At 45.2% G+C, this 60,948-nt stretch overlaps 2 protein-coding genes across 3 annotated transcripts; one reads left to right on the top strand and one right to left on the bottom strand.

The window, feature by feature from the left end:
- Positions 1 to 280: 280 nt before the first annotated feature.
- Positions 281 to 5,358, bottom strand: BIRC7 (baculoviral IAP repeat containing 7). Its single transcript, XM_030463142.1, has 7 exons — positions 4,839 to 5,358; positions 3,339 to 3,438; positions 3,095 to 3,176; positions 2,944 to 2,989; positions 1,825 to 2,031; positions 939 to 1,010; positions 281 to 483 (listed from the first exon to the last, which is right to left on the bottom strand). Exons 1-7 carry the CDS (start codon positions 5,356 to 5,358, stop codon positions 281 to 283), a joined length of 1,230 nt encoding a protein of 409 aa, XP_030319002.1.
- A 9,232-nt stretch (positions 5,359 to 14,590) lies between these two features.
- YTHDF1 (YTH N6-methyladenosine RNA binding protein 1) lies at positions 14,591 to 29,329 on the top strand. Of its 2 annotated transcripts, none has more exons than XM_030462993.1 (5): positions 14,591 to 15,093; positions 15,534 to 15,558; positions 16,963 to 17,042; positions 21,229 to 22,755; positions 27,800 to 29,329. In XM_030462993.1, the coding sequence occupies exons 1-5, from the start codon at positions 15,067 to 15,069 to the stop codon at positions 27,824 to 27,826; spliced, it is 1,686 nt and encodes a 561-aa protein (XP_030318853.1). In that variant the 5' UTR covers positions 14,591 to 15,066; the 3' UTR covers positions 27,827 to 29,329. The 2 variants fall into 2 exon arrangements, with proteins under 2 accessions (XP_030318853.1, XP_030318854.1); XM_030462994.1 differs by having other exon boundaries at positions 14,630 to 14,733.
- The last annotated feature ends 31,619 nt before the right edge of the window (positions 29,330 to 60,948 follow it).

Here is a 60,948-nt window from a genome sequence, read left to right as displayed (position 1 = left end):
AAGAATTTGGATAAGGTGTCCACAAAAGCCTCTGTTTTGGAGGACAAAAGCAGCCAGCAGAGTTTTCCTGGAGCAGTCCTAGAGCAAGATCAGCAAGAATGCAGCAGACTGGCAACTTATTGGAAACACTGTGCACAGGAGGCACATTTAATTAATTTTTACACTTATGCCATGCTACCCTGCAGATAAGATTGCCCCAGCATCAAACAATCTCCTTCTTTTCTTCCTCTGCCACGTTACAGATGAATTGCTCAGCCTGACCTTGCCCTTCAGGCACCTTTCAGGACATGAAAGTCCTCACAGTTCCTCGGATGGCTGCTCTGCAGATGGGACAAGATCTGAGATTGAGGGCACATTCTCCACAAGCTACCAGGTGGCCACAAGGCACAAAGACAACAGCCACATCCCTGTCCATGCACACTTTGCACATCCTCTCCTCTCGCAGGCGGCGGAGCTGCTCTTCTGTGCTCATCCCAGACTCCTCTTTACCCAGAAAAAAAAAAAAAAAAAAAGCCCAAACTTAGTGTGATAACAGCTCCAGAGTGCCAATCCTGTCATCTTAGGAAGTCACACTACAGTTTGCTCATCGTTTTGGTCAGACTGGCTGTGAAGATGGCAAATGTACCTCGAGCAGGTTTTGTTTAATGAGAAACTACTGCTATGAGAGAGCACAAAATTCAGCATATCTACACACCCTGGACAGAGGGAAGGCAAACATCTTTTTACTCTAATATGAAAATTCTCCTAATAAACCATTTTTTTGTAAGTCTGCTTGACAATCAAGCTAATTCCTGAAAAAAGCTGTGTTCAGTTACCATGCAAGCCAGCAGGCAGTCACCCACAGGATTAAAAAATGAGTTTATATAATGACCACTGATACCACTACTGCAAAAACCATCCCAAGTATTCCTCTACTCCATTTCACCAGCCCAGTGCACCTGATTCCTTGCGTTCCACAGACTGTGTTTCTCTTCTTGAACTCGATGGTTCAGTCTCCCCCTGATCAGCATCTGTATAATCAGGAAAAAAAGATGGCATTAAATACAAACTCCATCCTCCTTCTTCAGTCAAGTGGTGTTTAAAAAGACTGAAAAATCCTGGATTTCTTAGGTCAAACACTTCTTTATTCTGTTGTTAATCCCACACACTCAGCCTGGTGAAGCTGATGCTCTCTGTGATGCTTCAGTGGCAACATCAGCAAAGTTGCTGGTTTATTTATCAGGAGCCATCAGCAGCTTATTCCTGCCTCTGTGCCACTATTTAATGCCACTTTTGTTTGTTGGAGGGTTTTTTTTCCTTAGCTAAACAGATGGCAAACAGGAGCTTTGGCTTGCTACATGGAACAGCATCTCCAAATTAACTTCACTTGGAAAACAGACTCCATAAAACAGATAACAGAAGACAGACATAAATAAGCTAAGGAAAATATATATTATTCTAAGAAGAATTATGGCTACTTCTGATCAGGTCATTGATTCAGTTTTCAATAGGCTTGGAGAACTCATCCATCCCAGCAGCCTGGTTTGAGACAGCTGCCTCTGTCTGCACCCCTTGGAAATTCACCCAAAACTCCAGCTATCTCCTAATGAAGGTCTAAGGCCAGCAGAAAATCCCAGGAAAATCCACACCACAGCCTTCTGGAGGCAAATCTAGCTCTTAGTCCCCCAGTAACCACAGCTCCTTCAGGTTTCTTTTCAAAGCCAGGCTTAGGTCCATCACTGTTCATAATTCCAGGCAGAGGGAAGGCAGACCCACAGGACACTCCCAGGATGAAGTAGGAGGTTAAATATCCACCCAAAGTGTGGGTGTGGGTTCTTGGCATACCTCTGCTTCTCTCTGCACTGCTGCTGACTTTCCAGGCTGGCAGAAGCAGCTGAAACACAGGGTCAGGCTCAGCAAAGCAGAAAATCCCACTCAGCCTCCAGCTCTGCTCTCCTGGGTGAGCTGCCCAGCTGGGGGCAAAGCCCTCCTGCCCCACAGGGAGCTGATCCCAAGGAGGATGAGCCTGCAATTCCCAGTTCCTCAGAGGATCTGCAAAGCAGGGAGGGGGCAGATGCTTCACCAAAAAGCAGAGAGAGCTTCTGGCAAGAATTGCCCTGCTCCCTGGAGCATCTCACTGGCCTTGATTATTGCCTAGAACCTTCTCAAGGTTGTTTGTAGCTAGATCAACATCCAGATTTAGTTTTTATTTCCAATCATAATACAGAAGGAAGTCAAAACCAATTCCATAAAAGCCAAGAGGCAAATTCTAGCTTGTTTATTCTACCATATTAGTAAATCAAGTCCCATGTTTGGCCCCAGTCCAGGATCTTTTTTTTCCACATCCCAGAAAAGCCTCAAAACTGCTTCCTGAAGACCAAGAGGGACATCCCAATAGAAGCCTTTCCTACCTCATAGCCTAGCCCAACCATTCATCAGTAAAGACAGAAGGAGGAAATTCAGCTGGCAGCCTGTTCAAAGGATTAAATATTTCATCCTATCAGATAGGTTCTTGGAGAGGATGACAAAAAAAAGTCTTCCACAGCTGAATTTCACCTCCTTAAATTTCTGGCAGCCATGGGGAAGGGGACCAGATCCCCAGGATCAACCCTTTCACCAACAACAGGACTCTCTAGCTGCCCTCTAGTCTGCTTCCAATTCCATTTAGTATTCTGTAGCCTGAAAGACTCTACAGACAACATCAAGAGGATGGGACAAGTCACACCAAGCACGTGTCACATAATATCCAGGCTAGCCAAACGTTTCTGCTCAGAGACCAAGCAGTCTCATAAAACCAAGCAATTTGCCTCTTGTGCTAGAGACCATTTCCTAAAAATAAAGTGAACAAAGAGTATCAAAACCTCCTGAAACACCACAGAGAGTGCACAGGAGCTGGGGTGAGGCAGAAGCAGTAAGACTACACCACTCTCAGAAGACAAAACCCCATGTAATTATAGCACTGACCTTGGAAAGCAAAGGAAGAGTGTTCCAGCTGATCCCAGGAATCTCCCTGAAAATGTCACAGGACAGTCACAAAAGAGCAGCACGAGCTCAGAACTCCCCCTGTTAGTTACCAACCCCCTTGTGCACTCCAGACAAAATATTCATGACTTACTGGAGATCTTGAGGTGCTAGAAAAGTAATCCTGAACACTTCTAACAAATTCTCTCCCCTTTGACTGCAATAGGAATTCACACCTAGAATCAGGAAGATTTAACTCCATTAGCACAGGATAACTCAAGTGAAAGCAGCAGTAGTAGTTTGAATAATAATAATAATAATAATAATATTAATATTAATAATAATAATAATTTTTTGGTCTTGCTACAAGGGACATTTATCAAGCAAGGCTGACTTACTCTGGGTACCATTTAGCATGTTCCCTCCAAGGATCATCTCCAAAGGCCCAATTCCTCACACCTCCATCACAGTAAAAACACCTCACTACATCACCTTGTCCTGAAACAGAGATCAGGAGATTATTTGACACCTGCAATGCTCTATATGAGAGCCTGAGATGAGCACAAACACCCAGCACAGAATTTAACAATTTGCAAGTTGTAGAGTGGCAAAAAACTTGACAAAAGTTTGAACAACTCCCAGAGCAGCAACAACTAAGATTATTCCAGACCTGGGTCCCAGAGAGCATGGATGTGAGCACCATAGCTCCCAGCTATGCACATACCTACCCCAAATCCCTTCTTGCCTGCATTTAGAGCAAAGCTGTAATTAATTATACCTCTAAACAGACTTTGTTTCCTAACCACAGTGTGCCACAACCAGCAGCAGGCTCAGGCAATGGCCTCCAGCTCAGAGGTATAAAGATTCCCAAGGTTTCCCAGCCTGCTGCTGGGCTCCTCTCCACACAAGTCACTTGGGAGTAGGGGATTAAACCCAAATATATTTAACAACTGCCAACAAATACCCTGAATCAATACCAGTAAAGGCTGCCAGTGAGGATGGGTGACATAAACCTTACACATTCTCCTGGTGAATCACTGTTCAGGTGACAGGAGGGGACTGCAGAGGTTTTTCCCCTAAGGGATCTTGGGGTTATGGATCCTGCCTCTCACTTCCTCCCATGTCTCTTGTTTGATGAACAAATACAAAATGAATAGATTCCCTCAGATGAGGAGTCACACTTGTTACACAAATATCAATAGCTTTCAAAAAAACAATTATTGCCACAATATTTAAGTATTAATGGCAAGTATTAATGTACTATAAGTATTTCCTCTGACTGGTCCATCCAGGAAAGGGTACTTTTAAGCACAGTCAAAGCTATTACCTAACCAGCAAAACCTTTTTAGGGGCAAACAATCACCTTGAATACACACATAGATATGATAAATATTGCCTATTTTCCTCAAAACCAACAGTGTTTTTTATTTCTGCATTTTAAGCCCAGGGTCCTTATGGCAAAAAGTCATTGTGAGAGCAAACTGTGCTGATTACCTCCAGGTTTCACTCAGATTTGATGTTTTGAGAAGTTTACAGTGCAAGGCAGAGATTACACAAAACAGGACAAGCCAAGGAAGTGCCTCAAGTCCTCCTAGAAGTAACAGGATCTTATAGCAAACACTTTTCTGCCAGTAAATCCCATTTAAAACACGACTCCTTTTCCACTCCTGCTGGTAAGAGAACTGAGAGTGACTTCCTAGTGAACCCTTCAGCCCCCAAATGGGACTTAAAATAGTGAAATATGCACAAGCAGCAAGAGAAACAGCCCAAGCTGAAGGAAGGACATGGTTTCTAACTACACAACACACACCTGCACCTATCTGTGCAAGTAATTAAAGCAGTGACACCTCCAAAAGTGAACTTCCATAAAGTTAAATAGATTTCCCCAGAGCACCTACCAGTGTAAAAGAATCCTGCTCTAGCCAGCTGCTCAGGATGCAGATCAGTAGATTGGGGCCAGTTCTGAAATGTAGATAATCTCATCTCCTCAGTGCCCAGCTCTGGGTATTCTGGCTCATTGGGCAGAGCTGTCTCCTCACTCTCTATCCCTGGCAAAAGGCTGAGGAATTGTCCATCCACAGTGTCAAAGATTTCCTGCAGAGGAAACATCTCCTGGTTCCCAACATCCTCGCCACAGATGAATTTGCAGGAAGGGAAGAACTTCAGGTGCTCAGCCACTGGACAATCCCCAGCTGCCCAATCCTTTAGGACACCCCCACAGCAGAAACACTGCACTTCATCTCTTGGACCCACAAAAAAAAACCCAGCTTTGACCAGATCTCGAGCAGCCACGGGTGAGGTGCTTGGCCAGAGCCAAAAAGTCGAGAGCCTTCTTGCCTCACTCCTCATGCTGGAATCAAAGAGATGGCAGTGAGAAGCCCTCAGCTCCATCTCCTCTGCTGGTGTCATGTCCCCCATGGCCTGGTTCTGAAAAGAGAGGATGGGAAAACCCCGAGCAGTCAGCTGGATGCCCCATGCCAGGCACCACTCACCCCCTGTTATTTGTTCCTCATCCCCACGCATATTCCGGAAAGCTCCTGATCTTGACAAAGCTGAGCTTGCTCTGGAATTGCAGCCCAAGCAGAGATTTGGGGTTTCTGGACATTGCTGGGGAATTTTTGCTGAGTCCTCACTGCAGGGAAGAGCCCAGTGCTTTCTGAGCCCCTCTGCCAGTTCACAGGAGAGATGCTTGGGGGAGGAGGGAGGGGGATGCAAAACCTCTGCTGCCTCCCTGGCTCAGCCCATCCAGTTTATCTGTGTGGCCAATCCCCAGTTTGCTCAGCCTTTAAATGAAAAAAAAAACCAACCAACTAAACAACCCTGCTCTTTGTTTTCCAAAACAAAAAAAAGATTTAAGGAGGCATGCCATAGCAGAACAACCCCACCCAACCAAAGAGTGGCTCCTGGTGTTCATTTTACATCCAAACACCACACAGAATAACAGTAGATTTTTCCTAACCTTATTATGCTAGCAATGAACACATAGAAATATCTCTTGCAAAAAAAAAAACCCTTTTGCAGGACACAGTCTAAAATAATGAGGTCTGGTTTCTAGAGGGAGGTGGCCTTAATTCAAGGAGAAGGCATTTTCTGCCTGTGATAATTCTGGGCAAGAGGAAGAATGAAATTAAAGAAGTTACTGAGTGCCCAATTATCCAAACCCTCGTCTTACTTAAGGTAAAAGGCCTCTTTTCAGTGTCTGAGTAAGCTAAACTCTAACTCAGCTGCTTTCTATATGGCCAGCAAATACATTTTCCAAAGGTCATACAACTACACAGCTGAAAATCAGAATCAATTTAACTAATCACTTCTAGAAGGATTCCTTTGGAGTGAAGTCACACACAGGTGACTGAGTGGGAGGTGCAATCAAACCATTTTTTTTTAAGTGCCCAGAAAGTCCCTTCCCCACCTAACTCAATAGGTCAGTTCATCAGAACTAAGCACTGTCATGTGCAGAGCCAAAGCATCACCCAGGCAAATATTAAATTAAAAAGAAAAATACACACATGTGAAGATATACAGTATTTAAATCTGGTATATGACATTATTAAGAGAGATAATTAGTGCTGAATGCTTCTCAGTAGGCACAACATCATCCCTGAAGTAATATTCCTCTTGTTAGGTGCTGGAGAACACTCAGAGAAAAAAAAAACCTGCATGGCATCTTAGTTTCAAGCCCTGTAGCCATAGTTAACAAATCCACCCTTAACAGGTCTTAGAAGTTTAGTGATATTTTTAAAATAAAATCAAGTTTACTCAACCATCTGCCTCTCCCAGTAAAAGGAGGAAAATTCATTTACAACTGGGTTTGTTTGGAACCCCAGAAGGCAAAGTTGTAGGAAAGTAAGGCTCTAAAATTTGGTTTATAAATCTATTAATATCATAAATTACTCACTACCATAGCATTGGGACTCAAGAACTACGTTACTGGTATAAAGAAAAACCCATCCAGAAAGAAAAAAAAACCATTAACCACTAATACACAGAAGAATTTGCAAGCTAAGCAGACTTAAGTGCTGAATTTTTTCAGCCTGCACAGCAGCTTTTGCTCCCAGAGCAGAGAGAAGCAGGTTTGTTAATCAGGCAGAGCCCCACAACATCAGTTTTACTCTCATCCTGGGCACTAAGAAGACAAAAAGCTAAAATTCTTTAACTGCAGATGCTGCTTTCCACCAAGAAGGTAACTGAGTTATCTGAGCCTATTCCCACCTTGGAATTACACTTCCAAGCTTCAAAGCTAAATGCAAAGAAATAAAATGAATTTTTCTACCCCAAAGCTTAACAGCTAAATGAAGGTTTTGATTTTTTTTTACTTTTACTTATTTTTTTTAAAGAATTCAGGAATAAAGATGTAGGAAAAAAAATGTTTGCTTAGCAGGAAAGCCCCGAGGGTTCACCTACACTGAAGCCCATCATATATTCTGCAGAAAATACATTAGTTTAGGTCCCAAGGCTCTCCAAAGCCAATGGATATTGGAAATAGTCACACCACAACTAAAATCCAACCTTTTCCCTATGGATTAACACCTCCCAAAGCAGTGCTAAGGCTGCTATCAACCATTCCCTACAACACACACAAGTTAAAAGAAAACCACAAAACAAGCAACCACAGTTAAAACAACACACAGAGAGAAAGTTACCTGCAAGATGCTTAAAAAAACCCCAAAACCACTGCAACTTTTCCAAGAATTATGACTCTTAACCCTCCAAGCTTCAAGGAACCCTCTTCTCTTCCAGGCTATCCTAAGACCCCTCTCAAGGTAGCAAAAACCCTTCCAAGGGTTTAATGACCCCCACCTGCCACAGGTGGCATTTCTAATGGTTCATCTTCCCTGATTGGTTCCCTGCTGAGATTCTCTAATTTCCTCCTTTTAAATAGGATTCACCTGGGAAAAATCCAAAGTTAAACTTCCTTTAAAAGAAACACAATTGTTTGGGCTTCCAGAAAAAAACCTGATTTTTCTTGCAAGCAAAAAGATCCAGAGCCCTTTTCTTACCTGCAAGCCTACAAATATTTTAATTTAAAAACTCAGTATTTAAACTTTTTCCTTTTTTTTTTTTTTTTTTTTAATTAAATACTTGCTAATGAAAACTCCTGAGCAGCAGAGGGCAGTGCTTATATACAACAATTCCAGATGCTTGGAGCAAGCAAAGGGGGTTCTTTTTTTTTTTTTCTGTGTCTGTAATTAACTTCCACATGTAATAGCACATTATTTCTCCTCCTCAGATCCTGCTCTTCAAAAGCCTCTATTGAGTTTTGAAGAATGTATCCTAAAAATATAAGCTCCAGCTTTAACCAAATCCTCCTTACAGAGGTTGTTTGGGGATTCTGTGATGGGTTGTAGTGAATCACCTGTTAATAGGGAAAAATGATCAATAATTCTGATTTTTGCAGCATTTTACAAGCAATGAACTCACCTTGTGCTGCTTACAACCACCTTAGTTCCCAGCTGGGATTCTGGGAGGTGTTGAGAACATGGGAGGCTCCTTGCTGTGCCTTGAGAGGGGATGCCCAAAAACCTCATTTTGCCTTTTTATCCAGCTCAAAAGACTTTCTTTTACTGCTATACATCTTAAAGGGGTTTTCTCTGTTTATCAGTATTTCTCTCCTTGCACTTTCCCCACTGGATTTTTCACTAACAGTGAAGAAAAAATGGAACAGGTTAATAAATTATTTATATTTATATATATATAAATATATCCAAATATATATATATATTCTTAATATATCCAAATATTAAGAATCATAAATTGAGGAGGCCTGAAAAATGCTGTAAAGTAATTATAAATCCTACAAATACTTACAGCCAGAAGAGGTAACAGCCAAGAGAACTAAAAGAGGTGTTTTGTGATTTCCCAGGGATTCAAACCTTTCAGTCTCCTCCCCTGAATCATTTTTCTGGCCTGACATAGCACCTGATGATCTCAAAACTTCCTGAATTACAGAAGTCAGGAGCAGCTAAATGTAGCTTGCAATGTGTCCCAGATGACACTAAGCTGGGGGGGATCAGCTGGAAGGCAGGAGGGCTCTGCAGAGGGACCTGGACAGACTGGAGAGTTGGGATGATCCCAATGGGATGAGGTTCAACATTCCAAGTGCCGGGTCCTGCACTTTGGCCACAACAACCCCATGGGGAGCTCCAGGCTGGGCACAGAGTGGCAGAAAGGGACCTGGGAGTCTGGATTGCCAGGAAGCTGAAGAGGAGCCAGCAGTGTGCCCAGGTGGCCAAGAAGGCCAATGGCATCCTGGGCTGGCTCAGGAACAGTGTGGCCAGCAGGTCCAGGGAAGGGATTCTGCCCCTGTGCTCAGCTCTGGGGAGGCCACAGCTTGAGTCCTGTGTCCAGTTCTGGGCCCCTCAGCTCAGGAAGGAGATTGAGGTGCTGGAGCAGGTCCAAAGGAGGCAACTGGGCTGGTGAAGGGATCCAGCACAGATCCTGTGAGGAGAGGCTGAGGGAGCTGGGGGTGTTGAGGCTGGAGAAGAGGAGGCTCAGGGGAGACCTCATCACTCTCTGCAACTCCCTGAAAGGAGGTTGGAGCCAGGGGGGGGTTGGGCTCTTTTCCCAGGCAACTCTCAGCAAGACAAGAGGGCAGGGTCTCAAGTTGTGCCAGGGGAGGTTTAGGTTGGAGATGAGAAAGAATTTCTTTCTGGAGAGGGTGATCAGGCATTGGAATGGGCTGCCCAGGGAAGTAGTGGATTCTCCGTGTCTGGAGATCTTTCCAAAGAGCCTGGATGTGGCACTGAGTGCCATGGGCTGGGAACCACGGGGGGAGTGGATCAAGGGTTGGACTTGATGATCTCTGAGGTCCCTTCCAACCCAGCCAATTCTAGGATTCTATGATTCATGAAAGTATTTAAAATCAGATACCAGCCCACAGGAAGAGTACACAGCACCTACCAAAACTCTGCAAAGCACAGCAGCTACTCATCAAATCAATAGAGGAACATTTAAAAAGAAGGCAAACTAACATGCTAGTTCCTTGGGATGGGGAAAATTCAACTGTTTCTGCCACAAACCACTCCTATGGTTTATATTCTTCCATAACTTCTTGATTTCAGTGCCCAGCCTACCATAAAAAATGCCTCTAGAGAGGGTTGAAAATTGTTCAATGTTTTTTCCAAAGGGTAACTGGTTGTAGAAAACAGTTCCTTTTTTATTTTTCTAACTGGCTCTTGAAACTGAAAAATTGGATTTTTTTTAAAGGCTTCTTCCCCTCTTTATTTGCCAGTGAACACAGAACATCATGTGGAAAAAAGAAAGGACAAAACCTGATGGTGTCAACTCACATCTGGGTGGCACTGCTACTCCCAAGTGCTCACAACTAAAACTAAAGAAGAAATTGCTCTCATCTTGTGACTAATGAACATTCCACCCTTCAGCCATTAATTACCCTTAAAGAAGGATTTGTCAGGCATTGTTATGACTCTAATGGAGCTCATCCTACTTTTTAATTGGTGGAAAATCAGCCGTCAAGGAGCAGGGAACATCTGATATTCCAATTAAATTCTGCTGCAGTTTGGAATGTGTTTTAATTGATGTGTGGCTGCCTGAATACCCCCTGGATGAGAGGCAGATCTACTCAAGCTCTCCATCACAGCAATCATTTGGTTTTCTCCATGCAAACTGCCTTGGAATGGGTTGATTTTGACAGATTGAAAGATGGGAAAGAAAGACACGAAACCACTCTGCAAAATCTGGAGTTTAAAATGAGCAAAGCCTGAGCTTGCAGTGTCATGGGAACCACATGAGAGCAGCAACAAGGAGCTGACAACCAGGGAACCAAGAGACAGGAGAATCCTGGAGATAAATCATTGCTCAGCTGAGCTCCTCACCCCAGTTTTCCATGAAGTTGTCTTGCAAAGAACAGCACATGAAATTATGATGTCAGCTGAGCCATCTCCCCAGGCCACACTCTTTAGAAACTATTTTCCTGCTCATGTTTTCCAAATGTGTCAGTGATACAAAACCCTGAGAGAGAAGAGAAATGGGTTTTCTCTGTGTGCTTAAATTTTTCACCTTAAAACAGTGGAAAGCAGTGCTGAAACCTTGCTTTGGGTCCATTCCACAGGGATGTGGGGTGCAAGAGGGAGATGATTCCAGCATGACCACATTTGGTTTGGATTGCTCAGAGCAGAAAATCCCTGTCAAATCTGAATTGGGGAAAAAGAGAAGAAAGTCTTCTGGAATTTCCACTTGAAACCTTCTGAGATTTCAGACAGTGTTAATAAGGAAGGAAAAATATTCTTTTCTTTCTTCTAGATGTACAAACCACTGAGTTTCTCTCAACAAAGCCAAAACCAAACAAAAACCTGTATTACCCCCCCAGGTGACAGTGTTAACCTCCAGGAATACCCTGAGTGTATCTAAAAGATGAATAAATGCCTCTTATTTATATGCTTCAACTCAGACTTCTTGTCTTAGTGGGTTTGTTTCTAAGATTCTGTACTTCTCAATGGATAGGCAAGAAGAGAGAACCCCTATTTCCCTAACCCAAAAGGAATAAAAAACCCTGTTCCCATAAAAAGGGGCTCAGACATGCACTGTATGGATTCCTACATGTGCCTGACATGCTCTGTCTTCTCAATGGATAGGCAAGAAGAGAAAACCCTTATTTCCCTAACCCAAAAGGAAGAAAACAAACCCCGTTCCCATAAAAAGGGGCTCAGACATGCACTGTATGGATTCCTATATGTGCCTGACATGCTCTGTCTTCTCAATGATAGGCAAGAAGAGAAAACCCCTATTTCCCTAACCCAAAAGGAAGAAAACAAACCCTGTTCCCATAAAAAGGGGCTCAGACATGCACTGTATGGATTCCTATATGTGCCTGACATGCTCTGTCTTCTCAATGATAGGCAAGAAGAGAGAATTCCTATTTCCCTAACCCAAAAGGAAGAAAAAAAGCCCTGTTCCCATAAAAATGGGTTCAGACATGCACTGTATGGATTCCTATATGTGCCTGACATGCTCTGTCTTCTCAATGATAGGCAAGAAGAGAGAATTCCTATTTCCCTAACCCAAAAGGAAGAAAAAAAGCCCTGTTCCCATAAAAATGGGTTCAGACATGCACTGTATGGATTCCTATATGTGCCTGACATGCTCTGTCTTCTCAATGATAGGCAAGAAGAGAGAATTCCTATTTCCCTAACCCAAAAGGAAGAAAAAAAGCCCTGTTCCCATAAAAATGGACTCAGACATGCACTGTATGGATTCCTATATGTGTCTGACATGCTCTGTCTTTAAATCCAACCCAATAATTATGGCCTCACGGCTGCTGTCCCCTGTACCTTGGGATGCTGAAGCAAACAGAGTTCTAACATTCTGCCTACATCCACCCCTAGCTGGGATGATTCATAGTCACACAGTTTCTATATCAAGCCTGCTGAACATACCCAATCACATGGACTTCAGTGCTCATCACTCAGGTATCCAGGACAAACCTCTCCTTCTTCCTCCCAGGCAGAAATTCCACTCTTCAGCCACTGCTGCTCACTCATCTCATGTTTATTTTTTGCAGCACTTTCTGTGGCTTTTCCAGCTCATCCAGGGGCTCTCAAGACTTTCTTTGGGCATAGTTATAGCCCAGGGCAGATGGAGTTAAGATAAAACATGGTAATTTTCACTTGCTACCTAAGCCAAAGAAGGAACTCAAAGTGTTTCCAGGTGCTGAGGATTAATGCAAAACTCCTTTACCACTGGGTGATCACCAAAAAGACAAAAGAAAGTGGACTGTTAATTTCAGATATTTTATTAGAATAATAAACACAAACTCAAACTAACAATTTCCAAGCACATGAACAAAGAGAGGACTCTGGTTTAACTGCATCTAAAGGAAAGGATGATTATATTGTTTAGTATCTTTCCTGAGGACTAGAATTTGCCCCTTTTACCCCCCAAATTAAGCATGGAGATGTTTCAAGGAAGAGTCTGTAAATTCTGGAATTCCTGTCTGGTATGGCAGAGTCTTAATGACTTTGCTCAGAGCTACAGATACCTGAAAATGCAGTAATGGGACTGGAGAAAAGCATCACTTTGGGCCTCAAGTTATTACCTCAGGCCAGCAACAAAATAATACACATGTTGAGGGCCTGTTTTTCAGTCTTTCTTGGAAATATGTTCTTATTTTGCTCATAGCTAGACACAGTAAATGTATTTTTATGCAAGAAATCTGCACAAGAAGCACGTTCAAAGCCAAAAGAGACTTACCAAATGAAATCTCTGCAGATATTCTGAACTTTCAAGGGAAAAAAGATGATATTTCTGGCCAATTTAAGGCCAATTATTTCCAAAGAGATGTCAGATACCTGTGTAACATGTTCAAAGATAATCTCAGTGACATGTTGCTAATCAATTAAAAATCTACATTACTCATCTTTTACCTACCTCAGTTTCTCAAGAAGTCAAAGGAATTACATTCTACAGACCTACAGTCTGCAAAATGAGTTGCCAACCCCTGGTACCAGTGGGGTTTAGTAGCACTGCAGTTAAATTTTATTTTTTTCTGGCACCAGAGGCTGCCAACCCCCCCATACTCGATTTCTTGTGCCTTAATGCCATAATAATTTCTTCTATTTTACTCAGCAGGACAGCAAGGCCTCTGGGGGTTACCAGGGCACAAGAAATAAGAAAGCAAACCGATCCAGACTTCAGTTTAATCACAAAACATCTACAGGTGACTCTGCTTTGGCAGCGGGGTTGGGCTGGGGGTTTTTTGAGGTCCTTTCCGACCCTGAATTTTCTGTTATCGATTCTGTGATCGATTCTACGATTGATTCTATGTTTGATTCCATGGGGAGCTGCGGGACCGATGTGACAGGGGGTGATGGGGAGACCACGGGAGGGAGGCGAGGGAAAGGAGGCTCGGACATGGTGAGGAGTGACGGGACCGGGAAGTGGAAATGGGACCGGAGTGAGGGGAGACGGGACCGGGGTGAGGAAAGGGGACCGGGGAGAGGAAAGGGGACCGGGGAGCGGAGCAGCGGGACCGGGGAGAGGAAACGGGACCGGGGTGAGGGGAGACGGGACCGAAATGAGGAGCGACGGGTTCGGGGTGAGGAAACGGAACCGAGGAGAGGAAATGGGATCGGGGAGAGGAAATGGGACCGGGGTGAGGAAACGGGACCGGGGAGCGGAGCAACGGGGAAAGAAAGAGGATCAATGGGACGGGGGTGAGGAGCAACGGGACTAGGGAGAGGAAACGGGACTGGGGTGAGGAGAGACGGGACCGAAATGAGGAGCGACGGGTTCGGGGTAAGGAAACGGGACCAAGACGAGGAGCGACGGGACCGGGATGAGGAAACGGAACCGGAGTGAGGAGCAGCGGGGACGGAGAGAGGATCAATGGGGCCGGGGTGAGGAAACGGGACCGAGGAGAGGAGCAACGGGTCCGGGATGAGGAAACGAGACTGGGGTGAGGAGCGACGGGACCGCGGTGAAGAACGACGGTACCGAGGTGACGAGCACCAGGACCGGAGCAGAGTGGGCGTGGCCAATGTGGAGGGGCGTGGCCAATGTGGAGGGGCGTGGCCTCCCTCTCCCTCCTCCCCCGCCCTCCCGGACGCGCATGCGCAGTAGGCGCCGCCTCTCTCCGCGCGCCTTCCTCCTCCTTTTCTCCCGCCCCGCCGCCCCTCGCGCTCGGCCGCGCTCTCCCGGCGTCCCCCGCGCGCGCTCGGCGCTGACGTCACCGCAGCCCGGCGCCCGCCGCCATTGGTCTCGGCGCCTCCCGGTTCCGTCCCTCGCTGCGGCCCCGACGGCAGCGGGCAAGGCCCGGGCAGCTCTGCCAAGGCCCCGGGGGTATGTGAAAGAAACGGGGGGGGCCGGCCGGCAGGGTGAAGGTGAAGCTGAGGCGCGGCAACGGCGCCGGCCTTACGGTTCCCTCCGGGCCTTTCTCTGAGGAGAAGCTGAAGCGGCGGCGGCGCGCGCGAGCCCGCGGCCCCCTTTTTCCCTTCCCCCCCCCCCCTTCCCCTCAGCCCAGGCCCCGGCCCCGGCCCCTTCCCCTCCCCGGCTGCTGCTTGAGGGGAAAGGAGCCGCCGCCACCCTTCAGCCAGGCCCCGGAGCTCCCTTCTCGTTTTCCGCCCGCTCTCCGGTAGCCTCTCTGCTGAACCACGGCGGCCCGGTACATGAATTATGTCTGCCACAAGCGTTGACCCTCAGGTAAGTGGCGGAGCGAGGCGCGGGGCCTTGCCTGGTCCCCGCCTGGGCGCTGAGAGGGGGTTGGGATGGGGGGGGGAACCCGGGGGGGTTTCCCTTGCAGGCCGGTGCTTGTGTCTGGCCCGGGAGAGGCTTTTCCTCTCCCTCCCGAGTTCTTTTTGGAGATGAATCTTCCTCCTGAAGTTCCACCCTGCTCGCAGCACGTTTCCCACCTCCTCTCGAGAGCCGTGGCCATTTCTGAGGAAGAGCAAGTGCTGAAGGATGGGTGAAACTCCCTCCTCAACCCCTGATGTGTCCTTAGCCATTTTCATCAATCCTTAATGCTTTCTGTGTGTTCTGCAGTGGCAATGGAAGCCTTTTTCTGACATAAACTTTTTTTCTTTCCCTTTTTTTTTTCCCTTATTTCGTCTTCCTTCACCCCATCGTGTACCGTGGTTTCCCAGAGACCGAAAGGACAGGATAATAAAGGTGAGGATCCCTGCCCCATCTGCTCCTTTAAATTGTTACTGTAACATGAATCAATCAGGTACCTGTGGGCCAGCAGAGCAATCTCACTCTTAGTCCCTATGGATAATACCAGGAACAAAAGGAGTTGTGCTTTGTGTCAGAAATAACATAAACTCTTCTTTTTAAGAGGTTGATTTCTATCCCACTTAGTGCTGTTGAGTTTACAGTAGGGAAGAGCATCAGTTGAGTCCTAAACATAATAATGCTCTTAATTACCTTAAAAGCCAGCAGGTTTCTAAAGAAAGTCACAGGAATGCCCCAATTCTCTCTATATTTTTACATACTTCTTCACAGTCTCTCCCTGCTGCACGAACACAATGGTGTTACTGGTCTGCTGTTGCCAGAGGTGTGTTCAAGTGGTCATATATAACCCTAAGATCTTAATTATTTGAGGAATTTAAAATAAAAAGTAGTTTAACTTCTGCTGAGCTGGTAAATTCTTTGATAACTTCTGTTCTTCATTGAAATTAAATTTAATAATAGCAAATGAAGAAAATACCTTGATTATTACTGTGATTGCTCACATGTGAGTTGGTTTCTTTCTGTAGCAGTTATTGCCTTGAAAACCCAGCTGCTTCTAGTCACAGGAAGCTTGACACTTATTTCCAATGTTTGTAACTCCAGTTTTACCTCTGTTCTCTCTTACAAACTTTGCAGAAATACTCTGGTGAATTTCCAGACTTGTTTGCTAAATTCCTCTTTGTCTTGTGTTAGTTTTTTAGTTTAGCTGTTCCTTGAAAGAGGTGAATAAAGTAACTGGCACATCATCTGTGTCACCTTTTGAATTTAAACAGTGAAATTATTTCAAGTGACCTAATAAGAGGTTTTGGTTTGTATACCTCTCAGTAATTACTTTTGAATGCTTTTCACACATTAATTTACACCTAAGTAGACCTTTGATTATGGCAGATATCTCCCTTTTACACATCAGAAAATGCAGATTTTCCTGAAAATGTCAGATAACAAGGCACTCACCTCATCTTATTTTAACCAGCTTAAGCAAGCAGTGAATAACTCATGCTGGGAGAACTGGGAATTAGTTTCTGAGACTTCTAGTTGTGGTCCAGAACAATAGCTGTTGTTTCCCAATCTTTTTCACAAAATTCTTGTCACTAATTATTTCTTGTTTGGAGATAATTGATGTGAGTTGTCTCTTGAATGTAGAGCATTTTCTTTTTTTAATTTAAAAATCAAATTTAGTTTTATAAGTATTAAGAAAAATTGTTTGGAGGAAAAGTATCATTTCTTGGTCTTTTTGTGACTCTCCCTGCTGGGGAATAGTACAGCTTTCTGTGAAATAAGAAGCTGAAACTCTTTAAATGCTACTAGGTAGGGTTTTAACATGTTGTAACCTTTCTGTTCTAGTACAAAATGGTTCCTTACATCAGAAGGATACAGTTCATGACAACGATTTTGAACCTTACCTTTCTGGGCAGTCAAATCAGGTTAGTGTATTTTTAACTTAGGATTTTTTTTTCTTAGGCATGCTGTTGGCATTCAATTCATGGGATTGTGTTGAGGGAGCAAATTCCTTAAATAGAAATGGAAAAAGAAATGACTGGCATATTGTGTTACTGGGTAATACAACTAGCATTTGTGCTCACAAAGCTAATATTACTCTGAATATCCAGATGGCCACAACTGAAAAGGAAATTAATGCTCCAAGTAGTGGCTGCTCATTGCCCCACAAATTGGAGGTGATTGATGCAGTTGGGCTGTGACAGACTAGTCGAGCTGGCACTTCTTTGTGTGGGGAGCCTGAAAGATCTGGTTTGGGGTTCTCCTGATTTGGATAATCTGCATAATCCTAGAAATTGGTGTAGCTGAAATTTGGGTTGGGTACTTTGTGAAGTTGGCTCTTTTGCTTTTTACACTTCATCAATATTGGGGTATTTACTGTCTAAAGTGTTAACAGTAAGACTAAGGCACTGTGATGTGAACTCAGTATAATCCAGTTTCATCTTCAAGTATGTTAACTCATCAGCCACACTTTAGATATTAAAAATATCTTCTAATTCAATGAATTTTCAGCTAACGTTCAAACCTCCAAAGAGAATAAAATGCTTAGAAACAGGAGGTGCACAAAATTTTCTTTTGCAAATGTAGAATGCCATTTTGGAGAGAGATCTGCCAGAACTGCTTTATTATTTCTTGGCAGAAGGGCTAATTGGTAATTTTTCAAAAGGGAAATACATAATTTGGCCTGAAACTGATTGATGCCAAGGTAATGTTGGTGACATCTTTGAACTTGCTTGCAAAGTGTGCCTCTGCTCTGTGCCTTTGAGGTGTATTAAACATTTTTGGGGGCATTTGGATGGGTGGAACTCTTAGGAGTTTGTGTTTGATCATGAGTGGATGTCTTCTCTAGACTTACATAAAGTTAAAACAGTTTTTGGGGAAGTTTCTTCTTCTCTGGAATTAGGTAGCAGGTATTTAAGAAGGACATTTATGAGGAAAAAAACAAAGCAAAGATTTTAATGCAAAATTAGTTTTGTAAGGAATTGAGGTTTTCACCTTCCTCCAGTTTTGTTTTTTTTTAAATCCACTTCATCTCATTTATATATAATTTTTAATTACTTAAAACCCAGGTGAGTTTTTCTGATGGGAAATACACCAAACATGAATAAAAATAGAACAATTTATTTAATTATAGGAAAATTCTTACCTGTCAACAAGCCCAATTATGAGGCTTAAATGAAAAAATTGCTGCAACTAAGAATTTCCATAATTCTAATCAAGTTTTCTTCCATGAAAATGGAGCTCCATTCACCACTTTATTTATGCTGCAGTAAGAAGCTGGCATGCTACAAGAAACAATTGTGTAGGTTGTCTTACAATTTTAAGTGGAAAGTGACAGTAGCATTAATTAGGACTGTGAGATTTTGTGCTGGAGACAACCATGTTTCTGAACAAAGCCTTATTATCTAGTTACTCAGTCAGGTTTATTCAGCCTTTTAAAGTTCCTGTAAATTACAAGTGATTTACAGAAAAAGATTTTGAGCTGACTGCAGGTTTTAGACAAATAGTGAAGAAATTAAAAGCATGCTGAAGAAATTAAACCCCCCCAGCTGACACAGCAATACATTTGATATTAAAGATGAACTGCAGGTTGGTAAAATAGCTTTTAAAGTACAAATTAGTCCTTAAAATGAGTAATGAGCATCTCATAGAATCAAACAAAATATAGTTCTCTGCTATCTTTCTGTTGAAAAGTGCAGTGGAAAAAGGAATGATGTCTTCTTGAAGATTCTACTTTCCAAGTAGTTAATACTGACCAAATTTGAGGTGTGATTTTTGGTTTAAAGCACCCTAAAAGTGCTTTGAGGTGCAAAGGGAACTGTGGGATGCAGTGTTCATGTGTAAAGTTACATGCAAAGCAAGAAACACATCTCCCATGTCTTCCAGAATCAAAAGGTAACAGAAAATCCCACACAAGCAGTGTACTTTGGCAGAAAAAAATGATTCTTTCTAATTAACAGAATGGTTGTATTTTGGGGATATTTTGTGTGTGTGTGTGTTTTCTTAGGTTGTTGTATTTTTGGCTTGGTTTGTTTGTTTGTTTGTTTTTTTAAGAAATACAGAATGGTGCAGAAAGGTCAAGGATAAGTTTGTTGAAATAAATGTTCTGCTGTTGCTGTGAAGGACTTTGGTCAGAGTTTCTTTTACACACTCTGGCACCAAGCCAGTCAAAATAGATCAAATGTTTTGTAAGGATGTCTGCTGAAACTTTCCTTTAATCTTCTTAGAATCCTTGTGGCAACTTCACTGTTTGACAGGAGGTGACAGTCTCAGAAATTTTCTAGAATCCTTTAGAAAAAAATGGTTTTGGAGTTTTGGGAAGGCTTATTCTTTTTTGTCTTAAATTCTAAACCTGCAGAAAATACAAATACAGAACTATTCATGTTTCCTCCCTTTCATCTGCATTGTTTTTTTAAGATAACACAACGATCTCAAAGCCTTTAAGAAAAATGATGTTTTCATAAGCTAAATAATGGTTATTTTAGCTTGGACATCTCAGAAAATTCCATGTATCTTAGAGGATCTTCTCACAGATGGGTTCTCCACAGATAGTAGATGCTGTACCTCATGTTAATGGTAAAATTTGTACATAGATAAAGGCAGCATGAACAGTGGCAGAAATTATTGGTTTTGAATCAATATCCTGTTTAGATCAAGTGTTTGCAGTGCTGTGTGTAAGTTTTGGAGGCATTTTATGGTGTTACTCTGTATATGGAAAGTCAGGGCTTTGGGTTAGGGCTTGGGGTGTCATGGATTGGAGTAAATGACACTATCAGTTGAGTCTTGCCTTCAGGAAAGAGGTTTTTTTACTTAATATTTTTGAATGAGCTGAGAAATAATCTGACTTTTGAAAAAAAATGACTGAAATTTCAGTGCAGTTTTGTTTTGGGTTTTATTCAAGATTGAAATCTTGTAGTTTGAGAGAAATCTTCTACCTAAAATAATAATCTTCCATCAGTAAGGAAAGGCTAACTACTGTTCAACTCATTAACAGGAGATGTTGACCTTCCCTCCCCCTCACTGGTAATTACAGTTAGAGTGCCAGTTTGGAAGGTTTCCAATATATGTGCTTCAAGTTGATTTAAAGAGGAATAAAACCTGTTTTTCAATATCCCATGTTTCTTTTTTTTTCTTTTGCATTGTGGGATAGGAGAAGTATACAGAATGCTTCAAAATCAGGTGTCTCAGAGAAGAAGAAAAGGCTACTCTTGGGTCTAAGCAGCAGCTGAAAGGGAAGAAAACCCTGGAAAAAAATCTCAGAGGGAGATCTGCTGGTTTATAACCAGTCAGCCTCTTACTTCTTAGAGTGGAAAAGATGGGATGTTTGGAAGGACAGCCAGAAACAGTCTTGCACAGCTCTAACTTTACTACTGAGGGAGAAAAAGACTTGTGCAAAAGACTGAATAGGGTCTTTCTCATATGGGTTCTTACAGGCTGCAATTGTATATATTTGTTTCTAGTAGACTTTAATTTCAGTTTCTAATCATGAGGTCTACTCACAGGAAACATGATTCTCAGTGTGTCCTGTGGTCCTGTCTGTGTCAGAAGTAGCTTTTGCATGTTTTACCTCTTCAGATATATTTTACTTGTCAGGAATTGATGGCTCCTCAAAACCATTCCATAATGAAGACCATAGTCACAGTTTCTGTTCTGTGCTGTAATCTTAAAGTGTTTTAATCTAAAACTTCTCCCATGTAGAGCTCAGGAAATGCTAAATATCTCTAGTGCTGTGGGACACAGGATATGTTGTTATACAAGTTTCTTGAAATATTTTGGGGTATTGGTAGATAATATAATTCTATATTATATAGAATTATTATTATGTAATAGAATTATTATATAATTCTATATTATATACACTAAATACTCTTAGTAGTGTAACTAAGCTTACTGAGTCTCAAAATTTTACATACTAACATCTTACTAGTGCTGGTGTGTATTATAGATGCCCAGATCCTGTATTTTAGCCCTGAATTTATCTTTGACTTACGTAATTAGAACTTAAATTACCTTGTCTCTCTTGGCTTTCTATTTGGTGATATTGTTGTGGTTTATAAATGAAGTTTTCTTGCATTTTAAGTTACCTTTTTTGTTTTTTTTTTCCTTTAACAGAACAGTAGCTATCCATCAATGACTGATCCTTACCTGTCCAGTTATTATCCACCATCTATTGGGTTCCCCTATTCTCTCAGTGAAGCACCATGGTCTACAGGAGGAGATCCTCCTATCCCATATCTCACCACCTATGGACAGCTCAGTAATGGAGATCATCATTTTATGCACGATGCTGTTTTTGGACAGCCTGGGGGGTTGGGAAATAACATCTATCAACACCGGTTTAACTTTTTCCCTGAAAATCCTGCCTTCTCTGCTTGGGGAACAAGTGGATCCCAAGGACAGCAGACTCAAAGTTCAGCCTATGGGAGCAGTTACAGCTACCCACCTAGTTCACTGGGTGGTACCATTGTGGATGGACAAACAGGATTTCATAATGATACATTAAATAAAGCTCCTGGAATGAACAGTATTGAACAGGGAATGGTTGGACTGAAGATTGGTGGAGATGTTACAACTTCTGCAGTGAAAACAGTAGGTTCTGTTGTCAACAGTGCTGGGATGACAGGTGCCCTCTCTGGTAATGGGGGTTCTAATGTAAACTTGCCAGTCTCTAAACCAACTTCTTGGGCTGCTATAGCCAGCAAGCCTGCAAAACCACAGCCTAAAATGAAAACAAAATCCATACCTGTCATCGGGGGAGCGTTGCCTCCTCCTCCTATAAAGCATAACATGGACATCGGTACTTGGGACAATAAAGGTCCTGTGGCAAAAGTTCCTGCCCCTCAACAGATCCCTTCTCCTCAGTCTGTTCCACAGCCACAACAACAAATTGTTCAGCCTGTTCCAACTCAGCCTCCTGCACTGACCCAGCCTCAGTATCAGACCCCTCAGCAGCAACCCCAAAACCGCTGGGTAGCTCCTCGCAACAGGAACGCAGCTTTCGGCCAAAGCGGAGGAACCGGGAACGATGGCAGCTCAGCTGGCACTACCCAGCCTAACCCTGTCCCCAGTGGAGAGTCCCATCCTGTTCTTGAAAAACTGAAAGCTGCTCACAGCTATAACCCTAAAGATTTCGAATGGAACCTTAAAAATGGACGTGTGTTCATCATAAAGAGCTATTCTGAGGATGATATTCATCGTTCCATTAAGTATTCTATTTGGTGTAGCACGGAACACGGCAACAAACGCCTGGACAGTGCTTTTCGGTCCATGAACAGCAAGGGTCCAGTCTACTTGCTGTTCAGTGTCAATGGCAGTGGACATTTTTGTGGAGTAGCAGAGATGAAATCACCCGTGGACTACGGCACCAGTGCAGGTGTCTGGTCTCAGGACAAGTGGAAGGGGAAATTTGATGTCAAGTGGATCTTTGTGAAGGATGTGCCCAACAACCAGCTCCGACACATCAGGCTGGAGAACAATGACAACAAACCCGTTACAAACTCCCGTGATACACAGGAGGTGCCCTTAGAAAAAGCAAAACAAGTGCTTAAAATTATTGCTAATTACAAGCACACGACCTCCATCTTTGATGACTTTTCTCATTATGAAAAGCGCCAGGAAGAGGAGGAGGTGGTGCGGAAGGTAAACTTCTTAAAAAATTTATTTTATACACAGATAATGGGGAAAGTGAAATGTGAAGGCTGCTATGGTGGAAAAAATGTAAGTAGGAATTTAGAAAGTTTTAAATACCTCTCAACTTGATGATTTTGTGTTGTTTAGCAGCACAGATAAACTGATACTTTCCTGTGGTCATTTCTTAGCTAAAGAGTTTCAAAGCAAGAAGCTGAGCAGTGATGCAGGTAAAGGACAGGATGTCCAGTTTTTTGGAGTTAGATTTATTTTTTTTATCTTAAAATGGCTCATTATGCAGTAAATAGTTTCAGAATTCATTTCTGCCAGTGGTTGTTGTGTAAGATTTATAAGGTGCTTTAACACTTTATGGCTGGAACTGGGCTATCAAAATTGATACTGGCTTTTGAAATTTTCAGAGCAAGAAGCCTGATCTTGTTCTTTCCATTGATCACTCTGGAAAGGAAAGAGTTGCATAAAATGACTTGGAGTAGTGCTAGAAAGTTAGCATTTCAGCTGCTGCTGAAGAACCATGTGTTAATTTTTGGGTAAATAAAGGTTTTCTGTTCCTAGATCTAATCTCTCTGATTCTTGAAGTTTGGGGTGAAGACGTGGGAAGAGAAATTTGGGCAGTAACTGAGAAAGTGTATTTAAAAGATGTATGTACATTTCATGGCTCTAAGTCTCCCACAAGAGACATCTGTCCCTGTCCATCCCGTGACTTCAGTTTCAAGAATGCCTTTCTCTAATTAGGCAATCTAGAAGTAATAGACTGACAAAATAATAATAGGTGTGTGTAGTTGTAACTAAGTAACACTTAAAGCTGCTTGTTCATAGTGTTCCATAGACTTTTTCTGTGGAGCATTTCAAATAAAGCATTTATTTGACAGACTAGTTCAGTGCAGCTCACACTTGCTTCAATTTTTTGTAGCAAATACTTAATGGATGTTCCTGGAGCTTAAACTGAAGTTGCCATTTTAAGGTTTTATTGCCGTTTAAAAGTTCAGATAAAATTGCTTTGAGCTATCTTCATAGAATGTGCCTTAGAATTAGGAGAGAGGAGGAGATCAGTGTCTTAAGGACTTTTTGGCTCAGTTTTTTGTAGCCATGAGATATGATGTGCATAACATACCTCAGCAGAGCAGGGAAGGGGAGCATACAATTTGGTTTGGGTTTTTTTATGTACTCCCTGCAGGGTTCCACAAGGCAAAACCTAAAAGCTTTTACTTCAGTCAGCACTTCATTCCTTCAGTAGAAAACTGGCAGTTCAATATTTAATGCAACCTGCATCTTGAAATGTTCCCTTATGGAGGAGAGATTCTTGCTTAAGTCAAGAGGTCCACTGGTCTCTTGTCCAATGTTTACAGTGTACATGGGGTGTGGGAGCGTGTGTGTGGGTGATTGGGGTTTTTTACTTCTGAGTCTCCCTCTGATTTGCTGCCAAGCCTGGAGGGGAGAAGAATGGGTGTGTTTAGGGATTGAGAGTACCCAGAAAGTGATGGGAAATGTAGTCTTGAAGAGGGAACCTCTTGGGCTGAGGAAGATCCAGGTGGTTGTACACCAAACACCAGACTTGCTTGGTAGGGTCTCAGGGTGCTGATGTTCAGCTCTTGGACTGATCCCTCTTTAGGTTATTTTCATACACACTTCAGGTGCTGATACCATATTCTTACCCAGGTCACTGCTGTATGACAGGTTCTGGTTTGTAAGATAATCATTTTCTCTACCTCATTTAAAACTGATCATTTATCTTGTATGACATATTCTGAAAATAAACTACAAAGTCTAACTTAACATTCTTAGATTCCTCCAAATAGCTTAGAAAATAGGACAATAGAGAGATAACAAATACACTAAGGAATGAAACAGTACTAGAGAAGTAAAGCAGATCAGACATGAAGCATATGATACTGTATAGCAGATTGCATTCTATCAAACTATTGTGTAGGAAGTTAATATTTTCCCCTTCATTAGCTGAATGAATTTTAGAAGTCCAGCTGATTACTAGAGGGATTTCTTGCAGGATGTGCACTCTTAAACTTCATACTGTTGAGAAGTTTGTACCATTGAAATTGATATCTTCTTGCTACACAAAATTAACCATCCTATGACACTTTTTTACCAGTTTTACTGCCTGTTAAGCCATCTTATGAACTAATTTCACATGGCAGGGTTCCTAAAAATCTCCACATGCAAGGCTTAAATGCTTTAATTTAATTTATAAACAAATATTTAGTAGGGAAGAATAATTTTGTGTAATCTGTACAATGCAAGCCACTTGTATTTCTGTTCTTTAGATGGTTACTGTCCTTAGCACTGGCTAGAAAGTGACAGGCATAAAATTTCTCCTGCCCTTCTGGCATTTCTCAGTTATTTTCCAGGGCCACTACAATGTCCACAAAGAAAGCAACTTCTGTGATCTAAGCTCATGTTCTTAAAACATAAAGTTGCAATCTGCATGAGAGCTTCTTTAAAAAGAAAATACACTATAATATGGCATTAATAACATTCCCTATGAACATGCTTGCATAGTCTTAACAAAATTGTCTTGTAAAGTTAAAAAGCTCCTCAAGAAAACAAACTTGTTGCAGATGCTGCTGGTTTTAGTAGCATCTTGTGTGGTAGGGTTGATCTGCTGTCAGCAGATAATTCTGATCCAGATCTATATTTAATTAGATGGTCATAGTGACTGCTGTCACTGCTGCTCTGTGTCAGGGCACTCAGCAAATCCAAGGTCTGCACCTTGGTGTTGTGTTGGGAGAGCTGCTTATCTTGGAAAGCTCCTGAGTTGCCAAGCTTGCCATTTGTCCTCAGGGTAGTTAAATACAGTGGTGTCAGCTGCTCTGTGGTGGCACTTGCACTGTGATTTCTTTTCACTGTGAGCATGTTCAGTGAGGCAGAACTCCAAGGATGGAGTATTATCCTTCTTTCAAACTGTAATTAAGAAAGATCCCTATTTTAAGGTTCATGTTAATTGTGTTTCCTGATAGGTTACACTTTTCTGTCAGAAGATGAATGCTTTCATCACACTGACCATAACAAAGTTTAGTAGAAAGTTTGACAGCTACTTCAAACTGAGGTGAATGGAAGTTTGACAGGGATGAGTGTCTCTAAAATGGAAGCTTCTACAGGTTTTATGAAAACCAGTTTTTCCTGTATCTGAAGATTATACATATTAATGCCATGAAAGAAAAGTATGCAACAGGAGCTCCCCTCTGAGATAGAGAATTCCCCTGGAGAAGAGAAACTCTGAAGGCTCCAGGTGAATCTTAAGAACCAAAATGGACAAGCTTTGCTAGTTGCTTACAAAACTGCTCAGTCTTGCTTGCAGGAGTGCTAGGAAGGCAGTAGGAAAGAGAATTTAAGAGCTGCTGAAAAGCAGCTGTGCTGAAGAGCATGGAGAATTGTGCATCAGTTTCCTCCTTGTCACTTTTGTCTGGTTTCAGACATTTTTTAAAAGGAAGACTCAGATTAGCCTCCAGGAGGAAAAGCCAGCAGCAAGTTAGCAGGTACTACTTGCCTCATAAATAACACTTTTTAGTGAATTACAAAGTCTCTGGGTGCCATGAGCATACTTTATAGGTACAAGGTAGGCTTGGCTGCTAGCCTGTTGTTATTTATGTGGTGTTAGAAGGAAACTCCCACTTCTAAAGACAGTGGGACTGTGAGGTCCAGTGGAAAAGCAAAAATAAGTTCTGTAAGGTAGCACTAGGAAAGAATGGGCTGATGGGTGTGGGAGGGCTGAGGAGCAGAGTAAGGGAGATTTCTCACCTTGGAAATGGAAGTAGGGTGGAGCAACTGCTTTTTTGGAAGCCTGAAAATGGGGTTGAAAAATAGTCTTACATTTCTAATGTTTGTATTTGCAAATAAGTTTTCCATCCAACAGAAATAAACCTGAGATTAATTTTATAAAGATTCCACCCAACGAGTAAAATGGAAATGCACTAAATTTGGGAGTTGACTTGTTCATGCTCACAATTTCCTTGCTTGAAATGAGATTTGGTGTCATAAACACGGAGTCCTTACCTGCCTGTTGTGCAGCTTGAACACTGTGAGGATGAGATGGCAAGCAGGCTGAGCTCTTCCTATTGAATGTGCCTGCTGCCTTAAAGAAGAATAAGACAAAACAGCATATTCAGCTTGTCTTGCTGTCTTCTGCAAGTTTACAGGTCTCCTGAAATGTTTACTGGAAAAACTCCCCCCCTTTTTTTACTGCATTGTTCAACTTGTCTTTGGAAGCTCTGTGCAGAGCTGCTGCAAATCAGAGCAGAGCTGTGGCTGAATTTGTGAGCTAGGCAGAACAAGACTGAGAGCATTTGAGGAGTGCCATCAAGGTATCCCTTCCATGACCTTTACCTGTTTGTTGTGGAGAGAGACCTCCAAGAGGCTACTGGCTTCTGTACTGCAATGCTTTTAGAAATTTTGGGCTTTAAGTTTAGCTGTGAGGGTTTTCACACTTTTTTTGCAAAACTACATAACTCTGCCTCTACCTGTGGTTGGTTGTTTTTCCCCCTGACTTGACAACTATTTCACAGTGCCCCCCAGATTTGTTGAACAGATAGAAACAATCAGGAAGAGAATTTTGAGAGAGTTCAAATCCTACTTTTATGGAATGTGACTGAACTTTGAAGTCATTTGAATGCTTCAAAATGATGCCAGCTCTGAATTCACTAATCAGCCATTTACTTCGTGCTCTTGTATTGGTTGTGCCACTACTGCAGGAGCTAAAACAATCCAGAAAGCAGAGTAGTTGCAGCTCCTATTTCTGCTTAGGAATGTTGATACTCCCAACCTTTCTTTTTGTGACCTTCATCAGCTTTCAGTCTGAAGTGACTGTGCAGGTATTCTTTCAGCTGTTCCACTTGAGACTCTGCTTAAGTTATCAAGTCCTTGGGCTTTTCAGGTATATAGAATATATTTCTAAAACATAGCAGCAGTGTTCTAACAAAGTGTGTGATTTTCTGGGATCACTTTAGTGCTGTTACACTTCAGAGAACTTTTTGCTTGTTCATTTGAGTAAAAGCTTTCTTAACTTTCCACTTTTTTCTCTTTGCAGGAACGTCAGAGTCGCAACAAACAATAAGAATAAATCTATACACTTTGATATATATACTAGAACTGATATTGAATTTGATTATGAGAAACAAAATTTAAGTATGCTGGTGCTGTATCCTGGCATCAGGACAAACTAAAAGCTTTCAGCTCCAATATATCTTCTCGTGCAGGGGAAATTAAGTTGTTGCATCTTTAAGTACATTGTAGTTTATTTTTGCCCAAGTGGATCTGCATTAATTTGTATCTTTTTTTTTTTCTATGTAAAATTCTGTAGAAATCATTAATAAAGGTGTGTCTGGTTTTATTTTTTTAAGTTGGTAAACAGTTATATTAACCTAATGTGGACCTATCCATGAGCATACTAAAGTGTCAATGCTTCCCAAAGACTTTCTTTTGGCACAAATTATGTTCCTAGCCAGATACAGAGATTATGGAGAATACATGACAAATCTTCCTTTATCCTCCTCCCAAACCCTTTTTCTTCATGGCAGAAGTAAGAAAACATACATTTGATTTTTGTAATTTAAAAAACTTTCAAGATACTGCACTTCAGAATTTCAAAAAGCAAAAAAAGCCTCAATTTCTGATCACTTTGTGCAGCCTCTTTCTTTCTCTGTACAATTACACTTTCAGAAATTGCTGATGCGCCCATGTTGGTTTTTTCTGTCTGGTGGAAAAATCAAATTGTCAGTGGAATTGTTTCTCTGGAAAATATTTCCCTTTCCCATTCTGTTAAGCAGTGCTTCAGTGTGCATTTGTTAGACCATATCCTGCCGGGAGTCAGCCAGATGCTTTCTCTCAGCCATAATTCTGCTTTACAGTTTTTGTAGCTTAATTAAATAATAATAATGTGATGCTATCAACATTGCAGGGGTTTTGGACAATGTGTTTAAACCTGTTTCAGCTTTCAGGTGTTATTAGTTAATTGCAGATCATTTTTAATCCTTCCCTTCATTACTCCCCTCCCACTCCCTCCCTCTCCCCCCAGATCCTAATGCCATTTAAAAGTTTTTATACCAATAATGCTGAGCTTTAACGTAGGAACTAATAGTATGGATAATGGATTATGCCTCAGATGTTGAAAATTGACAGTGTGTATGTCTAATTTTTTTTTTTTCTGTTGGATGAGTAAAAAAAAAAAAAACAAAAAAAAACAAACCTGTTTTAAGAAACTGAATTTGCTGTCATGTTTTTGTGGAGTGAGGGGACCGACGGAGAACCTGTCACCAACTGGAGTTCCAATTAAGCATGGAAATGGTGCTCATGTCCGCTGCTCTAGCACACTGAATCTGCACGTGTTTATTGTAGAGGATCTTTTACTATATTAGAAAGCAAGTATCTTCTGAATACTATTTACTCCAAAAGGACCTCCAATTTAAATAAAGTTTAATCTGTATCATTTAGACTTGTATTTAGAACGTATAACTCTGTCTCTGGACTGTTACTGCCTGTAAGGGGTAATGGACAGCATCAGATTAACTTTTTTCCTCTAGGAGAATACAAGCCTTAATAAACAATACATATTTAGCAAGTTTGATGTCATTTTCATTTTTTTCACTGCTTTCATTTGCCTGCATTTGTTATAATCACCCTTTGTGCTGACTCATGAATTAAATGATTAGAGAAGTGTTTTAACTTAGATGTCTGCTATCAGCACACCTGATTGCAGAAGATTTGAGCTGCTTTGGATGTTGTTATTCCTCAAAAGAAATGCATGTGTGTACAGTGGCTGTCACTTGTACACATTAAGAAACTTGTAAGAAACTTGCAGGAAAAGTTATTACCAAACTCAAGCAAAGCACCTTGTAATGTTACAGCTTTTTTTCTTGTACACCTGTTGAGAAAAGCAGTTGGGAGGAGCAAAGGAGCCTTGGTTAAAATAGCAGATGCAAGACTGAAGCCCAAATAATAACCAGCAGAAAAGTTTTGTTCTGATGCTCCTTTTCCTGCTCTCTGGGTTACTTTGCTTTCTCTTTATATGGCAGAGAAGCTGAAGGAAGAGCTGGAAGTTGCCTTCAGGAGGCAGCATCCCAGGTGTGGCTCACCAGAATGAGAACTTTCCAAAAGGGAGCAGAGCTCTGAACAGTTCATTTTACAGCAGTTGGCTATATTCCCCAACTCTTAACTAATAATTTGCCTTGACATCTTTTTTTTAACTGCCTTTTTGAAGCAATGCTGCATTTTATAAACATGTTGCTATCTATTAAAAGCACCTGCTATTTGGGTTCTTAATGCAGGAAGCTTGCAGTGGTTATTCCAGAGCCAAAATGAATTCAGCTCCATCTGGACCCTGAAGAGAAAAGTTAGCTACACAACTTTTATTTCTTTCTTTAGATCTGTGAAGAAAAAAAAAAAAGAAATCTTTGTGATAAACCTTTAGTCTTCAGGTAAACACTTTCTGGAAAAAAAAATACAGCAAACCCCCCCAAACCACTAACAAATTGAGAGCTTTTAGCTGAAACCGGTTTGGCTGTGTTGTTAAGAAGTGTTTTGTCTCAACTTGCTTTGTGGGTTGCAGGAAAAGATTCATAACAGCTCCAGCACACAGAGATTTCTTGCAGATCCTGGAGCATCTGAGTTAAAAGTGGGGAGAAAACAGGTAAAATAATCACTCATTATGAGCAAGTTCAGTGTTAAGATAAATGAAATGCAGGGTGGTGGTTCTGATTTGCAGTCCCTTGTTATCTCAGCTTAAAGAGATGCACTTTTAGTTTTGTAGTGTTTAAATCATACTGGGGGTATCGGGGGTTAATTCTTCCTGTTTCTGTTGTAACTTCATGCCTTTGGTCTTGCCTCCTCTTTATTTAGCCCAAGTAATAATTATAAAAAGTTGGCTGCGTGCTTTTGGAATTGATGCTTAAATTCACCCTTTAGATTTGTTTTTGTTTGATGTTCCTAGAGTTTGTGTGAAGAGAAATGTAGCTGGGAGCACCAAATACTGATTACAGAGTTGGGTGAAGCTGTTCCTCTGGCTGGATCCTTGGTGAGTGATGGCAGTGGGATCGTGTTGTCTGAATCTGGCAGTGTTCTATCACTGGGGGAGAACTCTTCATTTGGCAGTAGTCACACCAAAAGTCATAATTTTGAATATTTAATCTTTGGAGATGATATTGCTGTGAAGGATGGCTTTAAGTGACTGGAGTTTGGAGAGAAAATGGTCGATTTAAACTAATGAAGTGTTAGGGCAGAAAGAAGCAGACAACGATAAACAAATTACTGCTCTGCTGTAACTCAACATGCTTGTGAGTTAAGATCAGACCTTGTTTTTTTCCTTACTCGTTCTTGGGAGATGGAAATTGGGGGTGTAAAACTCCTGATTTTCTTCTTTAACTCTTTAGAGGACTGTTGGTAGTAGAAGATGTGAGCTTTTCTTCACAAAATCCTTGTTAGGAGAATGAACTCAAACCTGTTCCTGGATTTGCTCAAAGATCTGAGTGAAACCTCAGTGAAAAAAAAAAAAAAAAAGGATTTATTTCCTAACATTTGACTACACTGCACTAGAGGGCATGGACAAGTTGGGACACAACCTGTCTTTGCTTTTCCTCTTTACTAAGGAGTGATTTTATTTGGCCAGGGAAGATGGAAATTCCAGTTAATGTGGGCATTAAGAAACTTGTAGGAAAGGTTATTACCAAACTGAATCAAAGCACTTTGTAATGTTACAGCTGTTTTCTTGTACACCTGTTGAGAAAAGCAGTTGGGAGGAGCAAAGGAGCCTTGGTTAAAATAGCAGATGCAAGACTGAAGCCCAAATAATAACCAGCAAAAACCAGCAGAAAAGTTCTGGTTTAATGCTCCTTTTCCTGCTCTCTGGGTTACTTTGAATTCTTGATGTTGAACAATCTGTTTCACTTGGAAGAAAACTGAGGCTTATTTCTGACAACAGTGCTCAGCATCTGCTCGTTTCAGGGGAAAGCTGTTCACTATTTTAGGGAAAGTGCAGATTTTTAATTGGAATTTGTGATGCTGCCCAAGAATAGCACGAGAGAGTGGTTGTGTTTTCTGTGCTAAGCACCTCGGCTGGAGCCTGCCTCATCCACAGTTCCCCTGAGAAAGAACAGCTCTTGTTCAGCCTATTTTTAGAAGAACTCAAGTGAAAATGCTGAAATTCCTTAACTGGGGGGTGACTTGGCAGAGGGAGATTCTGGATTTCACCAGTTCTGTGGATTGGTCCATTGCTGACATTGTTCTCATGGTTCTGCTTCCAGGTCACACTTGTTGCCACTCAGACCTAATGTCAGGATGGGTGGGATTGTCTTGTGTGTGTTGGTGCTTTCACAGCTTTCCTGTCTTCAGAAAAACTGGAAAAAAACCTCTTGAAAATGACTTTATCTATGCAATAATATGTGGCACACACAATGTGGTGACAGCCTGTGATCTGTTTTGTGTCCTAGTGAGTCTAAGCAGGGCAGGACTTCTGGAACAGCTTTTGTTCCATGAGATGATACTGGATTATTTCCTTGCTTTATGGAAGATCATAATTCCAGGGCACTCTTGTAATCTCTTGGGAAATCCTCCATAAACAGAATGCTGCTGGGAGGTCTGTATCATCATTTTACTTTCTCTGAATTCCCAGCTCTCCCTTTTGTTCACGTTCCTGAGGTGAGTTACAGCACAGGGAAGACTTTGGAGCTTTCTCCAACAGGAAGGATGTTTGTAGAACTGGCATCAACATTGTCTTTCAGTGAACTTCCTTTAATTTGGAGAGTGGAGCTTTTATGCCATCTGTTTATCCAAGAAATTATTTTTACCTGGGATGTTACTATGACAACAGACAGTCAAGTCTTCACCAAACCCATTTCTAAAGTTGTCCAACTGCTGCTAAATCAGTAGGATCTGGTGTTTTGCTGTGCTTTCCAGATTGAAGGCAGTGTGAAAGAGGTGTAAATACTTGTTTTGCCAAATCTGCTTTCTCCAGGTATTTTTAGATAATTATTGCAGTAATATATTGGCAGGAACACATCACAAGCATTGATTTCCCTCCCTCCCCATTCTGTGGGGTGAGCATAGGAAAAAAGTAAATTTTATTGATTCAACATGGATATTGTTAGGGTGTTTTTTTCATCATTTGTACTTTCTGTGAAGTCCCTTTATTAGGGTATTTCTATACTGCTGTGATTTCAGTACTCTGCTCTTGGGGATCCACAAATGTCAGTGTGAGCAAATGGATCATTAGTGACACCTAAAGCTCTAAGAGAGCTCTGAAAGCGATCTGCAAACCCTCTTGGGAAGCTGGAAAGTGTTCTTGCTGCTCTTGGCTCTCCTGTAGCAGCTGAAAACACTGATTTCTTGCAGCTGAAGGCATGATGCTCTGATGAAGCCTTGCAGGGGTGGATGTCATTAGGCTAATGAAGAAGAGAAGCAGATCATTGCCTACACCTGGCTGGAGATTGATTTCTAATTAAAGGCCGGGCACATGGCACAGTGGGGTCAGGTTTACCAAGCTGGAAGTTGGATTTAGAGGTAGAGCAGTTTCTTTTTCTCTCCCTTTGGGCTGGAACTTCTGGAGGATCAGCACGTTCAGGCTTTTTACCCTCTTGGTATGCATTGAAATTCTTTTTTAATGTAAATCTGAGTTGTGTAAATTTGTAAAAAAGTGACAAAATATAATTGCATGAGTAAAGATAGTTTGATTTTTAAGGGGAAGAACTCTTCAGAGATCTGTAACCTGAAAAGCTGTCAGCACAGGCTTTGGGACACTTTAATGAACTGATCATCAGGAATCCTCGAAAGCACTTTGGGGGAAGAACAAGGTATTTTGATGTTTTGGCTTGTAATAACCTTATTTTATAAGTATCCCTGTGGCATTTCTTGCTCTCTGGCATGAAGACTTAGAAATGATTTAAGTACAACTATCTGATAAGCTTTCTAGCCTTCTGTTCTGATCTGTTACTCATGCAAAGCCTTTTTGGTACTCTGGAATACACAAAAGCTGTGATCATTCCCATTTCTGCTGCTCAGGTTGGAGAAAAGGCCACAGCCTGGATGGAAGGCAGGGAAAATGAGGTCAGATAACAAAACTGGGCCATTATGTGGGTCTTCTGAACTGTTAAAGATTATACAATTTAGTCCTTAAAGGAGGTATATTTTAGTTTTCCAGAGATGCTCTGAGGGAGAGCAGTGACTTGGGGTAGCAGCTTCAGGAGGTGATGGGTGACGATGGAAGCTGCTCACTGCTGGGGAGGTGTTGGAAGGTCAGCAGTTACCAGTAAAGACTCCAGTTCTGGGCCAGTATTGAATTGGGAGGTAGCAAAACAGCTTTTCTGGCTTGAGCACATCCTGGGAATTTTTCTTTTCATATTTTACCATTTTCACTCCAAATGTAAGTGGCTGCATAACTTTGAGATCTCCCTTTATATCAAAATACTGAATTTTTGTCTGCTGCAGCTGAGCTGTGTGCAGCAGGTGGGTGGCCATGGGATTGGTGACCCCAAATTCAATGCTTTTTCATTACCCCTTGGTTTGTATGTAGCACCTGCTTAACTAAGGTAGGTTTTTTTCAGGCTTTGGAGCCAGGGTGTTGCAGTGGTTTTTGTGGTTTTCATTAATGCTAGATCAGGCACCAGAGATGTGGAACAAAAGAAATTAGGTGTATCAGGGTGTATTTCACTTCTGCAGTATTTTAGAAGTGAAAGCCAGGGAGAGTGCTTTCATAGAATCCTAGAATGGGCTGGGTTGGAAGGGACCTCAGAGATCATCAAGTCCAACCCTTGATCCACTCCCCCCGTGGTTCCCAGCCCATGGCACTCAGTGCCACATCCAGGCTCTTTGGAAAGATCTCCAGACACGGAGAATCCACTACTTCCCTGGGCAGCCCATTCCAATGCCTGATCACCCTCTCCAGAAAGAAATTCTTTCTCATCTCCAACCTAAACCTCCCCTGGCACAACTTGAGACCCTGCCCTCTTGTCTTGCTGAGAGTTGCCTGGGAAAAGAGCCCAACCCCCCCCTGGCTCCAACCTCCTTTCAGGGAGTTGGAGAGAGTGATGAGGTCTCCCCTGAGCCTCCTCTTCTCCAGCCTCAACACCCCCAGCTCCCTCAGCCCTTCCTCACAGCAATTCTGCTGGATCCCTTCACAGCCTCCTTGCTCTTCTCTGGACCTGCTCCAGCACCTCAATCTCCTTCCTGAACTGGGGGGCCCAGAACTGGACACAGGACTCAAGGTGTGTCCTTGGGTTTTAGATATTTATATATGACCTCTGTAAACCAGAAACTACAACAGAAGTGTTAAAACTGGAATAATTCCTTGCCTGCTCTGGGAAGGAACCTGACTTCCTAGTTGGAACCTGCTGGTCTGGGGAGGGAATCTTTTCATTGCTCCTTGGCTCTAACTGGAGGACTCATTTGTCACCATCAAGGTTAGAAGCATGGGGGGGGGGGGGGGGGGGTTTGGGTCCAAAAGCTCTGCCTTTTCTAAAAATGCCACTTCAGAACTAAAGGTTGTGGGCAGGCAGGCAGGAGAAACAAAAAGGATTTTTTTTGTCAGCTGGGAGTAAAGATGACTCCAAAAGATTTCCTGATGCTGAGCAAAGAGCAGCACTAATGAGCTCCTGTGGGAAATGTAATCTGCCCACAGTGAGTAAAATACTAGAGAGGGAAGAAGAGTGTTTTTATGAGCCAGGTATGATTTCAGCTTTTTCCATAACCTCCTGACCTTGCTGAAGATGGGAAAACACTTCAAGTTGCTAATTCAGTTATTTCAAAGCATGAAGATTAATTGTAGGAGAGCATTCATCAAAGATGAGTAGAGAGGATGAGCTTTAGGTAGGTTTTAAAAATTATAAATCCATTAGGGTTTATTTCAAACTATAAATGGGTGTGAACCTGCAGATCCCAAATTGCACAGGGGGTTTCTCCTGTTAAATTTCAAAAGCCTTCTGGTGAACTGGGAGTGGATTGAGAGGCAAAACCATCCTCAGAAACATCCACAGAATTATCACCTGCTCTGGGGAACGTGATTTGTGTTAAGATTTGAGAGAGCACCCAGCCTGTCTCATTCCTGGCACCTGACAGACTGATGCTCTAGAAAATAAGTCACCCATGGAGGTAATGAAGAGGGGACATAAAAACCATACAAGACATTGATGAAGTTTTTTTGCCTTGCAGTCATGCAAGTTTTTCATGCTTGCAGTTTTTCATTGAGGTCATTAGTAGTCAAAAGCTTGGAGAGAGCTTGGCTCTGGAAATGGAGCATCCTAGAGCTTCCCATCAGTTGTTAAATTTTGGGGGGTTTTTTTGGGGTATTTTTGGTGGGGGGTTTTTTGGTTGTTTTTTTTTTGGCTTTTGGGGTTTTTTTGGTTGTTTTTTTAAAGTGTGAGGTTGTGGTTATATTGGAGATAAATGGAAAGGTATAATAGGTGATGCAGAGTATGTGTGGTCATCACCTTCACCAACACACCTGCAGGGTCTTGTGGCTATTCAAGCCTGACTTGGTTGTTGCACCTATAGAACTACTGAGAAGCTCTTTGAATTATTCCCAGAAACCCAACTGTGCCATTTGTCAGGCTGGTAAAGTTTATCCAGAGGCAGAAAGCATCTCTAGCAGCAAATGTTCAGGCTGTTTGGAAGATGAGTTGCAGGAGCCATCAGAGCCCAGAGAAAGGGGGATTTATAGGCTCTGTGTCTCTGCCCCCAGGAAATGAGGGGTGTAAAACAGGAGCCCCACAGTCCTGGAGAAGGAAAATGGATTTTCTTGGTGATCAAATATAATTTCCAAGGCAGTGAGTTTTCCAGCTTTCCCAGACTTAATTCTACAAGTTGCTTTTCACACTCTGGAATGAACACTGGGATTCCTTCATGAGATGGTAGCTTTTATGTCTCTATATCACATATGGGGGTATATACACCCAAACTTACATTTATTTGTGTGCTCCAAAGGGAGATCCAGTCAGGAAGAATGCAGAATTTGCCTTCATACAAAGGAAAAGGTGGTGACTATTGCTGTGTGTCTGAGCTGAAGTGAACTGGCAGGGCCCCAGACACTGCTGTGTTCCAGTAGCTGGCAGTCTCCTCCTGTTTCTTGGAAGAAATGTGTTAAAAGTACTAATGATTTTAACAAAGAGAAATGTGGAATGATTAAAAAGGACAGAAAATAAAGGAGGCAGGAGGTCTGGAAGGAGCAGTGTACATCAGAGACTGTTTTCAGAGATACAGAGAAAAGAAACCAACCCTGTTCTCACATTTTCAGAAAACCTTTGTCAGAGAAGTGCTCTGGTGTGATGCCCGTGCTGCAAAAGAACATCCCAGGGTGATGTGCCCACCTGTGAGAAGGGGATTCTGCAAGGATGGGTTTTCCCTTCCTGCATGGATGGGTTTTTCCTTCCTGCAAGAATGGGTTTTTCCTTCCTGCAAGAATGGGTTTTTCCTTCCTGCAAGAATGGGTTTTTCCTTCCTGCAAGAATGGGTTTTTCCTTCCTGCATGGATGGGTTTTTCCTTCCTGCAAGGATGGGTTTTCCCTTCCTGCAAGGATAGGTTTTCCTTCCTGCAAGGATGGGTTTTTCCTTCCTGCAAGGATGGGTTTTTCCTTCCTGCAAGGATGGGTTTTTCCTTCCTGCAAGAATGGGTTTTTCCTTCCTTCGAGGATGGATTTTCCTTCCTGCAAAAGCTTGCAGATAAATTAAAAAGCAATGATCTGCAAAGCTCTGAAATTCTTTTACATTGTAAAAGTACTGATAAAGCAAGGATTTTATTCAGTGCTATCTTTTTTCTAATAGTAAAGAGGGCTCAAGATATTTCAGTTATCCATCCCTGAGGGCTGCTCCCCTTCCCATTACAGACCTGCCCATACTTTTTTGTTTGTTTTCCAATTGAACCCTTAACTGTAACAACCAAAATGCCTTATTTCAGTGATTAGATTTGCACCCTAGGCTGCAGAGTTAGTGAAGCTAGTGCAGGGTAAAGGATTAGAATTAGCAAAGCTGGAGAAAATGTAATATCAAAGTGGATGCCAAGAATCCAACTGCAGAGATCCTGATTGTCTCAGTGGTGCTAATTTGGTTGTTGCCATTTCACTGGTGATCAGCAGAGCTCAGTTAAATGAGCCAAAGGGAGGTATCAGTGCTTTGGCTCTTGCCATAGGTCCCACTGCATCTTTAGGATGTCTTTGTAGAGGTGATTGTGACAGAGCAAAGTCTTTGCTTTGTTTTAAACTTAGTTGGATGTGGCTCACTGGGAGGCAAGGTGATATGACTGCTAAGTTGTTCCGAAAGTTCATCATGCCTGCTGAACTGGGGAAGAAATTCATGGGCAAATCAGTTGGTTTGTAGTCAGTTGTGTGAGTGTATCACAGAGCCTCTTGGGGACCTCCCGTGGTGCCTTGCATCCTTCTCTGCCAAATAAAAATTAACTTGTGTGGCTTCTGCTGCTCTAGGGTCAGGATGGGTTTCTTTATCCCTTGTGTGGAATGCTCCAGGAGTCAAACTTTTTTTTTTTATAATTTTTTTTACTTTTTATTTGACACTATTCCATGGTTGGGAATAGCCACAGTAAGATGAGTTGCAGAACAACCCCTCTGACCAGGTTCTGTGAGTTGGTGTACATAAAGCTGTGAATTAGTCTGTCTTGGCAGTGTCACAACCAAGCAGTGAAGTCAGGGACTGCAGCTAAAATCCTCATCTTTATTGCAACATGACTAAAACTGGAGATCTGATCTTATATCCCTGCTCAGGTTTCAGACCTCTGCCAAGTTCCATGGGTTTAGGTGCCATTTGCCTGAAATTCCTTCCTCCAGGCACCAGTTGCAAAGCTCCCACCAAGGATAAGAGGTACAAAATAAAGGCTTTCTGTCCCTCACCTGCCATTCCCATTCATCTGCAAGGATGTGGGGATTATAACTCCCAGTTAGCACCATCTGGCATAGCTCATGCTCGGGCTTCCCATGATGTGATCGCAGCCATGCAACCGTTCCACTGCCACAGAGCTGAGGCCTGGGTGTGCTGCTGGCACTGTTTGTTCTGAAAGGAGTTTCTGGTTCTCTGAAAAACAACACCATTAGAGCAGAAAAAACAAGGGATAGAATACAAAAAAGCAGAATTCCAGCAGCTCTCTTAAAAAAAAAAAAAAAAAGAATTTTCATATGGGGCATGAGGGGTTGTGGAACATGATGTTCAGAACCAATATCCAGCTCCCTGCTGTAGGGAGCTCTCTGTCTCACCTGGCTGCCTTTTGTTCTACTTCATCCCAGGAATCATTTCCTTCTGACATAGAAGGTTGCCATTAATACCTTCCTGCCTGCATCTTTGTTTCTGGGCAATTTTCAGAGCATTAAGCCACAGCACATCCACTTATTCTGGGACTCCCCATCTCGGTCATTAGCTTCTTTTGCAAAGCCTTGTCCACTGCATGCTGCAAACCTAATTGTGCTCTGCCTGTTTCCTCCACTTTGACTGCTGTAGCAGTTAGAGCCTCAAAGAGCTCCATCAGATTAACCACAACTGTTCCTAGCTGAAACCACCTTGGTCCCCACAACTCAAGCTGTGCTTTTTGCGTTTGATCTTTTAAATGCTTTGTAATGCTTACCCCACCGGTGAGGTGAAGCTAATTGGAGTGGAACTTCCTAGAGCACTTCTAGAGCCTTTCCTGTAACCATGCCAAAAGCTTTCCCATCTCCGGGGCCTGCCCCTGAATTTAGCTGTGAAATGACAGATGGGTTTTCAGATTTGGCGTCGGGATTTGGGGAGTAAATTTGGGAGTTTTTTGGCTGCACGAGGAAAAGGGGGAGCCTTTGGTTCCAAGGGTTTGGCACTGCCAGCAGAGTCTACACTAGAAGTCTGCCAGGCAGCAGAGTAAAACAGCCCCCCACTGTCCTTCTGCTTCCACTGGCCAGTTTCCAGGGCTGCTTTGCTCCATCCTGATCCCCTCCTTATTTTATTTCCAGACATTAAGGTGTCAACTTATCCCTTAACGCTCCAAGCCTACAATTTGCTTGGCATCCCCCCCCCCATTCTTGGCAGCCTTGTGCTTTGGCATCAACACATCACATTAGGTGATTTCTGTAGCTCTCATTAGAATTTCACTCATTTAGAGGTGCTGTTTGGGGGAAAAAAAAAAAAAAAAAAGCAAGCTAGGAGCGAGCTTCTTGTGTCTGTCAAGAGCTAAATCAAGCTCAGCAGTTGTGAGCCTTTGATCACTTCTCTGCACAAATGTGAACATCTCTAAAGCAAGTGGCATTGCCAGATGGGAAGGGGTAAAAACTTTCCTGGGATAAGTTAGGGGGGGGGAAGATAGGAGGTCAGCACTGTCCAGTGGAGCATTAAAGACCACCCAGTCTCCTGGAGGTTGGGTACCACAGGTAACTGTAAAGAGGCAAGACAACCAGGTGCCTCGAGTTGCCAAAGAGTGGGTGTGAGTCCACCTGTGCCTGGTTAGGGCAGGCCCCCTATTACCAGGGGGCCAATAAAGGTGGGACACACCCAGAGAGAAGAAGCTCACTCTGGTGCGAGGCAATGGAGAAGCCAGCAGCTCGTCGAGCCCCAGGAGCAAGAAAAGCTCCTCCCGCTAAAGGTAACCCAGGAGGGACAAGGCTGGAGGAGGGGGCTGACTCTGGGCACAGGGAAGGAAATGTGTTCATGTGGCTTTCAGCTGGGAAGGAGGGAGAACTTGTTGCTCATCTGAGCTAGGTGAAGCCTGTAACTTTTCACCTGTCCGGGGAGAAAGGGCTTTGTGTGACCAGCTGTATCACTGCTCTGATTTCCTGACCAGCAGGAAAGCTTTTGTCCCTCACACACTTCCAGTGTTGTTGGTTTAGACACAAACTCTTCTTGGCCAGCATCCAGCTTCCCTGTGGAAGTGGTGGCCCTGGCATCTGTCTGTAAGAGAAAGGACCTGTGCATTGAGCATCCAGGGAAGGAACTGGAGCTCCTATCTCCTGCCAGGGGAGTAATCCTGATTTTTTGCATCTCTCATCGGCAGCTCGTTTCCCGCAGGTCCTTTCAGCCTCTTGCTAAGATGGAGAGCGAGTGCCACCTTGTGCACAGCATCCACCATGCCTCCCACTCCCAGGAAAGCGGGGCCAGAGCTGCCTCTTGCCGGGGAGGGGGGGACCGAGGGCAGGGGGAGGCAGAAGTGATGGGTACCAGGCTGCCTGCCCACGTTTCCCCTATAATAAGAGGGTTTCAAAGCCGAGTCGGAGTGACAAAGCCAGTGGGGAAACAGGGACGACGGGTTGAATAGCTGGGGACATCAAAAAAAAAAAAAAAAAGGTGAGAGAAGCTGGTAGAACATTGTAAACGCCAGAGCAGAGGTGGCTCTTGTCGCCTCCCCGGTTGACAGTGACATTTCATTCGAGCCTCGCTCTTGGAATCAAATTCCGTAGCTCAGCACCTGCATGGATCCAGGAGGCTGAATCATTCATGGGCTGCTCAGTGCCAGCAAATCCCCCCCCCATCCCGGGTGCTTTGTCACCAGCATCCCGCTCCTCTCCGGTTCCCCTGCTGGCACAACCCGCGATGTCTCTGCAGGAGAAGTGGCACTAGTGCCATCCCGCGGCCACCCGGGCCTTTGCAAGAGGGAGAGTGGCTTTGTCCCGCTATTGTTTTCCCTGTTTCTGGTTCTCTCTTGGCTGTCTCTTTGTAGGCAGGGTGATCAAAGTTTCAGGAGGTGTTGGCTGCTGAGGCTGACGATGGGACTGCTGAGAGGGTTCTGAGATCAGCCTGGGAAAAAGAGCCCTGTGCTCCATCCAGCAGTCCTGGAGCTGCCCTGAAATTCCATGGGGAAAGATGCTCTAAAAACCAGGGTAGCTCTGCAGGGTACTAATAGAGTCCTTAAGCTGCTGGTGTCAAAAATCTGGCAGCCCAAGGCTGGGAAAGCTGTGCTATAGGTGAGGTGAATTGCCCCCAAAACCCCCCCAAAAACCTTCTCTTCCCTCCTGAGAGAGTAGGGCAGCTACAGCTCTATGATATATATATATATTTATAAAACTACACACATCAGTTTGTTGCTGTTTTCCTCTGTTTCTTCAAAGGCACTCAGGAAGGTGTGCAGAAAGGGAACTAGTAGGAGGTGAAAGAAAATAGAAATCCCTCTGGGATGTCACCCGGGGATATGAGACCTTGGTGATGCTCTCAGTTTGTTTTGAGCTGGCTTGGGACAGGCCATGTGAGGAAGTAATCCCAAACAGGATTATTTCAGTAGTTTAGATGAAGGTACATCCCATTTCCATATTTCTGGGGAAAAAAATGACACCTTGAATTGGACCAGTTCTATGGGAAGGCCTCAACCTTGCTCTTGTGTGAGGATGGCAAGCCTGGGCTTTTAGAGACACTGTGCTTTGTCACTGTCACTCAAGCAGTGGTACCTTTCCAGGTCTCCCTGGTGATAAGAGAAGCCCTGTGGACCTAGGAAAAGAGATGGTTGGGGGTGTTTCCATTTTTCCAGGGGAAACAGATGTGTGATGCCACCTTCTCCTTGTGGTACCTTCTGTGTAAGGCTGTGGAGGGACCAGTGATGCCTTGGGTCTCCTGATAGGTGCTTTTCCAGGATCATCCCTAGGCAGGAATTTTTCCTCTCTCCCAGGTTGTTCCAGTGCTTCTCTGTCCTTCCCACCAGAAAACTCTTTTTCTAATACCATGAATCATTTCTACTGCAGGTTGGTCCCATTCCTACCCACACAGCTATAGAAGTTGGGTGCTCCCTCCCCTTACAGCAGCCTTTTATGCACTTGGTGGTTATTTTGTTTTTTCTAACTTCTTTATTTGTTTGCTTTACCCTCCCATATCATCAAACCTTCTCTCAAGACCAGGCCTCTGCCCAGATTTTTTCTTTTCCTCATCCTATCTGCAAGCAGTCCCTGGATTTCTCAATGTAGCTCAAACCTGAGACCTCCCTGGCACACTCAGTGGGATGACAAGAAACTCCATCTGGTCATTTCAGAGCAAAGATTTGTATTTTTTTGACCTCAACAACTGATGTCAGGACTTCAAGACTTCCTCTGACTGTTTGTTATATAAATGAGTGGAGAGTGGTGCTTTGTGTACATCTACAAGGAAAGGGGTGCTTAGAGGGTTGAACTCTTCTATCTTACCATCAGCTCAGACCCAGTTGTGTTCTTCCCTGTGGGGAGGAAACTGTGTAGCTCTCCTGAGTGTGGGGGAACTGTACAGGGGAAATAAGATGCTACTTTCTCCTCTGTGGTGACTCCATCATGGAATGACCCGATCCAGAGCCACTGTTGCAAAGAGCAGCTTGTATTCCCCGAGGCTTTTCCACCAGGAAATGGGACTTGACTCCACTAAAGCCATGACTGGCACAGGGGTAGGTCTGATTGTGGAGAAATCCTCCTCCTAAATGAAAAGGAGATGGTGCCTGGGACCAGTGGTGACTTGGTGTTGGTGCTGTCCTTGCTGTGGGGTGTTCCTCTGGGGAGTTTTGGCATCTGACCAGTCTGCAGGATGTGACTTCCCAGAGGAGGTGGCCTCAGCTGAACCCTGAGCAGAGTGAGCCCCTGACCCAGCTGGGAGTGTCTGTGGGATCACCAGTAACCAAGGCTTTGGCACAGAAGTGGGACCATGTCCCTGGGAGCATGGGATCCCACACAGGGCAGAAAACACGGGGGAGGAGACAGAGTGGGAGCAGTTTTGTGCCTCTGGGTAGTAACCCTCCACTTCCAGGTGTTTGAGCCTTGACTTACCTAAACAAATAGGGGTCAGGACATGAGCAGAAGACACTCCAGGTGAAACTATGTCTGGCTCCATCCCCAGCCTTCCTTTTCCATCCACCAGCCATAGCTGATCTGCCTCTTGCTGCCTTGTGCTCAGCTCCCTTGATTTCAGGATTTCAGGCCATGACTCTGCTTGGGGGGGGGGGGGGTGGGGGGGGCAGCCCCCCCGTGTCTGTGCACAGGGATTTGTGCACAGAGGGAGGAATACTCTGGGAACAGTTTTCCTGCAGATTCCCAGCTGCAAACTGGGGTTGGAGACTGCTGCTGGAGGAATGCTCTTGGTTGCATTGCAGAGGGCTTTGTGTGGGGGGAAGAGGGTGACATCTAAGTGATCTAACCTCCTAAATCCCCTCTTGGCTAAAAAAAAAAATAAAAGAAGGGGGCTCATGGGAAGCCCATGGGAAGAGAGAACTTTTGAGGATTGAGTCCTGTTTGCTGAGGCGTTTGTTGTGACTCCATCCTCTGCAAACCTGGAGAGAGATCTGGTCCAGGAAGAGCATCTGACTTGGCACAATTGATCTGGAGTCTCAATTCCCTCTGTGCACCAATCTCGGGACCAGTCCCAGCCCGGTCCATTGGGCCCCGCATAGCCCCTCAGTTACCTGCATTCCTTCAGAGCTGTCCTTGGCCTCTTGGTGGCCCCTGGAGGGAGCCAGCAGCTTTCCTGCTGCACTGCAGGCTGCCCTGGAGTGATTCTCTCCCTTCTGCCTCTTAATGCCAGCTTTAGGCTTACTAACTCCCTCTACTTGGCTTCTTAGCTCTCCCTGCCTGCTTTGCAAAGAACCAAGAGCTTGGTCAAGACCAAAACTACCCTGTGCCTGGGAATCTGCCCACACAGGGTTGGATGGAAGAGATCAGGCTGTTAGGAATGTCCCTTCCCCCAGCAGTGACTCCAGTCACCACACAGCCCCTGACTTCCAAGGGGACAAGCGAGGTCAGAATGTGTCCTGTCACCTTGCAGCACTTGGTGGCTGTGGAAGCAAGCAGGTCTCTGACACCTTGGTACTTGTGCTGACCTAGTAGGAAAGACAAAGGGGTAAAATCCAGCTTCTCTTTAGGATCTCTGTGCCACTAGAGCCCCCCTAGCCCCTCCTGCACCTCGCAGCCTCTTGCCCTGTGAGCTGCTGCTGTTCCGTGGTACCTGGCCTTGCTGGAGCAATGCTCAGGATCAGGTCTGCAGGAGAGGAGTGGTCCTGGAGCAATGCTCAGGACCATTGGATGTCATCCTACAGACACTGGGTGCTTCCTCACTCCTGCCTCTTGACAGGGTTGGAGGCACAACCCTTTTCCAGCTCCTTGCTTGCGCGATGCCTCTGCTGTGGAGCAGCCTGGAGAGTGAGGAGCAGCTACTACATCCCTCAGCACCACACTGCTGTCCTCCAAGGCCTGCAGCCTCTGCTTCTTCACTTCCCTTGTCCTGCTTCCCCAGCAGCTCTACCTAAAAGTGCCTGCTTTTCACAGGAGAGCATGAAATCGAGCAATCCCACAAAGCACAGTAAGGTTTTCCTTTTCCCCTTTCTCCTAAACAAGGCAAGTCCACAGCTACCAAAATCTCCGTTGCAGCCAAGGTCGTGTGTCCCACATCAAGCACTGCAGGGATGGAGGATGGAGATGCCCATGGGCTCAGCTCCTCGGGCAGACGCAATGCTGATAAAAGTGGAGCAGAGATGAAGAGGGGAGTGGGTGCAGAGAGTTGTGTGCATGCAGCTGAATCCAGCTCTGTGGCTTTTTGCAGCCAAATAATTAAATCTTCCCTTGCCCGAGCACAGCTCTCAGGAGGCTCAGAACTCGGGGCTCGGCATGTCTTTAGGAAGCTGAAACTACAAATCTTAAAACAGATTTATTGAGCTCTGAAGCCTGACCTAAAAACTGACCTGGGCTGTTGCAGTCTCGCCGGGGGCTGCCAAAGGAGATGTGTCCCGACTTTCAGGCTGTCGTGACAGAGCCCAGAGGGGACGGCGGTGACCATGGGGCCAGGCTGCAGCCCCTCACCTTGCTATCCCTCTCTAAAAAGCAGGTTTTTAAATGAGTTCCATCAATAGCTGAGGCTGTGAGGGTGGTGGGACAGGAGAGGAGAGGACGGGCGGCTGGAGCCGTGTTGCAGCTCTGTGGTGCAGCGGGGGCTGCAGGGCCGAGCCCCCGCACAAGTGGGGCAGGGAGCCAAGGCAGAAAAGATAACCAAAACCAGCAAGGGAAAAAACAAAGCAAAAAGTAGCACCCTTACCCCCCCGGAAGGAAAAAAAAAGGTTGTTTTTTTTTGGTTGGTTTGTTTGTTTTTCCAGGGAGCTTCTGAGCAGCATTGCGGAGCCCAGCGCTCTTTTTATAGCACTGGGAAGGAGAGAGGGGGTGCGGGTTTCATTGCTCTGAGGGGGAAGAGGGGATCCCTTTGGCTGGAAAGGGGGTGTCCTTCTCTCTACAACGAGGGGCCGCTTGCCTGCCCCTTTCGCCCCCGCTCCGCTCCTTGGAGCCCTCTGCCCGCGACCCCCCTCAGCTCTGCCCGCATTGTCCTGCCGCTCCTCCTGCCCTTTGTACTCCGGGAGCCCCCGCAAGCCCCGGCGGGGGCCGGAGCGGGGCCTCCATCCCCGATCCCCCCCCTCCCTCCTCCCCGTGCCCCCGTTAATGCGGGCAGACAGCTGCCCCGCCAGGCGCTGCCGGCATTGTTACTCCTATTTGTCAAAAGGCCGAGGATGCTCCATAGATCGCTCCGTGGCTGTTGTTAAGTGTAATTAGAGGGTTTATGTCCCCAATTTCCATGAAAATGAAGCTGTGAGGCTCCTCTCTTGGCATTCACCGCGTGCCTTAATTGTATGGACATTAAATCAAGGTCCGCTGTGAACACGCAGAGAGGGGCTCGGGCTGTCCCCGCTCGGAGCGGGGCAGGCGGCGAGCGGGGGCTTGCGGGAGAGAGGCGGGGGAGGGTGGGGGGGGAGAGAAAGAGAGAGAGAGGCTGTCAGTGCAGGGTCCCCCCCGCCGGGAGCTCCGGCCTCCCTCCCCGCTGACCGGGGGTCCCCATCCATCGGGGCAGCCCTCCCGGAGGAGGGGGCCCGGGACGGTGAGGGGAGGAGGAGGTGAGGGGGGGGGGGGTTTGCCTTGCGGCCGGGTGCCGCTGCCATTCCCCCCTCCCCACCTCCTCCTCGCCCTGCTGGGGTCAGCATCGCCCCCCCAGAACCCCCCTCCACTCCCCTCCGGGGCTCGGCCAGCCGCTCCGCTGCACCGCACCCGGCTGGATGCTGAGCACCGGGAAAAGTCCCGGGGACAGAGGGATGGATGGATGGACAGACAGACAGAGATCCCGAGCTCCGGCTCTACTAGCGATAAAAATGCGGCTGGTGCTAATAATAATAATAATAATAATTCTTATTCTTAATAATAATAAAAGCCGACAGCGACGCGTACAGCTCGCAACAAACCTCCGGCTGCCGGTACCGGGCAACGCGTCCCGGTACGGAGGCAGGAGCCGCCGCAAAGCACCGGGAGATGCTGCACAACCCCCCGGTCCCGGGGTGCGGGTCCCTCCGCCGCCGTCCGAGCCCCGAGCAGCCCTGGGGGGTTGCTGTGGGGTACGTGGGACCCCCCCACGCCCCTCTGTTCCCTCCCCCGAGCAAAATGAAAATCCCGCTCGTGTGTTTTCTTTGCTCGCAAAGGCAAAGAGAGGCGATTTCTCTTCTCTGGAAGGGAAACCGGCTGAGGTTTAAACACGTTTTTCTCCCAGCTCTCCGCTCCGTCGCGGTTCGGTACATTAATCTCTTCAGTTTAAAAAAAAATGCAAAAAAAGAGAAAAAAAAATTAAAAAAAAAACGATTGGAGAGGGATCGAAAAGGGGTAAAGCAATTAAACCGGTTTCGTTGATCGCCGTCGGACTTAGAGGCGCCTTTATGAATTTAGGACGATTTGCCTCTCTAGATACCGCGTCCGAAAATGCTCACCCCCTCCCCTTCCGCCCCTTTCTTTTTAAAAAAAAAAAAAAAAAAAAAAAAGGAAAAAAAAAAAGAAAAAGGAAAAAAAAAATCACAAGCCCATTAAGGTCGCTTGCACAAGGGGAGGAAAAAAAAATCCTGATGCTCTTCCAAGTTAGCAATAGAGCTGGGTGGCTCTCCCGCCATTGTCGCCCAAACCCCGTAATTAACAGCTCGCAGCAGATTTACCCGCTCCGGCGGCGGCCGCGCTCGGCGGCTCCGGCGGCACCGGCTCCGCTGCCGCGCTCACATCCAGTGCAAACGCCCTCCCGTGGCTCAGGACGCTTGTTTTTGTGTAGGCAAGCTGGAGATGAATAAGAAAGGCGCCTAGTCTCTCATTAGCTTTGAATTTCAGACTTTTTTTTTTTTTCCTTTCTCTCTCTTTTTTTTTTTTTCCTTTTCTCTCTCTCTTTTTTTTTTTTTTTTCCTTTTTTTTTTTTTTTTAATTTTTTTTTCTCTCCTCTCTCTCCTCCCGCCCTGGAACAATGCAGAAGGACCCCATCAGAGTAAAAACCAGGCTCCCGCTAGGCTTTAAAAGCAAGATGAACTTGGTGCACCACCCATCTTTCTCTTCTCTTCTCCAAAGCTCTTTAAAGGGGTTATGAGGCGTCTCTCTCAATTTATCCCTTTTCTCTTGATCTTCCTAGCAGAGGGGTTTGGGGTCTAGTCCTGGCTGTTTCAGCTGATCTCATCCAGTCTAAGGGATTAGAGCTTCTTCTCCGCATCCCGGCTCTCAGCACATCTGCTGATTGGGTTCAGCACAAGAGGATTACATTGGGACCCAATGACGTCACCGCTAGGACATAAGTTCTCCTCCATTAACCAAATCCTCATCAGCAAGATGTCCTTGAAACTGGAGGAGTAACATTCAGGACTCCATCACCAGCCCGTCCCCACCTTCCTCCCGGGCGGGCTACTGGGGCTTTCGAAAAAAAAAAAAAAAAATAAAATACTGTTTAAAGCTTTGAGCACTTGCAGCTGCATCAATAATGCAGAGCTGCAGGCTGGAGGAGACAGGCGTTATAGGAGAACACATACCCTATAAATAGGGTTCTGCACCTAAACTGTTAATCAGAAGAGCTGTATATATTCTGTTGCTTTTTCATTCCCCCCCCTCTTTTTTTTTTTTTTTTTTTTTTTTTTGGTTGGGAAAGGAGGGGGGGGACAGAGGGGGAGGGGAAAGCTGCATCCTACAGTTATATTTCCAAGCTCAAAAAGACATCAGCGATAATTTTTTTTTAAGGCTGACATGGATGTAATTTTAAAATGGGTTTGCTTTCTTTTTTTTTTTTTTTATTTTAAAGAAATGTGTAGGATTTCACCCCCGTTCTCTCCAAGAAGAGACAATGCGTCCTGAGTTATATAAAGTAAGAGGTTCCCTTTTAATATACAATAGAAATTTTTTATATTTTGAGGTCTAATGCTAGATTTTTCTTAATATTACACGAGCAGAGACTCACAGGAGCGAGGACTTGCAAACAAATGGCTTTGACTTCCAAGTGACAAACCAAGAGGAGGTGTTTTTTTTGTTTTGGTTTGTTTTTTTATGACTTCCACCCTGGGAAGCACTGAAAGCACCTATAGATTTGCTGCCCTCAACCTCCACCGTAGCATCCAGGCAGCTCTCCCTGCTGCACCATCACTCCCAGGCATCCTGTGCCTGCAGTTCAGCGAGTGTCTCACTCCATCCTTCCACCACATCCATTTTGTGAGCTGGGAAGCAGGCAGAGATGGTTTTTTTGTTTTATTTTTCTTTTTTCTTTTTTTTTTTTTTTTTTTTGCTGCAGCTCTTGTAGATTAAACTTAGAGACCTCATCACGGGGCAGCTGGGACAATGGAAAGGGGCACCAGGATTTATTTCTGTATCCAGACTCACTAAATTTCATCTCTGGGGGAGAGAAAACGTGGTGAACAACAAGCAGGCTCTGTCCAGCTAGGAGAGGTTTTGCTTAGAAGCCTTGTGTTTAATTTTTTGGTGTGGAAGTGGCTTCTTCACTGCTAATTATCCATCATTCCCCTTCCAGACACACAACCCCCCCCAAAAAAAATGTGTATACACATCCACACACACTCATACTGATTTTTGTGCTGGAAAGGGAAGGTCTCTGGGTTCCTGCACACCTTAATTCCCTGTCTAAAGTAACTTTTATGGCCAGGAATGCCATGCATATTCACCAGAAGGGCTTTCAGGCAAGGATTCATTTGCCTGCGTGTATTTCCTCACCCTGTGGCATTTTCCTTCTTCTTAGGAAGAGGGTAATGCAGGGGGAGGAAGGATACAATTATTTTGTTGGAAGGCATCTTGGAAGTCTCTCCCTGCCCCAGAAGTGTGAGCATTTCCAGGACAGCTGGGTAATCACAGCTGGAAGAGAGATCTATTCCCTTCTCCACTATATCAAAACAATTGTTCTGAGGATGTTTCCCTTCCTAAGAGATGTGCCACGCTGGACCAGGCTCTGGGGGGGAAACTGCCTCCAAACAGCAGTAAAAAAACTGGTGGGCCACTTTTGGCTACTGGTGAACAAACAGAAATGCTCTGCAGTGAGGTGGAATATCACCTCCCGAGCTGAAGAGCCATATTTAAAAGGCAGCCACAGCACTCTGAGCCTCTGCCCCTATTTGTCTGCATTTTTCTCTTCTTCTTTTATAATGCTGCAGTTCAGGACATTGCTGCCAAACCAGGGATAATCAGTATTATGCAGCGAGGGGAATTTTCCTTTAGCTTTTTGTCTTCTGAATTAATTTTTTTTTTCTTTTTCTTTTTTTTTTTTTTTTTAATAAATAAATCTGCTTATTTTACGAGCCTATTCTATATTGACCTATTTACTCCGACAGAACCAGACTCTCAATCTTTTATCGATTTTCAAGAAAACAACCTAAACAAATTAACAGGGAGGAAACCTCTCTTCTTCTCCTCAGGCTTTCCCCTTTGCATGGGGCACACCCCCAGGGGGGGGTGAGGTGGATTTTGGGGGGGTGGGGGAAGAGACTCGGACCCGGCCTCTACATCCAGCCCTGAGGATGCTGCCACCAGGCTTGTCTGTCCCTTATCCGGGGAGAAGCTCCGGGGATGTCCCCCGGGGATGGGGCAGCTTCTCCCCGGCCTCCCCCGGGTCTCCCCCCGGCCCGGTCCCGCTTTCGCTGTCCATGGTATTGAAGGAGCGGAGCCGGCAGCCGCGATGCTCGGGGGTGTGGGGGGGTGACACACAGAAAAAGGACAAGGTTGGTGCTTTTAGTTTGCCCCCATAGAGCAGGAAGGGTCTTTTTCCTTCGTGCCCCCTTCCAAAGAGGTTTTCTGCAGGGGGGAGGTCGGGCTGTCTGTCTGTCACCCATGCAGGCACCGTGCTCCATCACATCCTCCCGCCCTGTGAATCCTCCTGGAGAACCCGAGGGTTTTATTTTATTTATCCCTGTCCCCCCACCCCCGGAGTGCTGTGGAGATGGGGTATTTTGGGTCTCCTGTCACTGCAAAGCCCCGTGCTGGTGACTTGGCTGTGTCCCCGGGTGGCTGGGGGAGCGTTGCTGCTCGGCGGGCTGGAGGCAGAGGTTTATTTCTGCTTTAAAACAAACCCCACCAACAGTTCGGCCCCTCTAAAGTTTACCATAAAATACCCCCACCAGCTCACACACACACGGCCCTGCAGCCTCTTCCCGAACTGCAGGCTTTAAAAGCAAGCTGCTGTTTTATCAACACTTCCAGTGAGACATTTTGTCTTAAGCACAGCCCTTCCTTAATCTCTAATGCAGCATTTCTACATCCCGGAAGAAAATAGTCAGATGATTTGCAAAGGGCCATATTTTTTTTTTTTTTTCCTTTTCTAATTTCTTTCTTCTTTTTTTTCATTTCTTTCTCTCTCTGCCTTTTTAAACCTACCACCCACTGTTCCCCGAACAAAGAGACACCCAGACACAAGCAACATGCCTCCACTTTCCTCCCATTTCCAAACCCCGACTCCGCCATGCAGAGATGACCACGTTAGGAAAAAATACACCCAAAATCTGAACCTGAAATCAACTGTGGCCACAACAAACCAGAGAAAACACACACTCAGCCCTTGCCCGGGCAGCATGGCACACACCTACACACACATGCACACTGCAGAGAGCTCACAAAACACCCCCAAAAATTCACACACACCCTTCCCCCCCCCCTCTTCATTTCTGCTGAATAAGTCAATAACAAAACAGCCTTTGTCTGGTTGTTTGCCACCAGGATGTGGCCAAGGGACCCGAGTGGTGCTCAGTGGCCACTGCCCCATCACCAGCCCCAGCATCACCTCGGAGCTGAGCCACAGCCTGGAGGAGAAAGCAAAATCTCTTTAAGATGACGCCCAGATCTCTTTCAAATCTCAGAGAAAGGTTTTGCAGACTCTAGGCCTCTGGTTTCTGCCCCAGAAATCTCGCTGCATAGGAAAGAGATCAACGGAGTTTGGTCCCCGCTAGGATTTCAGGCATTCTTCTACATTTTTCTTTTTCTTAGAAAGCAATTCATTGTCTTAGAAAGTAAGTACACTTACAAGAGGTTTGGGGAATCAGATTTTTCTATCAAGTCTCCTCTCCCTCTTTTTCTCTCTGTCTCCTTTTGGTCTTCTTGGTTGCTGCAGGATTTTTTTGTTTGTTTGTTTGTTTGGTTTGTTTTGATTTTTTTTTTCCCAGATCTGAAATTTAAAAAAAAAAGAAAAAACAGAAAAAAAAAAAAGAACCCCCTTCCTTCCCCTTCTTCCCTTAGCAATATACAAATTTGCTGATTTGCAAAGCCTCTTCCTATGTGGAGGAAAGAGCTGCCTGCTCTCCCCACGACTCGTTTTCCTGGCCTCCCAGCTCCTTGAGAAAGGAGGAGGGCCTTGTGCATTACAATTCCATTCAATCTCATTCATTCTTGCCTCTTTCTAACGGTCTTTGGACAGCAAATCCACACCAACGGGGGGTCCAAGCCCCCTCCTCAGGCCCCCCCCCCCAGCCTTAAACACACACAATAGCCGTCAGCTAACAGCACAGCAGCAACTTTGAAACATTCAGGCTTCTGAAGTGAAGAATGCCAGCAGCTCCCCAGCCCCCCACCCCCTCCACTTCTTCCCTAGGCTTGACATTTAAAAAAAAAAATCTAATGATCTTAATTTTAAAAAGGGGAAGAAGAAAAAAAATTTAAAAAAAAGTCCTCACTTGGGTCACTCGTGGTTTCGTAGGGCAGAATTCTGGTGTTGAGAATTTCCTCTGCAGGAGAGGATTGCTCCATCACATAGCTAATTACCTGCTTCCCCTCTCACTGCTCCGTGCTGGGTTGTTTTTTTTCCTTCCCTCCTTTCCCCAGAGATGTTTATTTGGTTGTATCAATCACCAGGATGGTTTCCAGCCTAATTTTTCCCCGGCACCTGGAGAAAACACGGCGGAGGGCAGGGAGCTGCTGGGCAGGGGGGAGGCTCCCTGGTTATTGTGTGCCCAGCGTGGGGCTGGGAGTGAGGATTGACAGCCCCTGGCATGGAGGGGGGGGGTGTGCCTGGGGGTCACCCTTATCTGGGTTTAAGGAGGGATACTTGGTCCCTCCCCAGATGAGGTGGCACAGCTGGGGTGGGGGGTTCATCCCTGCAGGGATGGGACCCTCTCGTTGTGTTTGCGTGGGGTGAAGTGTCCCCACCTCTCGGGTGGGTTGTGAGCAATGAGCCACCACCTCTTTCCTCAAAATTGCTGCCCCTCCCTGGGGTTTGCTGCCCTCTCCCTGCCTGCCCAGCCTGGGGGGGCTTAGGCCTGAGTGCTTTATCCCCATCCCCATCCTCCTCCGGCTGCTGCATGGAGTCAGCTCCAGCCTTGGATAAGCTCTTCACAGTTTCCTCACTCCACCACTGCCTTTTGCCTTGAGGCTTTCTTATTTTCTCCTCTTGCCATTTTCTAAGTGAAGAAGGTCGCTTTCATAATCCCTAACACTCTACTCTCCCCCCCACCTCCTTCCCTGAGGAGCACCCCCTGATCCCAGCAACACTTTCCCAGGACATTGTCCCAGGATGGGTTTTGCCTGGGAATGAGGAGGACAGAAGGTCCTGTCCTTGAGTCCCCACTGCAGTTCTTGCTGGGATCCCAGTGTCCTTAGTTAAGGGTTTGACTAAGGGCTTCAGCAGTGATGGTGAAGGGTTCCTGCCCTCAGCACCTCTGGCTCCCCTGGGTCTCCAGGCACTGTCAGCTCTTTCATCCAAAACTGGAGCCTCTGTCCCTTCCCTGGTGGAAGGGGACAGGCCCAGGGATGCTTCTGTCCCTCAGGGCTCATCTTGGCTCTGCTGGCACCCCCTGGAGATGGAGGTTCCCTGGCCAGGAAGAACCAGGGGAGTGCAAGTACCTTCTGGATTGGTTTGGCTTTCTGGGAGAAAAGGAAAGGAAAAGGGGAAGGGGCAGGGGTGTGCAGTGGGGTCAGGGCTCTGCTGTCCCCACTCTCTGGGATTTTGTGGGATCAGCCAGTGTTAGCAGGAGGGGAGAGGCCACAGCTTGGCTGTACGTATTGGAGGGAAAAGTCCAGTCCTAGAGGCAGCCCGTGGCTACTGCAATTCTTTTAATACAATTAAAAATCAATGATACTCTGTGCACGCACACAAATAAACATCACCCCTCTGCATCCCTGCTTCCCTGCCCACCTCCTCTCGAGGCTGGTGGGGAAGGCATCTTCTCCAGAGCCTGTTCATTACTGTTCTACTTAGGTGGGGAATTGCTTAACCGGTCTCTCTCCAGTAAATCATATTAACTCCAAGCACAGCTATTTATAAAATGTTCCACAACCCAAGAGTACAGCATCCAGATCACTCGAAGAAAATTAGGCGATTAGGCGTGCATAATCCAAGCCCAGTGTGTCTACATACAAAGCCTTTCCAGCCAGCCTGCCTTCAGCTATTCACTGACATTCAAGAAATCACCCTTTTTATTGGAAGCCCAGCCCAGGCCCAAGACCCAGCCAGGGACAGGGAAATAACCTTTTGCAAGGCAGAGCATTCCTGGGTGGATTCTGAGGGCTGGGAAATAAAGCCTAACTTGGGAAAGTCTCCCCTCCCCAATCCTGCTCCTTCCCTGCCTGCAGAAGGGCCCCTCCAAACATATAAAATGCAGCACTCCAGGCTGAGTTTCTCCTCCCCCCCCCCCCCCTCCTCCTTTTGCGACCCATTAAATGTCTTCTATACATTTCCTCTTCATCTTGTCAAGGCCAGTTGCTCTATGACTGCTGGTTTCCCAGGCAAATCACACCAATTTCTGAGTTGATGTTGAAGGTCCACATTGGCTCAGCAGGGGTTCCAGCGAAGCACTCATCCATGGAGCCGGAGGTCAGGCTCTGCCCTGCTTTGCCAGCTGAATTTTTTTTTTTTTTTTTTCTTTTTTTAAAGTCGTGTTGCTCTTTGAACATTTACAGATCTGTTGGCGACGGGGATAACAACAACAACCAAAGCAAAGGCGTCCCTCCCTGCTTTCTGAGCCTTTCTGACAACGAGGATGCTGAGTGGGATGCAGCACCTCCACCTTTATTTCAGCCTAAACACTTCAACCCAGAGAAGGTTTTAGGAGGAGACTGATGGGGTGCATATGTGCAACCCCCACACACCTACCCCAGGCAAAAGCTTTGCCTGGAGCCTCAGGCAGCTGCAGGAGCCCATTGCGTGGCCGTGCCCCTCGGGGTCTGTCCACGCACATCCAAGGTTGTATTCACATTTTAAAAACATTATTTGCTGCAGGGTATCTGGCTGCCTCAGCTGTGCCTTGGCCCAGGAGCATGGGCAGAGGCAGAGCTGCGGGCAGGCTGCAGGCAGGAGCACCCACCAGGCAGGCACAGGCAGGGGTGCCAGAGCTTCCCTGTACACCCTGACCCTGGATATTTAGGGGAGCACCTGGGACAGGCTGCTGGGGGGGTTAAAAATCAAACCAACCCCCCATTCCTGCTTTTGCACTCTTTCACTCTTTTTCCCTTCCTCCCATCTCCTTCTCCAGCTTTAGGATTTTTAATTAAATTACAAGCCTCAATAATGTTTTCCTAACTACAGTTCCCTGCTTCCTTGTGGAGTAGCGTGCGGAAAGGTATAATTTTGCAAACAGTTTCTTTAAGAGCTGGGCCTGAAGTACCATCAGCAATGTGTGTGAATAGAAAAAGAAACACCTCCACAAAAGAAGGGATTGTTAATGGAGGACAATCCAAAGGGGGCCCACTAAGGCCTGTCCTTTACAATAACGATGGAGGGCGATGATTTGAATGCAGGGGGCCCTACTTTCAAGTCTGGACAAAAACAAAATGGTAATAAGGGTTGAATCCCTCACTGGTCAAAGCAGTGGGCAGCAACTGGTCTCTTTAACTCCCCCCACCCCCCCTCCCTCCCCCAAATCAGACCCTAAACAAGAGGAACTCTCCTCCTCTTTAACTTTATTTCCTTGATTAGCTCAAAAAAAAATATAATCGCCTTGCTGGACTTAGGGGAAGTTTTTTAGGGCTGTTTGAAAGGAGAGGGCTCCACTTCTGCAGGTGGAGAGGGGACGTGCCTGGCTGCGGGCAGGTAAGCACCAAGGGGCTTCTCTTTCTTACCATGCTGGGGGGGTTTCCAAGGGCTACCCGGGATTTCTGAGGCAGGAGCTGGGATAAGGCTCTGTAGGACCCTTCCCATCCTGGTAGGAATGCTCCGCAGAGATGCTCTTGCTTCCCTGGCTGCCCTGCCTCCAGATGTTGCATCATTTTGTGGGGTCAGTTCATTTTCTATCAGTGCTTGGAGCTTTCCTCATCTTGGAGCCAATTAAACCCTCACATTTGAGGGGGGTGGGGGGGAGCAGGGGAGCTGTTGGGGGAATTAATAATTACAGCGTTATGCTTAAATACCACTTGCCACTTATTTAAACAGGATTTCTGCAAAATAGTGAGAATGCCTCTGGAAAACTGAGTGCAGGCTCTGCCTCTACTACGGGCCATGGTTGGGGGGCAGGGTGTAGTCCAACCGTGGAGGGGCCCTGAATGCCGGGTGGAGGGTGCAAGACTTGTCCCCTTGCTTGGGGACACCTCCAGCAAGATGCTGCCCCCCTCAAAATCCCCCCCAGTTTCCCTTCTCCCCCCACCCCATCCTTCCAGCTTTCCCTTCCCCACATGCCCCCTCCTCCTGGGGCTGGGGGGGTGCAAGAGAGGGGTGCTCAGACTTCACTCCATACTTCAGCAGAGCCCCCAAGCCTCCAGACCCCTTGCCCCTGCCCCGCTGTCTGCCCTGGGGCTGAGCACGGATGTGTCTTGGGGTGGGGAGGTGGAAAAAAGGGGAGCAAATGCCCCCTCCATGCAGGGGTGCAGCATTGCCCACTCCTCAGGGACAGCCTTACAGCTCTGTTGGCATGGCTGTACCTAATGCACGGGGTTAACTCTATGTATATATCTGTATAATCCTAATGCACACAGAATTGGGGTGGCACATGCAGTGATGCTTCATGTGTGTCTCCACACTGAGTGTGCTTGTAATGCCCTGCCTGCTCCAAAGCTTTCCAGCTGTGCTGGTACAAACTTGTGTGGCTTATTCACCGCGTGGAATATAGATTTAGTTTATTTTGCAGAACGTATCTTTAAATTCCTCTCTTTCCCCCCTGGAGAGATAGCATCTCCGCTGCTGCCCGGCTGGCCCTAAACTCCTCGTTGTCTCGGCAGCCCCACCGGAGGCGTTTGCGGCCGTCTTTCCCCTTTTCATGTGTAATTTTGCAGAAGTTGAGCAGTGGCTTTAGCACGGTCAGTCCTCCTGTTCCCAGCGGGGAAAGAGCTGGGGACAGCCCGGGCTGAGCTTGGCTCTGGCTGCGGCATCGCCGCGTCCCCTGCGCTCCGGAGATGCGGGCAGGGGCATCCCCGCACCCCCTCCCCTCCAAACCTCTGTCCCTTCCTGGAGGTAACTACAAATACTCAGTGTCTGGGAGAGCAGCGTAGCATTAAGCAGTGTTGCCAGGTAGGCTAGGAGAAGCCTTTTTTCCTAGGAAAAAAAAAAAATAACAAAAAACCGCACGGAATTTCTTAATATTTTTTTAACTTTTAAGGAATACATTTATCCGGAGTTCTCCTAGGATTGTGCTCCTGGCCGTGGGGGCTTTGGAGAGATTGTTTTCCTCTAAGGAAAGGGTGAAAAAAAAGTATTGTCATAATGGGTCCAGTAAAGGGTAAAAGCACTTTCCTCCTCCTGATGCCTGCTCTCCAAACAACTGCTGGAGGGACAAACACACGTTTGTGTTTTATGGGCACCACTGTCTTCTTTTTCTTTATTTTTTTTTTTCCTTCCTTTATTTACCAGAAGTGCTTCGAGAAGGAAAAAAAAAAAAAAAAGGTCGTTCCCTCCCAACCTCAGCTTTCACCTCTCCTTAAATATTTACCCTAAAAATTATTAGTCTGTAAGTGAGGCAGAAGCTTGTTCGATTAAAGAGAGTTTTCCAAACAATCTCATGTCAACAGCCCGGCAGCAGCCGCGCCGGTCCCAGGCACCGCTCCGAGCCGCTGCGGCAACCCCTGAGCCGCAGCATCCTGCGCTGTGGCTTTAACGGGGAAAAATCAAGTGTAAATACCTGCAAATACCTCTCTGGCAGACATCTCTGCCTTTGATTCCTCTGTGACAAGCATGACAATCCGCTGAAATGAAGGCACCTCGGAGTTCATTAGGAGAGAGGAAAAACTACTCTATCTTTGCTGCTGCAGCATCATCAGATCCGTATTTTCTCCAGCAAAGTGTCTTTTGGCTTGTTTTTTTTTTTTTTGTTCTCTTTTTTCTTGTTTTTTTTTTAAGCTTTTTTGTTTGTTTGTTTATTTTTGGGTTCTGTTTTGGTTTGGTTTTTTTTTGGGGGGGGGGTGGTGTGGTTACATACATTTAGTCTGCACTGAACTGCTGCTTTGCTGCACTCTCCAACCATCAGCCTGGTTGATTTGGGATTCTGGGGAGAGGTTTCAGTCTTGGGGGCTGGTTGATTTGGGATTCTGGGGAGAGGTTTCAGTCTTGGGGGGTGGTGATGCTAAGTTTGATCGTTTCTAGAGGGAAGAAGCGTGTTTGTAAACACAACCTCTGCTGCTGGCAGGCTGGGTGGTGGAACGCTGGCTTGTTGTGGAGTTGTTTTTTTTTTTGTCAGTTCTTCTCTCCCCGTGAAACACGCTGATAATCTGGCTTTAATGTTGAGATTTTAAGGCGGAGGAATAATGCCAAATAATTCCTTGTGCGGGGAGGATCCGTAGAATGAGAAATGAGAGCTCAAATATTGCTCTTGCCGAGGAAACAAGAAGATATTTCACAATGCCTAGTTAAAAATAAAGAGGAAATCTATTAATGTAATAACTAAATCGCTATTATAGGCATCAAAGCACCCTGATGCTTTGAGGTAACTTTATTTCCATCGGTCTTTTTTCAAGAGCACAACATTAAAAAAAAACAACAAAACAAGCCCAAAACCCACAGAAAAATCCCTCACTATCCCGCCTGGCTGAAGCCCTGCCATTTTACTCATTAATTTTGTAATTAATCAGTTAAGAAGTTCTGACTTATTGGATTAAAGGGACGGGGAAATGCAATTCCACCCAGCCTCATTTTAATACGGGGTTGGGAAATTGCTCTTTTGAGCCTCCTGCCTCAGCTCCCTCCCCGCACCGAGGTGAGGGGGTGGTGGCTGCAGGAACCCTGGGGCTGGGGGGACCCTCAGGGGGGACTCGGTGGCTGTGCCCCCCCCCCCAAACCCCTGCACAGCCCCCTTGGAACAAGCAGCAACCCCCAGGTTAGTGGGGAAAGAGAGGGAAGCATCTTTCTTGTCCCCTTGCAGCTGGGGACCAGCAGTGCTGGGGGATGGGGGACAGGGGGTTTCCCATCTCCAGGCCTGCAGGCATCACTCCCTTCCCTCTCTGGCTACTTCCAGGTAGGATCCCCACCAGCCCGGCCTCCAAAATACAGGGAGAGAAACATCCCTATCATCCCCCAGCTTCCCGGGAGCCAGCTCAGCCTGTCCTTCCCTGCCTTTGCTCTGCCTATCTTTGCCCTGCCTGCCCTGCTCTGCCCTTTTCTGCTTCTCCCTGCCCTGTCCTTGCTCTGCCTGTCCCTGTCCTGCCTCTTTGTGCCTGTCCTTGTCCTGCCTTGCCTGCTCTTGCCCTTCCTGTGCCTATTTACCCCTGCTCTTCCTGTCCCTGTCCCCTCCCCAGTTTGTAGAGCTCCCTTCCAGCTCCCTGGTTCCCGGGACAGCAGGGGATGGATGTGAAGGGAGAGTGGCTGTACTTTTAGGATGGATAAACTGCAGAGCCCACCCATCCATTGAGCATTTGGGGCAGGAGGAGGAGGTTTCCAAAGGGATCCATCCCCTCCCCATCACCCAGAAAAAGGCACTTGGCCCTTTGCATCTCAGCAGCTTTTTCCTCTGAGCCAGCACCAAGTGGGAACAATCTGCTGTATCCCCAGAGGAACAGCCCTGGGTGTCACAGCCTGTGGCTGGGTGACCTGCTCTGAGCTTTCTCCCTCTCAGACGTGTCACGTTTGTCCTTCCTCTGGGACAGGAGTGGTGGCAGAGCAGCAGCACAGTGCAGAGAACGCTGCAGCATCCCCCGGGTTGTTTGCACAGCCCCGTGCGGCCCCAGCCCCGTGCAGAAAGCTGGGAGTGAGGGAAACACAGAGATTTTATTTTTTTCTTTACAATTAGACACATCCCATGGATTATTTCTCTCCGTCTGCCTTTGATCTTTTGAAAAATAGACAGCTTTATAAATACCATTCCTCTGTTTTTCAGCCATTTTGCATTTCTTGTACAATTAATGTACAGCAGTAATCCCTTTCTTTTCTTCTTCCAATTCTTTCCTGAACAAACAGCCATTCCTGTCCATGCTGTCCCATGGGGATTTATCTTCTTCCTCCTTGTGTCATCATCACCACATTATAATAATAATAATAAAAAAAAAAGATATATTTTTCTGGACAATTTTGATTAAATTATGGGCAAGTTGTAAACCCAACGCCCCAAACCTACTACACAAGATCTGTCACTATTATTAATTTGTAAACCTGGCAAAACTTACAGACAGAAATGGATGCTTCATGCTAATTATTTAGTAAAGCTTTTTTTCAGCAGTGCAGCAAATCTCTGGAGTTTCTGCATTTGTTTCCCACTTAAAAGAACTTGGTGCAAATGTGATTTGCACATTAAAGTGAATCTTCCACCAGAGAACAGGGAACAGGAAGAAGTCTGTCCCACCCATCTCCATGCCATCTATCAGGTGACCTTGGAGCAGTTCATTCACATGGGGTTCTGTGTTTGAGTATTATTATTATTATTACTATTATCATCCCCTTTTTTCTCCTCCCCATTGCCAACATTCTCAGCCTCTCCCAAGGTGCTCCAGGGAAAATCCACAGGGTTAAAGCACTTTCCCTGTCTTTGCTGTTGTAGATGTAGCCCGTTGCCTCCAGAACTGGGGGATGACAGGCTAAGGAATTTTTTCTGGGAGAGGAGGTACTTTGGGAAGCTTGGAAGATTCTGAGTGTTTTCTATTCAAGTCACTTTTCTGTTACATAAAAATAAAAATGAATGCACCCTCTCTGGCACTGAATCCT

This window comes from Calypte anna, chromosome 20 (genome assembly GCF_003957555.1).
Source record: "Calypte anna isolate BGI_N300 chromosome 20, bCalAnn1_v1.p, whole genome shotgun sequence".
NCBI classification, from domain to species: domain Eukaryota; kingdom Metazoa; phylum Chordata; class Aves; order Apodiformes; family Trochilidae; genus Calypte; species Calypte anna.
The sequence above is the reverse complement of the archived record's forward strand: the minus strand, read 5'-3'. Positions and strand labels throughout refer to the sequence as shown.

What these genes read in the sequence shown, in the direction of transcription:
- YTHDF1 (XM_030462993.1), top strand. Translation starts at nt 15,067, where the DNA reads ATGTCTGCCACAAGCGTTGACCCTCAG. An exon ending in CCACAAGCGTTGACCCTCAG is followed by an intron (nt 15,094 to 15,533) that starts GTAAGTGGCGGA and finishes GTGGTTTCCCAG; the next exon opens with AGACCGAAAGGACAGGATAA. An exon ending in TTTCTGGGCAGTCAAATCAG is followed by an intron (nt 17,043 to 21,228) that starts GTTAGTGTATTT and finishes TTCCTTTAACAG; the next exon opens with AACAGTAGCTATCCATCAAT.
- BIRC7 (XM_030463142.1), bottom strand. Translation starts at nt 5,358, where the DNA reads ATGGGGGACATGACACCAGCAGAGGAGATGGAGCTGAGGGCTTCTCAC. An exon ending in AGCAGGATTCTTTTACACTG is followed by an intron (nt 3,439 to 4,838) that starts GTAGGTGCTCTG and finishes TCTCTGTTTCAG; the next exon opens with GACAAGGTGATGTAGTGAGG. An exon ending in CTAGCACCTCAAGATCTCCA is followed by an intron (nt 2,990 to 3,094) that starts GTAAGTCATGAA and finishes TGACATTTTCAG; the next exon opens with GGAGATTCCTGGGATCAGCT.